Source organism: Chiloscyllium plagiosum, unplaced genomic scaffold, assembly GCF_037043375.1.
Source record: "Chiloscyllium plagiosum isolate Xiang-an unplaced genomic scaffold, Cpla_swu_hap1 HiC_scaffold_11, whole genome shotgun sequence".
Taxonomy (NCBI): Eukaryota; Metazoa; Chordata; class Chondrichthyes; order Orectolobiformes; family Hemiscylliidae; genus Chiloscyllium; species Chiloscyllium plagiosum.
In genome coordinates this window covers 86,448,400-86,520,488 of record NW_028270149.1, presented here as the reverse complement: position 1 = coordinate 86,520,488, position 72,089 = coordinate 86,448,400, and the positions used below count along the sequence as shown (strand labels likewise).

Sequence of the window (72,089 nt, the reverse complement as noted above, 5' to 3'; positions counted from 1 at the left end):
AAAACAGCCCCAGCCTATTCAGCTTTTCCCTGTAGCTCAAAGCCTCCTACTCTGGCAACATCGTTGTAAATCTTTTCTGAACCCTTTCAAGTTTCACAGCATCCTTCCGATAGGAAGGAGACCAGAATTGCACAGAAAATTCCAACAGTGGCCTAACCAATGTCCTGTACAGCTGCAACATGACTCCCAACTCCTATACTCAATACTCTGACCAATAAAGGAAAGCATACTAAACACCTTCTTCACTATCCTATCTACCTGAGACATTACTTTCAAGGAACTGTGAACCTACACCCCAAGGTTTCTTTGTTCAGGCAACACTCCCCAGGAACTTACCATTAAGTGTATTAGTCCTGCCATGATTTGCCTTTCCAAAGTACACATTTATCTCAATTAAACTCCATCTGCCATTCCTTGGCCTATTGGCCCATCTGATCAAGATCCAATTGTACTCTGAGGTAATCTTCTTTGCTGTCTACTATGGCTCCAATTTTGGTGTCATCTGCAAATTTCCTAACTATACATCCTGTGTTCATGTCCAAATCATTTATGTAAATTATGAATAGCAGTGGACCCAGCACCAATCCTTGTGGCACATGACTGGTTGACACATATCCCTCTAAAGCTTTCCTATTCATGTTCTTATTCAAATAGCTTTTAAATGTTATACCTGTACCTGCATCCACCACTTCCTCTGGCAGTGCCTTCTACATATGAATCCCTCTGTGTCCAGAAAAAAAGTTGCCTGTCATGTCCTTTTTAAATCTTTCTCCACTCACTTATAAATGTGCTTCTGAGTTTTGAACTCCCCCAATCTAGGGGAAAAATATAACCCTGGTCATTGACCTTATGTATGCCCTCATGATTTTATATAAATCTTAAGAAGGTGACCCCAACCTCTTATGTTCCAATGAGAAAATCACAGTGTTTCCAATCTATTTTTGAAACTCAAGCCCTCCATTCCTGGCAGCATCCTGGTAAATCTTTTCTGAATCTCTCCAGTTTAATAATATCCATCCTACAACAGAGCACACAGTACTCCAGAAGAGGCCTCTCTAATGTTCTGTACATGACATCCTGACTCGTATATTCAAAGGTCTGAGCAATGAGGGCAAGCGTGCTAAATGCCTTCTTAACTACCTTGTCTACCTGTGAACCAAATTTCAAAGAATTAAGTACCTGAACCCTAGGTCTCTCTGATCTACAACATTACTACTATACTACTAATTATTGCATAAGTCCTGTCCTTGCTTGCATAACTAAAGTGCAATACCTCACATCTTGTCTTCGGATGTTTTCAGTGGAAGAAGCAAAGAGGTCACAGACAAAAGAAATTGTTTTCCTCTTGATTGTAAGACTGGCCATTTGGACAGTAGTTTTCACAGCAGCAGTTTCTATCCAGGAGATTGGGTGTTTGTGTATGTCCCTTGTTGTTGCAGCTGTGTTGACAATGCATCTGATCATGCCCAGATAGAGAACAGCCAGTCCTGCTTGGAGAACACAACAGTCTGACTGAGCTCCAGCAGTTCACTCCAGACCTGGCTGTGTAGTAGTTGAACTGAGATGATCCATGCTTTAGTGCTTTGTACTTTAGATCTGGACCCTAAACTGACATGCACTTCTTACGTTATTAACTTGTCCAAATATGCAGAAAGGATAAGGCTGAGAAACCCACATCTGTTTCTAATCAGCAACAACTAGATTTAATCACCTGAAAGAAAGCAGCATTTCCCTAGTGTGTGGGACCACAAACTGAAAGGTGGAGGGTAACTGTTTTGAAGCAGCAACAGCTGACAGCCCATCCCCTTTTCCTTGCTCGAATCAGCATTCCCCCTCCCGAAGTGCTCCTCAAAATTCTCCAGTTCTCACTGAGATGACAACAACCATTTTCAAGCCTCAAAATGGGTTCAAAGAAAACGGAAGCGCTAACCACAGCAGAATAATACATTTGAAGTAAATGTTATATTCACAGTCTTTGATAATATAGATAGAAGAAGTGTTGAAAGTAATCCTGAGGGAGCCAGCTTGAATTTGTGCTATGATACAGGACAAAAGGAAAATCAATTATTTTCTGTAGGGCTTCAGATCTCAATAAACCAACTTCTTCCACAGGCCAAAAGCTGGATCTTGGCGGATAAGCAATTGAAATGTCTTTTATAGTCTTAGGGTGGTCCAAAACACGTTATTGCCAGTGAACTCTTCTCCAAGTGTAGGCTCAATTGTAAGTGTTGGTAACTCAGCAGTCACTATGCAAGATCCCACATTTAGAAATGTGATAAAGCTTATATATTCTGCTCTGGAGATATCTATTTGCTCAGATATGAGGGAGACATCTTTGAATAGTCCCCTGGGAGTGTGTATGTTAACCTGAATGGCAATATTAAACCCTAATATTGAACCACATTCCAAATACCGACAGCCTTCTAAATCAGAGGTGACAGCCATTGCCAATTTATGTTTAGAACCTGGGTCTGGAATTTATAATAATACTTCCAATGCTGATGCACCAGCCTGTTAGTTTTAAAAATACAATGTCCAATAGTTGGAACAGCAGGAAACTCCTGATTATTGGTGGCAAAATCTGGTGCTAACCCAGAGGAAGAGAAAAAACGGTAAAGGAAAATGGGAATATTTGGAAATGAATGTACTGCTCACACTGGGCCTCCATTTTGAAGTGTACAGGATGGATCATACCAGTACGTGTCACTTAAAGGTAAAAGTATGGAGGATGCTAGAAACTAGAAACAAGAAAAAAACAGAAAATGCTGGAGAAACTCCAGGTCTGCCAACACCTGTGGGGAAAGAAACAGAGTTAATGTTTCAAGTTGTGTTCTGAAGAGCAGCCATTTTGACTCGATGTTTCAAGCATAAACTCTTCATCAGGAATGTTAAAATTCCTGATGAAGAGCTAATGCTTACAACATTGACTCTACTGCTCCTCGGATGCTGCCTGACTGGCTGTGCTTTCCCAGCACCATACTTTTTGAATGAAGTCAATGTACCTGCTCAATATAATTATTTGACAATAATCCATGTTCAATACTGGGGAGTCTACTTGAGAGAGTACAATGACAGTGGAGTGCCTATCCTGCCAGTGGATTTGCAGAGTTTATGCAGAGGCAATATAACTGACATTTCTCAAGGAGTTTGAGGACCAACTGTACATTGCCCATGCTTACAACGCATGCAGGAGAGCTGGGAATACTGTTGCCCTGTAGACCATAAGCGTGGTTTGAGAACTTTGTCAACAAACACTTGGCTCCTTCGATAACTAAAGGCTATGCTGGTACACTTGGGGTAATGTTGAAATTCATCAACAATGCCCTCACTGAGATTTTTGCTACTTTCCTCCAACCTCCGACAATCGCTGCATTTCATTTCCATATATTTGCATTTAGTCAGAGCTGGCATTTATAATACTGTTAGCATTTATTCCGGGCCAACGTTTTGTCCTCTCTATCGCCATTACCACTCCCTTTGCCTTTTTTGCTTTGGCATCTTTGATGTTAATTTGCTTTGGCCTATTATCTTTTCCTGACCTTCTCTTCTGGTCCACTTGTCCTTTTTCCCTTCTTAAAAACATAAAACCCTTCACATTTCCCTCCTCTTTGCTTCAAGAAGAATCATATTAGAGTCAAAACACTAACTCTGTTTCTGTCTTCACATATGCTGCTATCTTTTTTCTGAGAATTTTCTGGGTTTTTCCTTTAAAATTTGACTATTTATTTAAGATGTTTCACATCATTACTCCTACCAAACTGTGTCACCCCACACCACTCTTCTATGAAATTACATTTTATGTTTGTCTAAATAAAAACCGAAAGAACTGCAGATGCTGGAAATCAGACTCAAAAACGGAAGTTGCCGGAAAAGCTCCACAGGTCTGGAGGCAACCGTGGAGAGAAATCAGAGTTAACATTTCAAGTCCAGTGACCCTTGCTCAGAGCTGATGGTAGCTTGGAAAATATTGGTTTTCATGCAGAAGATGGGATGGATGTAGGGGTTAAGGAGTAAATGATAGTTGGGGATAGAGCCCAAAGAGGAGAAGAACAGCTGGTCAGACAAAGGAGTGGTCCCCCTTGTCCTAACCTACTATCCCATCAGCATTCAATTCCAGAGGATCATTAGCCACTATTTCTGTCAACTCCAGCAAGATGCCATCACCAGACACATATTCCCCTCTTCTCTCCATCAGCCTTCTGCAAGGACCATTCCCTCTGAACCCTGGTCCACTACATCTTCACTCCCAACATGCCACCACAGCCCAATTATACCCTCCCCTGCAACCTGAGAAGGTGTTACACCTGCCCATTTACTTCCGCCCTCCTCAGTGTCCAAGGGCCCACTGCTCACAATGTGATTTCCTCTACACTGGGGAAACGAAGCATAGATTGGGTGACCGTGTCACACAGCACCTACATTCTGTCCACAAAAGAAACCCTGAGCTTCCTGTTGCATGCCACTTTAACACGTCACTGTGTTCCAACATCTCTGTCTCAGGCTTGCTGCAGTGCTCCAGTGCAGCTTGGTGCAAGCCTTTTATCATTTCATGATAACCACTGAGATGGCACTACCAGTTTTCATAAGACTCTGGCAGGCAATATTTAAGCAAATCATTGACACACAGCATACAATGATTATAACAACAAAAATTACCAGTCTACTACAGTAAATAGAATTTGAAGAATCCTCCCATGTGGAAAAAAATCCATCAGTAAAGTTCTGAAATCCACAGTCCTGTGTGACCACTCCATCCCCTCCAAGTTGAGTGGAAATGAGCCAGCTCTCCAATATCTCCTTTAGTAAAGTCCAACCTGAAAACAAAATTTAGTCTGTTCTTGCTTCACACCTCGGAGAAATCTGATTTCTTGGATAAGGGCAACTAAATGCTTCACAAAACTGACGAGACTTCTGTCCTTGACGAGATGCTTCAGATGGAAGATACCAGCGCATCTGAGCGTGCAGTGCAGGAGCTGCAGCTGCAGTCTAGGTGAATGCTGCATTCTTTGCTGTGTCTGCTCCCGCTCTGCTGTTAAATGTAACAAAGCCAACTGGCTGCTGTGATGTTAGCTTGATCAGTGAACCTTCATGTCCCTTAAATGATGGAAAGACAAGGTAAAGCTCACATGGCTTCATATCCATAGGAGGGCCACTGACAAAAAAAAGAGTACCAACCTCTTCTTCACCGTTGTTAGCTTCTTCACTTTTTGTGCTCGTGACCGGGGAGCTGATCGAATCCATTGGACCAGGTTGTGGAGGGGCGGGTGGTGGTACAAAGGCATGGTTAATCTGTGAATGGCAAAACTCTAGAGAAGATGTTAGCTGCTGGAAATATCTTTGCATTCCTCTCTCATTCCTTCCTTGCTAAGGTAGTTATGAGTATGAAGACAGTCACACATTTGACTACACTAAGTTGTGTCCACTTATTTTAGCATTCTTTGAATTCTTGAAGTCTATTGCTTTGTTCACTCATTATGACATCGTCAAGTTTTATGCAATCCATAAACTTCTAAACTGTACTGCATAAAAAATTCAGTCATTTATAAACAACAATCAGTGGTCCTAAAATCAAACCCTCGGGGTTACCTAAAAATTATTTTCCTTTAACAAATTAATACTTGGCTAATGTGAAATCCATCAAGAAAAATATTTCCAAAATCTAGAACAGCAAGAAAACAACAAAATGTTTCCTGTACTTTAGCCATTGAAGAGGCAGTTTCAGTTCAGATTTAAATCTCAAATATTCGTGGGAAACAAATGCTGACTAGTTTAAAATATTTTCTCCAAATGAAACTTCCCAAATAAAAAGTTGGAATTACAGTGGCAACTTTGGTAGAGATCAACATTGCTTGAATTTGCATTATGAAGGGGGCCAATGATGTCTTAACAGTAATTAACAGAATTGAAACAGCTCAGCCTCAAGTTCTAATATTCTCTAGAAAATCTTAACAAAACATCAAACCAAAAATGCACTGTACTTTTTGTGAACACTCTGCATTAAAAACACAGCAGCAAAGATATTTCAATGCAATACTTTCATCTGGTTAAAGCATGACCACTGACCCAACTGTTTGTTTTTAAAACAGGCATCATAAGAATTTCAAACACATCAGGGGCTCAAGGCACTCAATCACTTTGCTTTAAGGTTACAAGTTTGATCATTTTAAAAAGCACGTAATGTTGTACAATTTCAATGTAAAAACAAAATCTGCCCCACTACACAGCCCACAAAACATACTGAATTGAGATCCTGATTCTAGCAAGGCAAAACAGTTACTTAAAAGGATTTTCTGAACCAGTATTTTATCAAACCACAATTTTTAAACATCAAACACTCTCAGCATGGCACAATCTACATTGAAACTTTCCTTTTTCAACCCAAGTATTAGTACAACCTTAATTTCAGTGTTTCTCTTTTTTTTTGCATCCTCTCACTGAAATTACACTTAAAAAAAGAGAGAGCCCTCGCAGCGGACCACATGACACCACAGTCCAATCCATTGTCTTCCCCCAGAACAAAGACTCACAGAGCCTCAAGTTTTGCCACTGGGAGATTTTAACCCCTTTCTCACCTTACTCCTCATGGCGGATCGAATCCCACTAAACACAGAGAACCCAAACCCCAATTAAACACAGAAAACCCAAAACCTAATTAAACTCAGAGAACCTGGGGGATTCAAGATGGCGGCGATCTGAATAGATCAGCCTAGCTGAGCTCTACACACCAACTCAGGGCTGTAATTTTTTTTGCTCCCCACCTTAGTTTGTTTCTGGAAAATGCTATTGTTAAACTGCAATACAACTATTTAAATCCTTTGTCGAGCGAAAGACTGAGGGGAAGCAAAATGGCCAAGTCTGAACACTCAGGACACTCAAAAACAGTGGGTGGGCCCAAGACTGCGACTGGGGAAGCAACTGCAGGTCACTTTGCAGCTGTGAAAGAAATGCATGCATAGTGGAATATCGTGGAGGAACTCAGAGTGATCCAACATCTGATCCGACAGGAGATGAGGGATTAGACTCATAATCAACTGGAGCCCATTTCAGCCATGCTGCAAAAGCATGAGAAGGAGTTGGAAGGGCACAGCAAGCGAGTTGAAAAGGTTGAGCAGTGGACTGCGGTGTCGGAGACCGAGGTCAAGTCCTCAGCAGGGTGGATCCATGCCCTTGAGAAACAGGTTTGGGCCCTAACGAAGCAAGTTGATAACCTGGAAAATAGAGTTAGGAGGAAACATATCCGGGTCGTTGGCCTGCTGGAGGGAGTCGAAGGTGGGCAACCAGCAAGTTTTTTTGAACACTGGTTGCCACAATTATTTGGCTGGGATACCAAGGTGGACTGGGTGAAGGTTGACAGAGCTCACTGGGCTGCGGTGCACAGATCCAGTCAGGGTCAGTGCCCCCTCCTGGTCTGATACGATTTCAATGCTATAGGGACAAGCAGAGAATCATGGGAACTTCTAGAAGGTTGGGGAGAGATCCGCAGGCCCTGACCTATCAGGGAACTAAGACAATGCTTTCCAAGACTTTTCTGTGGCAGTGATCCATAAGAGTAAAGTGTTTGATGAGGTTAAGAGAGGTTGAAGGATCTTGGTGTTCAATATTCAATCAGATACCCAGCAGTGCTTCGTATTACTTCCGAGGAGACTGTGCAGTCGTTTCATTCCTTGGAGCAAGCCAAAAACTTCTTGGACACTTTAAATTAATGCAGATGTATTTATGGACATGAACAATAGTGTCTAGTGTTATTTTTTGTCTTTTTTTTATTTCTTGTCCTTCCACTCTTTTCTAAAGCAACTGTTGTTGGTGGGTTTTCTTTCTCTCCCAGCTGGAGTGGTATTAATATATTGTGGGGAGTGGGCAGAGTGCTCACTGTTTTTGTTATACCTTTGTGTTTGCAATGTACTTTGATTGGTTTCTTCCATCGCTTGGGTTTGGGGTGTGGCTCGAACTGGAAGGGGGTTTGGAGATGTGCGTGGGAAATGGAAGCGCACTCTGTGGGCAGGGGGCAGAGTCCCATTAAGTGCCTTTTGTGTTTTGAAGTTTTTTGGGGTTTTTTTTTGTAAATAGACTCTATGAGTTTCCTTTCGGGTATGCTTAGCGTGTTGTAAGACGAATTCTTCCTCTCGGCAGGTCATTGTAAAGGATCATGGTTAGCAGCATTCTTAAATAGTGCACCTGGAATATCCGAGGGATTCATTTGCCAGTTAAAAGAGAAAAGGTATCGTCAAGCCTTAGAAAGGAGAGGGTGGATGTTGCCCTGTTACAGAAGACTCATCTTAATGACAAAGAACACTTGAAGTTACAGCAGGGTGGGTTTGATCGGGTGTTTTTCTCGTCTTTTAGTACTAGGAGCAGAGGAGTGGCAATACTCGTCTGGAAGGGTCTCCCATTTAATTTAATAGATTGTGTTAAGGAGGAGTATGGTCAGTTTATTCTTAAAGCCCTTATACATGGTGAGGAATATAGTATTTTGAATGTCTACTGTACTCTGGCCCACCTTCTTACATTTCTGACTGATGCACTCTCTAAGCTGATGGCCTTGATGTTGCAGCATATTATTATAGGGGGGGACCTTTAATTGCCTTATGGATCCTGTGCTGGTTAGAATGCCCAAAGGCCCCCCAAAACTTTCTTCACAGTCTAAGCAGTTGGGTGATCTATGTGTGGAACTGGGGTTGGTATACATTTGGAGATGTTTATACCCTACAGGCAGAGATTTTACATTTTTTTCCAATCCTCCTAAATGCCACTCAAGGATTGATTATTTCCTAACTCCCGTGGCTTTTTTAGATTTGGTGGTATCATGTTCGATTGGGAACATGGCCATCTCTGACCATGCAGCGGTCAGGATTAAGGGTGATGCAATGGGCTCACGGTACTGTCAAGGACAGCAGGTTTGTCGAATACATCTCTAGGGAATTTGAAGCTCTTTTGGCCACCAACTCAGGTACAGCTGGTAATCCATCCATTCTTTGGGAAGCTGCTAAGGCCTATGCTAAAGGGATAATTATCTCATACTCTGCCAGCCAACAGCAATAGAAGGGAGAGCAGCAACGTCTGCTTGAGGCACGACTGAGAGCAGCTGAGATGGCATATTATAGTAGCCAGTCAGTGACTAAGCTGCAACGGGTCACAGCTCTCTGATCCACCTTAAACTCTATGCTAACACATACAGCAAGGAAGGAACTTTCCTTTGCGAAGTAGAGGCTGTTTGAGCATGGTGATAGGCTGGGTAAATACTTGGCATATTTGGTCAGGAAGAAGAATGCCTCCCAGGCTATTGCTCTTGTTAGGGAGGGGAATGGGACTCTGACTTACGATGCTAAAAAGATCAATGAGGCGTTTTGGAGGTTTTACTCTGAGCTTTACCAATTTGAATGCTATGAGGACAAATGGGATAAGATGGAGTCTTTTTTTAGGAATTTGGATCTTCCTAGTGTGTCTGCTGAACAGGCATCTCTCCTTAGTGCTCCGTTAACAGCCCAAGAGACACAGGAGGCAGTGAGGCAACGTCAAAGTGGAAAGGCGCCTGGCCCTGATGGCTTGCTTGCCCAGCGAGTTTTATAAAGGATTTGTAAACATACTGTCAGACCTGATGCTAGACATGTATAACTATTCATACAGTCGGGATTGCCTCCTACCATCCTTGAGAGAGGCTAATATCTGTCTTATCCTCATGAAACAGAAGGCCCAGAGGACTGTGCTTCTTACAGACCCATCTTGCTTTTAAGCACTGATTTTAAAATTTTATCAAAGACTCTGGCATTGTGGTTGGTGAGAGTGTTGCTCTCTATTGTTAAGGAGGATCAGACGGGCTTTATAAAGGGTTGCAGATCTTCTAATAATGTTAAGAGACTACTTAACACGGTTCAAGGATTGGTGGTTTCCATGGACATGCAGAAGGCATTTGACCGGATGGAACGGCCATATCTTTTTTATACCCTGGAGCGGTTTGGCGTGGGTGAAGTGTTTACTAGATGGATAAGGGTTCTTTCCAGTGATCCTCTGGTGGCGGTCCTCACCAATGGTATAAGGTCTGACAATTCTAACTTTGGTAAGGGCAGTCGGCAAGGCTGTCCCCCTCACCTTTGCTCTTCACGTTGGTGATTGAGCCGTTGGCTTAATTCATTTGGCTTTTTCTCAGGTTACAAGATCATTTTTTTCAAAATCGGAAGCTACACTTATGGGGGGTCTTAGGAGAATACTGGACCTTGAAGGTGGGTTCCCCTTTAAGTGGGCACAGATAGGCTTTCCTTATTTGGGCCTCTCAGTTACCCCTAGTTTTGATCAGTTATTCAAGGCTAATTTTGTTCATTTGTTTGACAAGATTAAACAAGACCTTCAAAAATGGGGGGACCCTTCCAATATCATGGCTCAGTCGAGTTGCTCTTATTAAAATGAATGTTCTTCCTTGCTTATTATACCCTCTGCAGATGCTTCCCTTTGTTTTTCCTGGACAAATGTTTCAGAAATTAAATAGTTGGTTTAGTTCTTTTATTTGGCACCATAAGCAGCATTTTATCAAGGTTACGAAATTGCAAATGCCCCAGGGGTTGTAAGGAGTGGCTCTCCTAGATGTCAGAAGATATCAATTGAGCTCCCTTTTATCCTTTGTGTGTGATTGGGACTGTGAGGACTCGGTGTCGATATAGTTGGACGTTGAGGCCTCCCAGGCAAAGTGTCCTCTTATTAACCTGTTTTTTTGTGGACAAAATGAGGATAGTTGTGGAATATTGCTGCAATCCACTGCAATTATTAACACCGTCAAAGCTTGGAGGACAATGAGACAGATGGATGGTAATATGTCTAAAATATCTTTCCACTCTCATAGTTGGTGTGCCAGGTTTCCAGCCAGGGACAATGGATCCGCCCCTGGGTGGATAGGGGAGTCTCTTATTTGGGTGACCTGTTTGAAGATGAAACATTAATGTCATTTGATCAAATAACTCATAAGTATGGATTATCGAGCAGGGACCTCTTCTGTGTTTTTCAGATCAGAGATTTAATCTGAGAAGAGACGACGTTTCTGACTGAGTGTTACAGGTCTGATATGGAAAAGAGGGTGCTTTAGGCTAAGAGCACTCTTTCAGCGAGTACTCTCTATCATTTGTTGGGGGGAGGTTCCTCGGGTGACATCAAGCGATTACAGGAGGTCTGGGAGAGAGAGTTAGGGGTGACGATCACTCTGGAAACTTGGGAGGACATTTGTGAGAATACGAAGAGGATTTCAATATGTAATAGGATCCATGCTTTGCAGTTAAAGATTCTTCATAGGGCTCATTTGACCCCAGATCGTCTTGCAAAATTTAAGCAGGGAGTGTCTTCATTGTGCCCCAAGTGTAAAATAAACACAGGTACCCTCACTCATTGTCTGTGGTCCTGCCACAGGCTCCATCCATACTGGAGCGCTATGGCAGGAGTAATAGAGAAGGCCTTGGGGACTGAAGTCATGGTGGACCCAGTTTCTCTTCTCCTGGGTTTGCCAAATTTGTCTCCCTTGGATGTACATAAGAAAAAGTTTTTTTAGCAACCTCTCATTTTGTGTGAGGAAGAACATTCTGATGTGCTGGGTGTTTGGAACCCCTCGCGTCTGTGGGGGTGACATAAGTTAATTATGGAACACATTCCTTTGGACTTTCTTACAAACATGGTGCACCAGAAAACGGACAATTTTTGTAAGACATGGCAGCCCTTTTTGAAATATTTGGAAGTAGATCTGTCGGCCTTTTAATTAGGGATTTTGTTTAGCCATGGTGGTTTGGTTTAATAAGCCTAATGTCCTGAGAGGAAGAATTTCGAGCAAATGTGAGTTTAATAATTGATGCTGTTGAAGGTTGAGAGCTGAGGTCTTGTTACACTGAACGGCATTATTTACTTATTTATTTATTGATGTGTAATGAGTGTAGTTTGAGTTCTTTAGTAGAGTAGTAGAGTGGTTGGTTTATTGTTTGTTGTTGTTTTTGTTGTAATAAATATTTTCATATTTTTGCAATTTTATAATTTTGTAAAGAAACATTTTTTCAATAAAAATATTTTTAAAAAATAGAGAACTCAAACCCCACTTAAACACAGAAAGCTCGAATCCCAATTAAACACAGAAAACTCAAATCTCAATTAAACACAGAGAACTTGAAGCTCACTTAAATACAGAAAGCTCAGACCTCAGCACAGTGCTGAGGACTTGAACCTCAAATCAACCCACCCAGTAGACTCAAGCCCCAGTACCGCACAGAAGACTCGAGCCTCAATCACACCCACCCCAGGGGACTCTAACCCCAGTACAATGCAGAGGAATCGAGCCTCAATCACACCCATCCCAGGGGACTCTAACCCCAGTACAATGCAGAGGACTCGAGCCTCAATCACACCCATCCCAGGGGATTCTAACCCCTGTACAATGCAGAGGACTCGAGCCTCAATCACACACGTCCCAGGGGACTCGAACCCCAGTACAATGCAGAGGACTCGAGCCTCAATCACACCCATCCCAGGGGACTCTAACCCCAGTACAATGCAGAGGACTCGAGCCTCAATCACACCCATCCCAGGGGATTCTAACCCCTGTACAATGCAGAGGACTCGAGCCTCAATCACACACGTCCCAGGGGACTCGAACCCCAGTACAATGCAGAGGACTCGAGCCTCAATCACACACGTCCCAGGGGACTCGAACCCCAGTACAATGCAGAGTACTCGAGCCTCAATCACACCCATCCCAGGGGGCTCTAACCCCAGTACAATGCAGAGGACTCGAGTCTAAATCACACACGTCCCAGAGGACTCGAACCCCAGAACCGCACAGAGGACTCAAACCTCGACTCAAACCCACCCCAGGGGACTCGAACCCCAGTACAGCGCAGAAGACTCGAACCTCAATCACACCCATCCCAGGGGACTCTAACCCCAGTTCAGTGCAGAGGGCTCGAACCTCAATCACACCCACCCTAGGGAATGCGAACCCCAGTAACACACAGAAGAGTCAAACCTCAATCACACCCCGCTCTCCCCAATGCAGCGCAGAGGACTTGAATCTCTGCCTGTCAGCGTGCTTGTGAAACTGTGTCTCTTGACTGACCTAATTATCGTTTGAGGAATCCATAGAATAGAGAGCAATTGGGTGAGGGGACTGTCTCCGACACACAGGAGAGGGACCAAGCTTTAAAGTCTTAATTTGTGGGCCTGTCTGCCTCAAGACACCAACATTTTCGGGCGGCACGGTGGCACAGTGGTTAGCACTGCTGCCTCACAGCGCCAGAGACCCGGGTTCAATTCCTGCCTCCGGCGACTGACTGTGTGGAGTTTGCACATTCTCCCCGTGTCTGCGTGGGTTTCCTCCGGGTGCTCCGGTTTCCTCCCACAGTCCAAAGACGTGCAGGTCAGGTGAATTGGCCATGCTAAATTGTCCGTAGTGTTAGGTAAGGGGTAAATGTAGGGGAATGGGTGGTTTGCGCTTCGGCAGGTCGATGTGGACTTGTTGGGCTGAAGGGCCTGTTTCCACACTGTAAAGTAATCTAATTCCAGGCGGCCGCAGATACCATCCAATCGCAACTATTCGTTTGGATCCTGCCGACTACGCCAATATTGTCATCCCATTTTCCCCTCAGTCAAAGCAAAACGCTCAGAGACACGCTGTAGTTTTATCTCCTTCATCTTTATTCTAGGCCCTAGAGGGGGAGAGAATGATTGCCCATGTGCACAGAGACATGAGTTCACAGTCTTCTCTGAAAGAGCAGTTTCTCAATGAAATATATAGTCATTTTACAGGAAGGAGCATCCAGATAAAGCAACATGCATATTAATTGGGTGACCATTACAATCAACAAGTATCAATCGCAGAGACCAAGCCCTTTGCTGTTATACAATGAATGTTCTTAACCTTGTTAACTGGATTCAAGCAATGGATATTTTTCCCCTTGTTAGCTGACCTTGCAAACTGAATGCTTCCAAGACGGGTAAATGGCTCTTCATGAAGACTGCTTTTCCACCTTGTTAACCCATTACCCTTGCCTGCAGCACCCCATTGTTAACTGTAAGTTCTTACCTGATCTGTGGCATGCTCAGCTGAACCTCTTGTTTCACAAAACTCTGAACTTAACTCTTTCCCTGCCTGCTCATACCCTATACACCTTCTCACAAGCTGGAAGATCAGCACTTCATTTTCCACTGGGGATCTCCAGAGCCTTCTGGATTCAATATCGAGTTCAACAATTTTAGGGCTTGAGGTACTTTCTCCCATGTCCTTACCCCAACCCCCATACACCAGACCTTGTTATCACAGTCTGCTATTAGACACAACCCATTGTTAACCACTATTTGTCTCCATTAGTGGCTATTCAATATTCCAGGCTGATCATTGTCTACTCCTTTATCTGGAAAAGCACAGCAGGTCAGGCAGCATCCAAGGAACAGGAGAATCGACATTTCAGGCATTCCTGAAGAAGGGCTTATGCCCGAAATGTCGATTCTCCTGTTCCTTGGATGCTGCCTGACCTGCTGCGCTTTTCCAGCAACACATTTTCTACTCCTTTATCTATCCAACTGTTCTTCTCTCTGTTTGGGTTCGACCTCTACCTATCATTTATTCCTTATTCCCTCTCACTACCCCAGCGTCTTATGAAATATAAAATTTTCCTCGCTACCATCAGTTCTGAGGAAGTGTCACTGGATCTGAAACGTTAATTCTGATTTCTCTCCCAAGATGCCACCAGATGAGCTCAGCTTTTCCAACATTTTCTGATTTTGTTTGTATTTTATGTTTGTCTGTTCATTTTTACCAGTCAGAGGTCTGTTGACATGCTCCTCATTGTCGGCAAATTATATGAAACTTTGAAATTATGCCTTGTATCCCTCAGTCCAAATAATGAATGCATGACGAAACAGGCAGTGATTCGAATATTGAGTACCTGAGGCAAACCATTGTGCACTTTTATCCCTTAATCATTGCACTCTGCTTTCTCTCCCTGAATTAATTACTCATCTGTGCTGCTATTGACCTTTTAATCCCACAGGCTTTAATTTTGTTAATAAATCTATTTTGTAGTGATTTATAAAATACCCTTTGAAAATTCATATACAATATCAACTGCACTCCCCTCAATCACCCTTTCTATTACCTTATCAAAGATCTCACTCAGGTTAATCAAACATAATTAACTTTAACAAGTCTACAATTATGTTTATTTAAAAGAAAACCCAGACTTTTCTAACAATGATTTTGTCCTGGATTATTGTCCACAGATGTTTTACTGACCATTGATGTTATGGTCAGTGCCTCTGCAATGTCTACCTTTCTTCCCTCAGGTACTCAGGTCACGTTCCAACTGGACTGAGTGATTTTGCTTCATTGACAGCCAAGTTTTAAATTACCCTCCTGTTATTTTTAATTTATCTAACGTTACCGTAACTCACTGTATTAAAATGTCATAATATGATGTCAGCAACGTTCTCTTCCCCAGTGAAGACAAATGCAAGATATTCATAGAATAGAATCATAGGATCCCTACAGTATGGAAACAGTCCATTTGGGCTTCATTTACTCTCTTTAACTGTCCTCTCTGCCTCAATAAGAAGATTACTTTACTCTCATTAGCCTTGCTCTTTGATTATTATTTTGCATTCAATATCTTTATTAAAAGACTTCATTCCCAGAACTGCGTCCAGCACAACTTCATCTCATGTATCTTGGAAAGCACAAATTAAGATAGTTCTGTACACATTTCAGGAATTCCTACCCCTTTTTGACCTTTGTACTGTTAGCTATCTAACCTACATTCAGCAAAGTCAAGCCTCCCATTATTAGTACTTTGTAGTTCTTGCCTCTTTCTGCATTTTCCCCATAGACTTGCTCCTCTACCTCCTTCCCACTGCTGGGGATCTTGAGTTTACATCTAAAGGTGTAATAGGGCCTCTATTTTTCCTTAATTCTGTGCAATGAAGAGCTTTTCATTCACCCTTCAATCCAATTAGCCTTTCCCAGGGCTATAATAGCTTCTCTCGTCAATACTGCTGTTTGTCCTTCTCAATATTTCCTGACTACCTAGTAAGCAGAAATATTACGATTTTAATGCTCCTGTTCTCTGAGCCAGGTTTCCAGCATTACCACAACAGTCCCATATGGTGACTGTGCCTGCAATTTAACCACTTTGCTAACCATGTTCTGAGCACTGAAACACATGCACCTCAAAACTCATGGTGTTTTCCATTTGCCTCCTTTCTCATTTAAAACAAAAGACTTAGACATCACAATGCTATTCACAACAGCTCTTCATAATGAATGACAGAAGCTGACTCAAAGATTAATCAGGAGGGAAAAAAGAGTAGAGAGTCATTGAGTTGTACAGCATTTAATCCAACTCATCTGTCCTGACTAGACAACCCAATCTGGATCAGTGGTGCTGGAAGAGCACAGCAATTCAGGCAGCATCCGAAGACAGGCAAAATCGACGTTTCGGGCAAAAGCCCTTCATCAGGAATAAAGGCAGAGAGCCTGAAGCGTGGAGAGACCCAATCTGACCTAGTCCCATTTGCCAGCATTTGGTCCACATCGCTCTAAACCCTTTCTGTCCATGTAACCATCCAGATGCCTTTTAAATTTTGTAATTGTACCAGACTCCCCCACTTCCCGTGGTAGCTTATCAATGCACACACTACCCTCTGAATGAAAAAGTTGCCCCTCAGCCCCTTTTTTCAATCTTTCACCTCGCACCTTAAACCTATGCCTTCTCGTTTTGGACACCCCTACCCAGGGAAAAACACCTTAGCTAATTACCCTAGCTATGCCCCTCAATGATTTTATAAACCTCTATAACGGTCCCTCAGCCTCCACAGTTCCAGAAAGAAAATCCCAGACTATTCAGCCTCTTGCTTTAGATCAAGCCCTTCAATCCCGACAACATCCCTGGAGATATTTTCTCAAGTCTTTCAAGTTTAACAACATTAACTCTTCATCTGCAGCAGCAGCGGGAATGGTGAGACAAAGGAGCTGAGTGGGAGCAGTCGAACTGCATTCTGGGAAGGCGGGTGAACCGATATATTTGGGTAGGGGCAGATTTGGTCACATCGCAGATTAGGATTGCTGTGGGAGAAAGAGAATGGGTGACCAAAAGGCAGAGAAAGAGCAGGAAGGCAGTGCAGGTGTCCCCTGTGGTCATTTCCCTCCAAAACAGGTAGACCTTCTGTACAGCAGTAGAGAGAAAGTGAGGGCTGCAGATGCTGGAGATCAGAGCTGAAAATGTGTTGCTGGAAAAGCGCAGCAGGTCAAGCAGCATCCAAGGAACAGGAGAATCGACGTTTCGGGCATAAGCCCTTCTTCATTCTTCATTTATGCCCGAAACGTCGATTCTCCTGTTCCTTGGATGCTGCCTGACCTGCTTCTGTACAGCAGTAGCCAGGTTCATGGCACCGTGGCTGGCTCTGCTGTACAGAGGGCAGGAAAGAGAGTGGAAGGACTATAGTCACAGGGGATTCAATTGTAAGAGGTGTAGATAGGTGGTCCTGTGGTCAAAAACGAGACTCCCAAATGGTATGTTGCTTCCCAGGTGCATGGGTCAGGGATGTCTCAGATCAGCTGCAAAACATTCTGAAGGGGGAGGGTACACAGCCAGTTTTCGTGGTGCACAAAGGCACTTGTGATATAGGTTTAAAAAAAAAGGGATGAGGTCCTGCAAGCAGAATTTAGGGAATTAGGAGCCAAGTTAAAAAGTAGGACCTCAGAGGTAGTAATCTCAGGATTGCTATCAGTGCCACAGGCTAGTCAGAGTAGAAATGAAAGAATGGGCAGGATGAATGCATGGCTTGAGAGATGATGCAAGAGGAAGGGGGTTCAGATTTTTGGGAAATTGGGATAGTTTCTGGGGGAGGTGGGGCTACTACAATTGGACAGTCTACACCTGGGCAGGACTGGAACCCATGTCCTTGGGGAAGCTTTTGCTAATGCTGTTGGGGAGAGTTTAAACTAATGTGGCAGGGGGATGGGAACCAAATGAGGAGATTAGTGAACAGTAAGGAAATAGTAACTAAAGCCTGGAAAGAGCTAGATAATGAAGTCAGCGTGACTAAGGGGAAGAGTAGGCGGGGAGCAAATGATGAACACAAAGGGACAGGTTTTCTGAGGTGCATTTGTTTTAACGGGAGAAGTGTTGTAGGTAAGGCAGATGAATTTAGGACTTGGATTAGTACCTGGGAGTATCATGTTATTGCTATTACTGAGACTTGGTTGATTGGCAACTAAATATCCCAGGATATAGATACTCCAAGCAGGATAGAGAGAGAAGTAAAAGGGGTGGAGGAGTTGCATTAATGGTCAGAGAGGATATCACAGCAGTTGAAGTTTCATTAGGTGATTACTTTAGGAATAGTGATCACAATTCTATAAGTTTTAGAATACTCAATGAGTGATCGTAAAGGAAGAGTGCAAAATTGGGGGAAGGCCAACTGTAGCAAAACTCGGCAGGATCTGGGGAATGTAGATTGGGAGCAGCTGTTTGAGGGTAAATCCATTTTTGATAAATGGGAGGCTTTTAAAGAGAGATTAATTAGAGATATGGCCCTGTGAAAATGGGGGATAGAATTGGCAAGATTAGGGGACCATGGGTGACAGGTGAAATTGTGAGACTAGCAAAGAGGAAAAAGGAAGCATACATAAGGTCTAGATGACTAAAAACAGACAAAGCTTTGGAAGAGTATTGGGAATGTAGGACCAACCTGAAATGAGGAATTAAGAGGGCTAATGGGGGTCATGCAATATCTTTAGCAAACAGGGTTAAGGAAGATCCTAAAGCCTTTTATTCATACATAAGGAGCAAGAAAGTAATGAGGGAAAGGGTTGGCCCACTCAAGGACAAAGGAGGATACTTATGCATGGAGTCGGAGAAAATGGGTGAGATTCTTAATGAGTACTTTACGTTGGTGTTCACCGAGGAGAGGTATCATGGATGTTAAGGTTAGGGATAGGTCTTCGGTTACTCTACGTCAAGTCGGCATAAGGAGGGAAGAAGCGTCAGGTATTCTAAAAGGCATTAAAGTTGACAAGTCTCCAGGTCTGATGGGATCTATCCCAGGTTACTGAGTGAAGTGAGAGAGGAAATAGACGGGGCCTTAACAGATACCTTTGCAGCATCCTTGAACATGGATGAGGTCCTGGAGGACTAGAGGATTGCTAATGTTGTCCCTTTGTTTAAGAAGGGTAGCAGGGATAATCCAGGTAATTATTGACCGGTGAGCCTGACGTCAGTGTGGGAAGTTGCGAGAGAAGATACTGGGGGATAGGATCTATTCTCATTTGAAGAAAATCGGCTTATCAGTGATATGCAGCATGGTTTTGTGCACGGAAGGCCATGTCTTACCAACTTAATAAAAGTTTTTGAGGAAGTGACAAAGTTGATTGATGCGGGAAGGGCTGTAGATTAATAAGGTTCCCCATGGTAGGCTGATGGAGAAAGTGAAGTCGCATGGGGTCCAGGGTGTGCTAGCTAGATGGATAGAGAACTGGCTGGGCAACAGGAGACAGAGTAGTAGTGGAAGGGAGTTTCTCAAAATAGAGAACTGTGACCAGTGGTGTTCCACAGGGATCTGTGTTGGGACCACAGTTGTTTGTCTTATACATAAATGATCTGGAGGAAGGTATCAGTGGTCTGATTAGCAAGTTTGCAGATGACAATAAGATTGGTGGAGTAGCAGATAATGAAGGGGACTGTCAGAGAATGCAGCAGAATATAGATAGATTGGAGAGATGGGCAGATGGAGTTCAATCTGGGCAAATGCAAGATGATGCATTTTGGAAGATCCAATTCAAGAGTAAACTATAAAGTAAATGGAAAAATCCTGGGGAAAATTGATGTACAGAGAGATCTGGGTGTTCAGGTCCATTGTACTCTGAGGGTAACAATGTAGGTCAATAGAGTGATCAAAAAGGCATGCTTTCCTTCATCGGATGGGGTATTGAGTACAAGAGTAGATGAGGATCTGAAACTTGAATACAGATACTCTTAATAACTTAGGTGGCAATAAAATGGTTTCCCGATGTAAATAACATGACAAACTGGCTTCTAGGCTGCAAATTGACAATTTTGCTAAAGCTGCATAAAATAGCTTTTACTTTACTAACTGCTAATTCTACTAGAGCTGCATAATTGACTAACCACAGTAATGCTTTGGACCACTACAAGGCCCCCCAACAGTTTGTTGATTTCATAAAGTGTATGACGACACTGCATAACCCCTTTGGACCCTTATTCAACAGATCCTTACCTGCACTGAATATGCCCGTTTCACTGAATGCATTGGTTATAATGATTTTGCTGCCTCGCCAACGCCATGGCTCAGGATCAGCAGTGACAGGATGATATCCTTGCTGCTGCATCTGTCATACTGGCAAAACCTATTGACCTTACTCGTATCTTTGAACTTTGCCCTAAAAGTAAGGAATCTGCTGAAGACTTTCTTGAACGCTTCCGAGAATGTTATGAGTCCTATTCTGGGGATCAAGCTTTGAATTTCCATGTTGTCAATGCGAAATATAATATTGAACTGTCTGCCGCCGTCTGTCACCACTGCAGTCAAAACAAATGATTAGGGGGTTAGATAGGGTCGACAGTATGAACCTTTTCCCGCGTATTGAGTCGGGTATTACAAGGGGGCATAGCTTTAAATTAAGGGGGGGTAGATATAGGACTGATGTTAGGGGTAGGTTCTTCACTCAGCGAGTCGTTAGTTCATGGAATGCCCTGCCAGTGACAGTGGTGGACTCTCCCTCTTTATGGGCATTTAAGAGGGCATTGGATAGGTATATGGAGGATAGTGGGTTTGTGTAGTTTAGGTGGGCTTGGATCGGCGCAACATCGAGGGCCCAAGGGCCTGTACTGCGCTGTATTCTTCTATGTTCTATGTTCTATGTTCTAAATAACCTGGACGCTAATCCCAAGCAGCTCCATCATTCCCTTAAGGCTTTGTGGAAAAATCAGAGCGAAGACAAAGCACCGACTCACATAAAGTTGGAATTTGTTGTCCAGGAAGAGACTTATCAACAATTACCTGTGCAATGCGATGGCAGCCCTTCACCCTTTCGTGCGCATGGCCGAGGGGTCCCTCCCAGACAGCTTCCTCAGAGCTGTTTTAATTGTGGCAGCCTGTATCACTGGGCTCGTGACTGCCCGACCCAAGGCTGCTTCAATTGTGGCCACCCTTATCATTGGGCTTCTAATTGCCCTAAAGGGGCAATAGAAGGAAGCCAAGGAGGTGGATATGGAAATTACCCTCAGGTCCCATGTGACAACTGGGAGAAACTCGCTAATAATAATCACCCTCTGACACAAGCAAGAGGCAGAGGATGACTCACTACTTTTTCGCAAAATAACTCCTTTTCCCCATGACTAAGTAACTTTCCTTTGAAGTCTGTGTCTTACAAGCAGGAAGCTACAGTCTTCGTTAAAGTTGAAAACAAATGGTATCCCTTTCTGATTGATACGTGGGCCTCAATGTCCTTGGTGAAATCTGACATGAGCTGGAAATGTGTTGCTGGAAAAGCGCAGCAGGTCAGGCAGCATCCAGGGAACAGGAGAATTGACGTTTCGGGCATAAGCCCTTCTTCAGGAATCATGCCCGAAACGTCGATTCTCCTGTTCCCTGGATGCTGCCTGACCTGCTGCGCTTTTCCAGCAACACATTTCCAGCTCTGATCTCCAGCATCTGCAGACCTCGCTTTCTCCTCAAAGAAATCTGACATGAACCTTCCAATCTCTAAGAAGCCCCAAAAACTATCTGGCTTTCGAGGAGAAACCCTGTGCAATGCGATGGCACATCGTTATCCAATTTCTGCTCTGGTTCCTGTCGATTTCCAAGGCTATTTCCTGGACCACCGCTTTGTGATTACTACCACATTATCCTGCAATTTAATGGGATAAGATCTGCTGTGTGCCTTTCAAGTCAAACTCGCCTGTTCCCCTGATGGTGTCCAAATTGACTCTGATTCAGTTGAACGCCAACTGTACTTGTCAACTAAACCCCAATGGTGGTCACTTCACCTTGACCCCCAAAACTCTGGAAGTCATGTCACCCTTGCTTACAATTGGCTAATACCAATCCTTCAAAGGTTTTCTTCAGGGATTTAATTGGTACTGAATGGACCACACAGATCTGGCTCGGGTTACCGGGCCGGAGGGTGAAGCAGATTATGTTCAAATACCTGCTCACCTATGGAAACAAGCAGATACCTCAGCCCCTCACATCACCTGGAAGGTCAATCCGCCTCATCATGCTAAAGTCCTGGGTCCTTTGGTCCACCGTGCAATCACCAGGGCTGACCCCCACTGCTGTCATCTGCAAACACTCCAAGGAGGGATGACTTTCCTCTTTCATCGCAATCCTACCTCTCACTGCCACACTCCTGCACCATGAAAGTCAGGATGTCCTTGATTTAGTCCACCCTGATGTATTGGCTGAAACATTCTCCCATGTTGGAGTTACAGAATGTGAACCCTTTCAGATTACTCTAAAACCAAATGTTACTCTCCCATCCTCGTTAAGATGTTGACCCGTTTTACTTCCTACAAAGGAACCTTCGAGCTCTCCTCAGAGGCAATGCAAGTCTTTGGTGAACTCAAACAGGCCTTGTCACAAGCTCCAGCTTTGGGAAGGCCCCTTTATGACAGACCTTTTCAACTTTACTGCACTATTTTAGAAGACTGTGCTTCCTCAGGTCTCACTCAACTACGTGGAGATTGACACTGCCTATTTCTCTACTAAACTTGACTCTGTTGCCTTAGGACATCAATGTTGTACTCAGATCCTTACAGCTATTTATCTTACTTTACAGTCCGCAGAGAACCTCACACTTCAGCAGGATGTTGTCATCTACGGCTCTCATGCAGTGATCACCCCGTTAGGACAATTGCAAACTCAACATTTGACTGCTGTTCGCCAAAATCGTTATAAGTTTCACCTCCTCAATAACCCATGATTGACTTTAACTATTGTACCACCATTAATCCTACTGATTTCCTTGCACATACCCCATCACCCCTCTGCACTCCATCAATGAGGACATCCAAGTTCATCCAGATCTTTCCAACGGCCCTATCCCAGACCCTGATATCAATAAGATCACTGATGGTAGTTCTTCCACTGACCATACAGGAACTTGCCTCTCAGGCTACATGACAGTTGATGACCATGGCTCCGTCCTTGAACCAGCTTCTTTTGAGACTCCCTTTTCTGCAAAAAGCTGAATTTTTTGCCCTGATCCATGCCTGCATCCTTGGGATGGGCCTTTGCGTTAATATTTACACTGACTTCCGCTATGCTTTCGGGGTTGTGCATGATTTTGGTCAACTCTGGAAAAATAGAGGGTCTTGGACGTCTTCAGGTGCTCCCATTTCTCACCGCCAGTTTGTCTTGGACCTTTTAACCGCACTCCTGCTCCCAAAACAGGTTTCTGTTATCAAATGTGCTGCCCATACCACTGGCCGATCCCCTATTGGCATTGGGAACTGTGCTGCTGATGAGGCTGTGAAAGAAGCCGCTCGTGACCATCTTATGATTGTGCCTAAAATGATGAGCCAGACTGAAAGCTCTGACAAGAGTGAGTCAACCTCTGACAAAGTCATGCCAACCATTAAAGATGTTGTTACCTTACAGGGGGACGCCTCTGACTCTGAAAAGCTGTTGTGGTCCAAGGCTGGCTGTTATTGTAATCCTGCTACTAAACTCTGGACCACTCCAGCTGGTTAAATTTGTATGTCTGTTGCTGTTGCCTTATGGATCATTGACTGTCTGTACAATACTACTCATTGTGTTACACCCTCGACATCTGACCTCCTCTTGACCACCTGATGACACCCTTGCCTCCAGCAGATGGCCCAGAGTGTCAGTGCTCGATGCCTCACCTGCCAAGAACACAAGGGACAGGGGTGTGTCTTACCCTGCGGGGATAGCACCCCTCCCTGAAGGGCCCTTTCAAACCCTTCAGCTTGACTTCATTGAGTTGCGAAGGTGTCAGCACTATAAATACATTTTGGTCATTGCTGATGCTTTTTCAAGATGGGTTGAAGCTTATCCCACTTCCACCACTACTGCCAAAACCGTTGTAAATATTTTACTCAAGGGGATTATTCCCCACTTTGGTATTCCTTTTGCCTATCTTCTGACAATGGCTCCCATTTTATTGGTAATGTTAATGAGGAATTATGCTCTCGTTTTGGCATCATTGTGCTTAACACCCACAGGCTGCAGGGCTCATGGGGCGTTGTAACTAGACTCTGAAAACTAAACTCGCCAAATTGACTTCTGAGATGGGTCTTTCCTGGGTTAGGTTATTGCCTCTGGTATTGTTCCACCTAACCTGCACTCCTGTGGGTAAAACTCGCTTGTCCCCAGCTGAAATTGTCTACGGTCGAGCTTTCTGCACACCTTGGAATGATGCCTCCTCCTCTATTATGGGCGGCATGGTGGCACAGTGGTTAGCACTGCTGCCTCACAGCGCCGGAGACCCGGGTTCAATTCCTGCCTCAGGTGACTGACTGTGTGGAGTTTGCACGTTCTCCCCATGTCTGCGTGGGTTTCCTCCGGGTGCTCCGGCTTCCTCCCACAGTCCAAAGATGTGCAGGTCAGGTGAATTGGCCATGCTAAATTGCCCGTAGTGTTAGGTAAGGGGTAAATGTAGGGGTATGGGTGGGTTGCGCTTTGGCGGGTCGGTGTGGACTTGTTGGGCCGAAGGGCCTGTTTCCACACTGTAATGTAATGTAATCTAATCTAATCTATTCACTTCCACCAAATGACTGAGGACAGGTCCTCCCATGTCCTCTCCTTGACTAAAATTTTGTGAAGTCTTCACTCCCAAGTCCGTGCTGCTCATGACCTGTTCCTCTCAATCGACAGTGTTCCAATAGTTGAACCAGGCTCCTTCATTCTCATCAAGAATTGGACATGCCGCAGCCTCCAACCTCAATGGGAAAGATCCTTCCAGGTCCTTCTCACCAATTGCCGGTAAGGTTGCCAGGTGCTCCACCTGGGCTCACCTACATCATTGCAAGGTCAGCCTACGAGCCCCTTGCAAGGGGGTAGATAATGGAGGTGGAGACGATGGGGAACTGAGAGAGGAACTGGAATCAAACCAGATGACGAAGATATAGCTGTATGTTATGAATAGTAATTCTTCTTCTGTTTTAGGTATCCTAATCCTTGATCCGAAGCGACCATTATGATGAAGATCGAACTTACCCTGCTATATGGACTCGTCTTGGGCATTGGTGCTCAAGAAGCAGCTGGTTACCCGTGTGATCCTGAGCAACTAGAGATTGTGTACCATTTATGCCGAAAAGATGTCCTTGTGCGCTGAGAGACTGATTCTTTCGATGCATGGAATATTACCGCAAGGAAGATTGTCGCAATGGCCAACTTCATCAAGAAGATTGGACAGTTCATTTACAGAACAAGTCTTAATGGTCTTTACCCTGTCAGGGTGTTGTGTGCCAGATTGATTTCAGTTGTGTTATGGGCTGCCCTGGTAATACTTGTCCCTGTTCAAAGAGGTCTAAACCTGCACACTGCACAAGAGAAAAGTGGGAGATGTTATCTTTCACTAAGAATCTGTTTCTTCCAAGTAACAAAATATTCAGCCAGGATGAAGTGGTCTGTTACGCCCTCACATCAGCAAAAGACTCTTCGATCCCTTTCCCCCTCCTGAATCCCAACGACGGAGTATGGAATACTTCGAAGGCATTTACCGGACATAATGTTTCTTTTGATTATTACTTATCCCCACCTGTTAGTTGCTTATGGACTTGCTCTAATAAGTCAGGGGAAGTCTCTCACAATTGTTGCAACAGTACGGGATGGGGCTGCACTTAAGTGAATGTGACTAAGACTATTCCATGCGCCTTGATCAAATGTACCAACCACTGCTGCTCCGCTGTGGGACCTCGCATCTCATGCGTATGCCTACAGGAGTGTGTCCCTCTTATTACTGATGTTCAAGCTCTTTGTGCTATGGGTAATGGCAACACCCACCTTCACTATGAGACCGCTAACAGCACTTCCATCTTTCCAATTGTGGGATGGAAGGAACCAGTCTGGGACACTAACCGCATCTGTTGCCTAAAGACCCACCTCTTTTTATTGAACAGCTTTCACCCCAAGTGCTCTGGACAACCATACCTTGTAGCCATGGACTACCCGCACGTTTGGGGTAGGCACAAAGACAGGCCTGCTTCTTATTGGGAAGCCCCCTCCATTATCTATACTAGATTAGATTAGATTCCCTACAGTATGGAAACAGGCCCTTATGCCCAACAAGTCCACACCGAAGAGTAACCCACCCAGACTCATTTCGCTACTGTATATTTACCCCTGACTAATGCACCTATCAGTATGGGCAATTTAGCATGGCCAATCCACCTGACCTGCACATCTTTGGATTGTGGGAGGAAACCGGAGCACCCGGAAGAAACCCATGCGGACATGGGGAGAATGTGCCAACTCCACACAGACAGTCACCTGAGGTGGGACTGTTTATGTGAAGTTTGCACATTCACCCCATGTCCGCATGGATTTCCTCCGAGTGCTCCGGTTTCCTCCCACAATCCAAAGATGTGCAGGTCAGGTGAATTGGCCATGCTAAATTAAACCCGGTTACTATTTTTTCAGCCAATGCAAAGCGATCAACTTCCTTGCTCTTGAGGAAATAGGCACTCCCCGTGCTGTACCGATAGGGACACGTTTCCCAACTACCGTTCCCTGTCCAACTACCTGGGAATGGGGTTGGGCTTTCCCTACCAAATGTTCAGTTTCACCTGAATTCTGCGAGCATCGGAGGGGTGCTAAGGCTTTGGGCCGCACTAAAGCTGAGTGGGGGGGAGCAAGTGTAGGATAGGGGTTACTGACTTCATCTAGAGCACTACCAAGTATGTAGATAACATCCGCACCTTCGTCAGTCAAATGACAAAGGGCAAGATGGGGAGATTGGGATTTTGGCTCATGGTACAACTGGTTGATAAATCTGGCCACGTATATTGGCATTATTTTAATTTGTCTCTTTGCTGGCATTGCTATTGTTAAATGTATTATCGAGGAGAAAGTGAGGACTGCAGATGCTGGAGATCAGAGCTGAAAATGTGTTGCTGGAAAAGCGCAGCAGGTCAGGCAGCATCCAAGGAACAGGAGAATCGACGTTTCGGGCATAAGCCCTTCTTCAGGAATGAGGAAAGTGTGCCCAGCAGGCTAAGATAAAAGGTAGGGAGGAGGGACTTGGGGGAGGGGCGTTGGAAATGCGATAGGTGGAAGGAGGTCAAGGTGAGAGTGATAGGCCGGAGTGGGGTGGGGGCAGAGAGGTCAGGAAGAAGATTGCAGGTTAGGAAGGCGGTGCTGAGTTCGAAGGATTTGACTGAGACAATGGGGGGGGAGGGGAAATGAGGAAACTGGAGAAATCTGAGTTCATCCCTTGTGGTTGGAACTTCTGTTGACAATGTCGGTTTTCCTCAGAAAATGCTTCTTCTCCATCCGAATGAAGATGAGGAGGAGCGGTTGCCTACCTCTGCTTCCTCCTCCTCCTCCTCAGAGGAAGTATGGCATTCTCTAGCGTCCATTCGATTGGGCTGATCTAATCTATGCCGTCCTATCTTATGATATGGTCATGGAATGACCAAAGGGGCGAGATGAGGATCTGAAACCTGAATACAGATGTTCTTAATAACTTAGGTGGCAAAAAAAATGGCTTCCCGATGCAAATGACATAACAAAATGGCTTCTAGGCTACAAATTGACAATTCTGCTAAAGCTGCATAAAATGGCTTTTAAGTTACTAACTGCTAATTCTGCTACAACTACATAATTGGCTAACCACAGTCTGCTTCAATAGAAATTAGCAGACAATACTCCCTTTAAAGCATAGAAATAACTAGACTAGATAAGACATTACTGACCATCCTAACTGACCTTCAGATGCAGGTGCAAAGGCTTGGTTAGTGAGATAAGGGTGGCCTGAGAGTGGCAAACAAAGTCGGTTCCCAGAAAGGTAACTGTCCAAATAACTGTCAAATAAAGCAGTTATTGTGTATTGATTAGTAATTGTCTGAATGTACTATGTGATCATGGCCCATACCCTTCTTTAAGAAAAGTATAAAAATGTCTTTATTTTAAGCCATGTGCGCAGCTCCTCCAAGGAAGTGTATAATAACCTCCGTGTTTCTGGATGCTCTGTGCCCGGCCGTATGAAAAATAAAGAGTGAAGTCTTAAAAGCCAGACCGATTCTAAGTGTTTATTGACCAATCGTGGAACCGAGAGACCCTGCCGGGGTTCCAGATCTTCATCGGCAGGTCATGTTACAGTTGCATAGGACTTTGGTTTGGCCACATTTGAAATACTGCATACAGTTCTGGTTGCCACATTATCAAAAGGGTGTGAATGTTTTGGAGAGGGTGCAGCGCAGGTTCATCAGGATGTTGCCCGGTATGGAGGGTGCTATCTACGAAGAGAGGTTGAGTAGATTAGGATTATTTTCATTAGGAAAATGGAGGTTGAGGGGGGACCTGATTGAAGTCTACAAAATCATGAGAGGTATCGACGGGGTGGTTAGCAAGAAGCTTTTTCCCAGAGTGGGGCACTCAATTACTAGGGGTCATGAGTTCAAAGTGAGAGGGGAAAAGTTAAAGGAGATATGAGTGGAAAGTTCTTTACACAGAGCGTGGTGGATGCCTGGAACGCGTTGCCAGTTGGGGTGGTAGAGGTGGGCATGATAGCATCATTTAAGATGTATCTAGACAGATACATGAATGGGCAGGGAGCAGAGGGATACAGATCCTTAGAAAATAGACAACAGGTTTAGATAGAGGATCTGGATCAGCGCAGGCTTGGAGGGCCAAAGGGCCTGTTCCTGTGCTGTAATTTTGTTTGTTCTTTGTTAACATCTTTTCTGTAGCAGGGGGACCAGAACTGAATGCAGTATTCCAAAAATGGCCTCACCATTGTCCCGTACAGCCTGGACAGGCCAAGAGGAAGCGGGTGTGATGAAGACTCATAATAAAGTTGTTATTTGAGAATTTGTTTCTAAAGTGAATGTTAGCTTTGGATTCAGTGAAGGTCAAACTTTTTTTTTCCAAAAGATTAGAAAGTCATTTTAAAAGTTGATTTCAAAACAACATTTGCAAGATTTCAGCTGAAGACACCTGGGAGACAATTGCTAATTCATTAAAAAACATATTAATTAATTGCTATTTACTGACTTGAGTTTTTACAACCATGAAAGGGAAGTTGGGGTAGAGACAGAATAAAGTCTATGTACAGTGAAGAGGTACAACAGCAGAGGTGTTGTCATTAGCAGTCCCCAAGCGGTTAGCGCTGAGGAGAATTACTGAGCTGCTCAGATGTCATTGTGAACAAAGTATGAAAAACAGAGCTGTGGGGAAATATTTGAGCAATAAACTACTTTGGTTGTTCGAGATATTTATTTTGGCAGTGTGTTGCTAATATATAGAATAATTAACCTCCATGTGAACTAAAGAAAAATAATGTTAATTTTCCAAACTTTGTCATTATCAGCAGAGGTTCCATCAGAATGGAAAGTCGCAAATAGAACCCTCTATTCAGCAAGTGAGGAAGGCAGAAAATAGGAAACTAGAGACCACTCAGCTTGCTGTTTGTCCAGGGGAATTAATCATTTAAAGTGATTGTACCTATGCATTGAGAACTATTCAATGTAACCAGGAACGGTCAACATAGATTAGGTCCTGGGTATTATGTGGGTGCTAAGTAATGGAAGCAGGGGCTGGCTGCTGGGTGGCAGAGTCCTGTACTGATTATTGGATGGCGGAGGCCTGTGCTGGGTGCTGGGTGGTAGAGTCGAGAGTGTTGTGCTGGAAAAGCACAGCAGATCAGGCAGCATCCGAGGAGCAAGAGAATCGACATTTCGGGCATAAGCCCTTCATGAGGAAAGGCATGATGAACCATTCCAATGAAGTGCTTATGCCCAAAACATTGATTCTCCTGCTCCTCAGATGCTACCTGACCTGCTGTGCTTTTCCAGCACCACACTCCCAACTCTGATCTCCAGCATCTACAGTCCTCACTTTCTCCCTGCTGAATGGTATTCCATGCATTGGGTTCTGGGTGGTTGGAGCCAGTGCTGGGTGTTGTTTGGCAGAGGCCTGGGCTGGGAATTGGGTGGTGGAGGCCCGTGCTGGGTGGGGAATGGTAGACCATGTATTGGGTGCTGGGTGCTTGGGGCCAGTGCTGGGTGCTGTGTGGCAGAGGCCTGGGCTGGGAATTGGGTAGTGGAGGCCTGTGCTGGGTACTTGGTGGGGGAGGCCTGTGCTGGGCGCTGGATAGTAGACCCTGCGTTGAGTGGTGGAGATCGGTGGTGGGTACAGGGTGGGGGAGGCCTGTGCTGGGTGCTGGATGGTAGTCCCTGCATTGGATGCTGGGTGGGGGAGTCCTGTGCTGGGACATGGGTGGCAGAGTCTGGGTTGAGTACTGGGTGTAGCACCTGGGCTGGGTGCTGGATAGCAGAGCTTGGGTTGGATGCTGGGTGGCAGACCTTGAGCTGGGTACTGGGTGGTGACTGTTGCCATCTGTTGCCTGAAAATGCAGTGTTCGGAACTGTAGCAATTAGAGGATCCTCGGGTGTGTGTTGGAACCTGTCAGTGTGAACCCCCTGCTCAGATAGAATTTCATGTCGGCCCTGAGTTCCTGTACCTCCCTCAGAATCCCGCGCCCTACAGTATAAGTTGCCTCATGGGAAAGGCTTATGTGTCCTCCTGTCTGGTGTGGAAGAGTTTACTGATCAGGCTGCTGTTGCACACCATGCACTTGTAATCTTGTATACAACTGTCTGGCCATATCTTGGCATGGTTTTGTACCATCGAGTGGTAGAGGACTCTTTATGCTGGAGTCCTCCTGCTTTCCGTTAAGGGCCAGGGGTAGAGGATGTCTTGTTCAAACACGTGTTAAGGTGATTTATGGACTGCCAGACTTCATCCTGCAGTTCTGTGCAGTCCGTGCATCATGGATATTTTGGCTGTGGGAGATTGCACCCTATTTTTAAAACTTGTTGTTCCTTTGCTTGTTGTCCAGCCCACGTTCCTAACCATTGGGCATCTCATGTGGAAGAAGTGGGCTAATTGGAGAACATCCCCATGAACCCCCCTCCTCCATGGCTACGATTGTGCTGGAGGGTCTTTGGAGGGGGTCTTTGAGAGAGACTTGTGATGCCCCCTGGTATCCACAAAGCCATGAGAGACAGGTGGGCACTTCAAGGGTTGGCCTGCATTAATTTCACCATCAAGATCATTTAGATTGAGCTCCTGCCCTGTTGGCTTCTTAAAAAATATTAGTGCCGCTCTGCCCCTGGTGGTCAGTGCTTTTGATCCATTAATTGGGCTACTTGTTAATTTGGCAGTGGGTTTCTTTGCAAATTAATCAAAAGCTGAGTTCTGTTTCTCATTTGGTTGTACTTCAGCCCATGTTCCTGATGTCCAGTTGGAGGAGAGAGGTGGCAAGTCAGGGGGCCTCCTCATGGGACCGCCTAAGCTAGTCATCACCTTGGAGAGGTGCCCAAAGGAATCCTTGAATCTTTTAGGGATACTTCAGTGCCCCGGGCACTGGACTGCACTATCTTCCACTCCAGCATCACTTTGATTTAATCCCATCCTGTGTTTCTCATCTTGTGTTTTGTGTTTTGTTTTGAATTCTGTGTTTTGCCACATTGCCCATGGTGTGTGATGTTTATTCAGTTGTTAACTGGGTGAATTAGTGCTTGACTTTACTTTAAAGAAAAGGAAAAGGAACTGAATTGTTCCTCAATGGGTGGATGGTTTCTAGACAGGGAAAGGATCCAGAAAGGAAAGATAGAAACTGACATTGTACTAAACTATAGATTTATAATAGAACCCTTAATAATTGCTGAAAGTCTTCTCTGCCTAATTCAACGCATGAATGTTAGCGTATGAGATCTATGAACAGACTCCAAATACCTTCATATGTTTGGACAACAAACTATCAGTCTTAGATTTAGAATTAACAATTCACTCAGTGTCTGTTGCCATTTGTGAAAGCAAGTTTGAAACTTTGATCTACAAACACGTTGCCTCATTTCAATCTTAAGAAGTCTGTTTCTAATTTTGATTCTTAGATTCTCTGACTGAGGTGGGGGGAGGTGGGAGGTGGGGGGGGGTTGGTAGAGTTTCTTTCTATCCCTCCCTTAACTGTTCCTCATAATATCTTTCAAAATTTGATCAAACTATTGTTTAACCTTTTGAATTCCAAGGAATACAATTATAACATCAATAAGGCATTCAATAAACTTCCACATGGTAGATTGGTTAGCAAGATTAGATCACATGGAATCCAGGGAGAGCTAGCTTTTTAGTTAAAACGTTAGCTTGAAGGTAGGAAACAGAGGGTGGTGGACAGTTGTTATTTCGACTGGAGGTCTATGACCAGCTGTGTGCCACAAGGATTGGTGCTGGGTCCACTGCTTTTAGTCATTTATATAAATAATTTGGATTTGAATATCGGAGGAATGGTTCGTAGGTTTGCATATGACACCAAACTTGGTGATGTAGTGGAGAGTGAACAAGGTTATCTCCAAGTACAGTAGGATCTTCATCAGATAGGCCGATAGACCGAGGAGTGGCAGGTGGAGTTTAATATAGATAAATGTGAGGTATTTTGATAAGGCAAATCAGGGCAGGACGTAATACACTTTTAATGGGGAGTGTTGCTGAACAAGCAGGTTCGTATTTCCTTGAAAGTGGAGTCAAAGATAGCCAGGATAGTAAAGAGGGCTTTTGGTGCACTTGCCTTTATTGAACATAGGAGTTAGGATGTCATGTTGCAGCTGTACAAGACATTGGTTAGGCCATTTTTGGAATACTGCATTCAATTCTGGTCTCCCTGCTGTAGGAAAGAACTTTCCCAACTGATTCCCATAAATCACTGGACAGTATCCAAAGGAAATGCTGAGTTGTTGTCCTGGGATGTCAATGATTGGTCGCCAATTCCTTCGTACCAGGTATGACAGCAACCAGTCAAGAGTTTGCCCTCGATCCTCATTGACTCTCATGTTTACTCAGTCTCCTTCATGTCATAAAAAATCCCCACTGTCAAAGATAATCAACTGTAGATCTGCAGTAAGAGTGGAGGTTAGCAATTTGTTAACACCAGTCGTTTTCTGTGACAGTAGCTCTGTGTTACAGTTGTTTGAGGGAAGTACAGAAATGGTAGTAATGACAGGGAGAGAGAAAGCTCCTGAGACAGTTTTGTGTAGGAGTAGAGAATAAAGAGTTTATTATGTGAGAGAATGCAAGGATAAGTGTTCCTTCACAATGAATCAATCAAAAACCCTGAAACAAAGAACAAGTTTTTTCCAGCAGCTGGGGAAGGTTCAGATAGTATGTGCTGTGTGTCGCCATAGTCTTACTGGACTATCGGGCTGCTCTCTTATTAGAGAGAAGCAACTGGTGGTGATTTAACCTGAGGGCCACCAGACCTCAGCGAGGGAAGAGGTTGAGAAGGGAAGTCCTTCATGGTAACCTCAAACCAGTGATGGAATGGAAACCACTGTTGGCATCATACTGCTCCGCTAAACCAATTTCCAGTTCAGATAGTGGGGATTACACAATCTAGATTCATAGAGTCTTGGAGTTATGGAGTATGGAAACAAATGCTTCAGCCCATAGTGTCCATGCTGAACAAATATCCTAAATTAATCTAGTCCCATTTGTCAGCATTTGGTGCATATCCCTCTACACCCTTCCTATTCATATACCCATCCAGATGCCTTTTAAACATTGTAATTGTAACAGTCTCCACCCCTTCCTGTGGCAACTCATTCCATCCATTCACCATCTTCCGTGTGAAAAAAAATTGCCCCTTAGGACCCTTTTAAATCTTTTCACTCTCACCTGAAAAATATGCCATCTAGTATTGGACTCCCTTATCCTGGAAAAAAGATCTTGGCTTTTCACCCGATCCATGGCTCTCATGATTTTATAAACCTCAGACTCTGACGCTCCAAGGAAAATAGCCCCAATCTGTTCAGCGTCTCCCTATAATTCAAACATCCTTGGAAATCTTTTCTGAACTCTTTCTGAACTCATTCTTACTACTGTTGGGAATATTTGACAGTGGGGAATATTTATGACATGAAGAAGTCTGAGTAAACGTGAGAGTCAATGAGGATCGAGGGCAAACTCTTGACTGGTTGCTGTCTACCTGGTACAAAGGAATTGGCGACCAATTATTGACACCCCAGGACAACAACTCAGCATTTAGTTTGGATAGTGTCCAGTGATTTATGGGAATCAGTTGGGAAAATTCTTACCCCACTTATCTCAAGGCCTTCAGGCAACTTTTGAAGCAAGATCAGACATGTTGTTGAACGGAGCATCAACAACACTCATTCAACTGGATCAAAGGCTTGTTCATTTTTGGCTGTTTTCACATTATCCACAGGTCTGGGAGAAATCTTGTCTCAAGTCCTCAGGATCAGATGGCTGACCCAGGGCTCTTTCAACTGGTTTGCACTCTTGTAAATTTGATTGAGACAAAGGAAACTGCATAAAGATTCACAGCCACCTAAGATAAAGGTGAAAGAACGGACTGTCCCAGGGAGGTGGGAATGTCAGGAGGTTGTGATGGAGAAGGAGGAAATAAAAGGGAAACTGTCTGCAATTATGGTCTCAGTAAGATGCTAAGAAATGGGAAGTGCTGAACTGTTGGTTACCATGACTGTCATAGACAGACACACCTGAAAGAACCTGTTGGAAATAAAAACTGAAACAAATGTTTCAGGGAGGTTCTAAGAGTTTTAGACATTATTGAAAAAGAAGCTGGTGTCTCCACTTCTTTGTCAAAAAAAGAACTCCAACTCCCACAGAAGCAACATCAGAGAAGAAGCATCCAAGAAACCGGTGAACCAAGTGGTGTAGAGCCAGTTGTTAAACTTTAATACAATTTCAACACGTGCTGTTGTTGACAGTATTCAAGGAATTAACTAAGCAACCTTGGCCTCCAGTCATAAAATGTATAACTCAAAGACATTCGAAGGATTCTGAATTATCTGTTCTTATACCTTTCTTTCTCCTGAACACCATCTTCTTTACATTCCGTATGTCCTATTAAAATATACAAGATTTTTAGAGAACTTGACAAGGTAGTTGCTGAAGGGTTCTTTCCCTTTGTCGGAGAATGTAGGAGCAGAGGGCATGATCTCAGAATATGGGGTCACAATTTAGGACTGAACTGAATTGGCTTCATAGAAGTGGGGGATATATCCTTAGAGGTGCAGGGCAAGACTGCAATATATAATCAGTATTTTGTGTTTATGTTTACTAATGAAGGGAATGCTGACAAAATATTAATGGAAGCAAGCATAGCAGAGGTAATGGATGGTGTAAAGGTTGATAAAAAGGATGTCCTAGTAACCTGACAACTGTATATGAAGAGAAGGTACTCACAAAAAAAACCAGAAATTGCTGGAGAAGCTCAGCAGGTTTGACAGTATTTCTGGAGAAAACAAAACAGCACTAATGTTTCTGGACTCAAACTGGACTATAAATTTACTTTCTCTGCACAGATGCTACCAGACCTGCTGAGTTTCTACAGCAATATCTGTTGTTGCATGTATCAGATCTCCAACATCTGCAGTTCTCTGCTTTATCTTAGAATGGATGTTGGAAAATGGAAAATGTTCTTCATAGGTCAAGAAAAGAAGTGAGATTGGTGATAGCCAAAAGATGATGGAGGGGAATTGCCATAAAAATGGAGAGTGGAAAATGTAGCTCCCTAACCAGAAGAAAATTAAGAACAGTCCCAGTAGGACATGCTATTAAGTTCAAGATGGTGAATGCTTGAGAGATAATAATTCTGGAAAATTAAAATGGCACTGGGAGAGATCTGAGTTAATTCATGAGAACCAATGTGCACTTTAAAACTGCAAATCATGCTTGACTTATCTATGTGAATTTTTCCTGAAGGAACAGAAATGGTTGAGGAAAAGAAAAAAAATTGTCCAGATGGATTTTAGGAATTTTACAAAACAAAACATGGAAAGGAATGATTAACGGGTGAGTATGACTGTCTTGGAATGTAACTTGACTACTTAAAAAAGGAGGAAACAAAAACACAGGGTTTTTGACTAGTTAGCCTACCATTAATCATGGGGAAGTCTATTATAAAAGATATAGAAGTTTCATAGAAACTTCATACATTCCCCACGGTGTGGAAACAGGCCATTTAGTTCATCAAGTCCACACCAACCCTCCAAAGAATATCACACCTTGACCCATTTCCTTACTGTACTCCTCTACATTTCCCCTAACTAATGCATCTAACCTACACATCCCTGAACACAATGGGCAATTTAGCATGGCCAATTCACCTAACCTGTGCCATCAGAACATTTGGAAAGCATTAATGAGATTGAAAAAAGTCAACATGGATTTATGCAAGATAAATTACTTGAGTCCTTGATTGTACCAGAGTTTTCTGAGTATGTAAAAGTTAGAATAGATAAAGGAGAACTCGTAGAGGTTGTGTATTTAGATTTGCAGAAGGCTTTGGATGAGATACACTATAAGAGGTCAGTGGGCAATCTTAATGAATATGGGATGGGGAAATTATATTGGCATGGATCGAGTTGAGACAGGAAATGGAGAGTGGGAATAAATGGGTCTTGTTTCAGATGACACAAAGTAACTAGAGTGGTATCACAAGGATTAGTGCTTGGGCCCATTTATTCGCAATAAATATAAATTACATGAAGGAATCAAATGCCCATTTCAACATTTGCTGATGACATAAAGCTAGGTGGGATTTTGAGTTGTGAGGAAGGTGCAAGTAGTTATCAAAGTGATTTACACAGGTTGAGGGAATGACTGAATACATGGTTGATGCAGTACAACTCATATAAATGTGGAGATATATACTTCAGTGTGAAAACAGAAAGGAAAAGTTAATGATGATACATTAGGAAGTGTGGCGGTACAAATAGATCTTGGTGTCTTTCTGTGTCAATCAATGAAAGCAGACAGGCAGCTTCAGCAAACAATTCAGAAGAAAACAGTGTGTTGGTCTTTATTACAAGATGATTTGAGATCAGAAGTAGGGATATTTTATTCAGTTAAATAAGGTCTTGGTGAGACCCTCCCCCACTGCTCCCCAGGGTCCTCCCAACCTGCCCCCTGTAAAAACGCCATCCCATATTCCCAATTCCTTCGTCTCCGCCGCATCTGCTCCCAGGAGGACCAGTTCCAACACTGTACAACCCAGATGGCCTCCTTCTTCAAAGACCGCAACTTCCCCCCAGACGTGATCGACGATGCTCTCCACCGCATATCCTCCACTTCCCGCTCCTCCGCCCTTGAGCCCCACCCCTCCAATCACCACCAGGACAGAACCCCACTGGTCCTCACCTACCACCCCACCAACCTCCATATACATCGTATCATCCGTCGTAATTTCCGCCACCTCCAAACGGACCCCACCACCAGGAATATATTTCCCTCCCCTCCCCTATCAGCGTTCCGAAAAGAACACTCCCTCCATGACTCCTTCGTCAGGTCCGCACCCCCCACCAACCCAACCTCCACTCCCGGCACCTTCCCCTTCAACCGCAAGAAATGCAAAGCTTGAGCCCACATCTCCCCCCTTACTTCCCTCCAAGGCCCCAAGGGATCCTTCCATATCCGCCACAAATTCACCTGCACCTCCACACACATCATTTATTGCATCCGCTGCACCCGATGTGGCCTCCTCTATATTGGGGAGACAGGCCGCCTACTTGCGGAACGTTTCAGAGAACACCTCTGGGACACCCGGACCAAACAACCCACCCACCCAGTGGCTCAACACTTCAACTCCCCCTCCCACTCCACCAAGGACATGCAGGTCCATAAGACCATAAGACATAGGAGCGGAAGTAAGGCCATTCGTCCCATCGAGTCCACTCCGCCATTCAATCATGGCTGATGGGCATTTCAACTCCACTTACCCGCATTCTCCCCGTAGCCCTTAATTCCTATAAGACCATAAGACATAAGGTCCTTGGACTCCTCCATCGCCAGACCATAGCAACACGACGGCTGGAGGAAGAGCGCCTCATCTTCCGCCTAGGAACCCTCCAACCACAAGGGATGAACTCAGATTTCTCCAGTTTCCTCATTTCCCCTCCCCCCACCTTGTCTCAGTCCCAACCCTCGAACTCAGCACCGCCTTCCTAACCTGCAATCTTCTTCCTGACCTCTCCGCCCCCACCCCCACTCCGGCTTATCACCCTCACCTTGACCTCCTTCCACCTATCGCATTTCCAACGCCCCTCCCCCAAGTCCCTCCTCCCTACCTTTTATCTTAGCCTGCTGGACACACTTTCCTCATTCCTGAAGAAGGGCTCATGCCCGAAACGTCGATTCTCCTGTTCCTTGGATGCTGCCTGACCTGCTGTGCTTTTCCAGCAACACATTTTCAGCTCTGATCTCCAGCATCTGCAGTCCTCACTTTCTCTTCTTGGTGAGACATACTGAGTGGAGGTTCACAAGGCTGTTACCAAGGATGGTGGGACGGTGCTATGAGGAGAGTTTGGTTTGATTGGGGCAGTATTCACTAGTGTTTGGTAGAATGAGAAGAGGTCTGATTAAAACATAGAAAATTCCAACAGACTGGTCAAACTACTTGAAGGGAGGATGTGTTTCACCTGGTTGGGGAGTTAAGACCTGGGGACATAGTCTTTTAGGATTAAAGGTAGACCATTTAAGACTGAGATATGGAAATATTTATTCATCAGGTCGTGAGCCTGTGGAATTCTCTGCCACAGAAGGCTGTGGAGGCCAAGTCACTGAATATATTCAAGAGAGGGATAGAACAAAGAACAAAGAACCATACAGCACAGGTGCAGGCCCTTCGGCCCTCCAAGACTCCGCTAACACATTTTTCCCTTCCATATTAAAGCTTCCTTCACTTTCAGGATCTGTATCCCTCTATTCCCTTCCTATTTATGTATTCATCCAGATGCTTCTTGAATACTGCTGTTCTATCTGCTTCCACCACCTCCTCTGGCAGTACATTCCAGGCACTCATCCCCTTTGTGTGAAAAACGTGCCTCGTACCTTTTTTTTAAACATGCCCCTGGCATGATGAACCTGTACCCCCTAGTAATTGACGCCTCCACCGTAGGAAGCAGCCTTATACTTTCCACTCTATTCATGGCTGTTCACAATCTTATAAACTTGGATGCGGTCGCCCCTCACCTCTTGCATTTCTGAAAAAAACAAGCCCAGTCTATCCAACCTTTCTTCATAGCTAAAATTTCTCATACCAGACAACATTTTGCTAAACCCTTTCTCTATCCTCTCCAAAGCATTCATATCCTCCTGGGTAGTGTGGTGACTAGAACTGTAGGCAATATTCCAAGTGTGGCCTAACCATAGTTCTATAAAGCTGCAGCATCATTTGCCTATCCTTGTACTCAATGCCCCTTTCAATGAATGCAAGCATGCCTTAGGCCATTTTTACTATGTTATCTACCTGCGCTTCCACCTTCAGTGATCTTTGACCCTGTACATCCAGATCTCTTTGCATATCAATACTCCTAATGGCTCTGCCATTCACTGTATAATTTTCATCTGTACTTGACCTTCCAAAATGCATTACCTCACATCTGTCCAGACTAAGCTCCATCTGCCATGTTTCAGCTGTACAAAACTCTGGTGCGGCTGCACTTGAAGTATTGCGTACAGTTCTGGTAACCACATTATAGGAAGGATGTGAAAACTTTGGAAGGGGTGCAGAGGAGAATTACTTGGATGTTGCCTGGTATGGAGGAATGGTCTTACGAGGAAAGGGTGACAGACTTGAGGCTGTTTTCATTACAGAGCAAAAGGTTGAGAGGTGACTTAATTGAGACATGTAAGACAATCAGAGGGTTAGATAGGGTGGATAGTGAGAGCCATTTTCCTCGGATGGTGATGGCTAGCACGAGGCGACATAGCTTTAAACTGAGGGGTGATAGACATAGAGCATAGAACATAGAACATAGAACAGTACAGCGCAGAACAGGCCCTTCGGCCCTCGATGTTGCACTGACCTGTGAACTATTCTCAGCTCGTCCCCCTGCATTACCCCAAAATCATCCACGTGCTTATCTTGGACAGATATCAGAGGTAGTTTCTTTACTCAGAGAGTAGCAGGAACAAGGAATACACCGCCTGCAACAGTCGTAGACTCACCAACACTAAGGGCATTTAAATGATCCTTGGATAATCATGTGGAAGAAAATGGAATAGTGTAGGTTAGATGAGCTTCAGATTGGTTTCACAGGTCAGCGCAACATAAAGGGCCAAAGGGCCTGTACTGTGCTGTAATGTTCTATGTTCTATGGTCCTGAGATAGATAAACCTTTTGATGTTAAATGGGTCAAAGCGTATAGTGAGAAAGCAGGAACATGCCATTGAGATGGATGTTGATGTTATTGAATGTCAGAGCGGGCTCAAAGGACTAAATAATGTACTCCTGCTCCTCATGTTTTTGCTCCTATGTTCTTGATATCAAGGTTACATTTGACTGAGCGTGGTGTCAAGGAGCCCTAGCATAACCGGAGTCAATGGGAATAACGGGGAGAACTCTCCGCTGGTTGTTGTTATAGCTGGCATATCGGAAAATGATTGTAGTTGTTGAAGGTCAGTCATCTCAACTCCAGGACATCTCTGAAGGAGTTCTTCAGGATAGTGTCCTGTGCCCAACCATCTTTAGCTGCTTCATCAATGACCTTCCCTCCATCATAACGTTAGAAGTGGGGATTGTCGCTGATAATTGCATAATGTTCAGCATCCTTAGATAATGAACACACAAGTGCCAGACAGAATCTAACCATTGCCCCTTGACATTTAATGGCATTTCCTTAGTTGAAACCCTCAGTACAGCACCCTGTGGTATACCCTTGACCTGAAAGTGGCTGGACTAGTCATAAACCTGTTGTGGCTACAAGAGCAGGTTGGAGGCTAGGAATACTGCAGCAAGTAACTCATTACCTGACTTCCCAAAGTCTGTGCACTATCTGCAAGGCACAATCCAGAGTTTGATGGAATACTCCGTGTTTGCCTGGAGAAGCTCGACACCATCCAAGACAAAACAGCCCACTCAATTGGCACTACATCCATAACATCTATTCCTTCCACCACTGACACTCAGTAACAGCAGTGCGTACCATCTACAAGATGCACTGGAGAAATTCACCAAATATCCTTAGACAGCACCTTCCAAACCCATGACCACTTTCATCTAGAAGAACAAGGGCAGGAGATACACGGGAACATCACACCTGCAAAATTCCCTCTAAGCGACTGACCATCCTGAGTTGGAAACATCTTGTTATTCTTGCACTGTCACTGGGTCAAAATCCTGGAATTCCCTCGCTAACAGCACTTTGGGTCTACCCAAACAACATCGGAGAAAGTGAGGGCTGCAGATGCCGGAGATCAGAGTTGAAACGTGTGATGCTGGAAAAGCACAGCAGGTCAGGCAACATTCGAGGAGCAGGAGAGTTAATGTTTCAGGCATAAGCTTATGCCAAAAACATCGATTCTCCTGTTCCTTGGATGCTGCCTGACCTGCTATGCTTTTCCAGCATCACATGTTTCAACTCTACCTACAGCAGGAGTTCAAGAAGGCAGCTCACCACCATTTACTCGAGAGCAACTAAAGACAGACAATAAATGGTAACTTATCCAGTGAGACCACATTCCCTGAATGGATAAAAGACTATCTCCAGTAATATAAAAATGATGTTTTGGATAATAACAATGTACAAGACGCAGTGAACATTGAGTAAGTAGTGTTCTTTGGACAGGAGGATTGCAGGCAACGCTGCCAAACATCAGTGCTTGGATATTTTCTTACAAATGATATTTCTGACATTGGAATACAAAGTAAAAAATTTTAAAAATGCAATTGTGATTAAAATTGAGACACGACATGCAGTGAGGATGATCACACAAATGAGGAACTAGAGTAGCCCCCTCAAACCCTGCCTTTCAATAAGATGATGGTTGATCTCATTTTAACCTCAACTCTCCATTCCTGCATATCCCGATAATCATTCATCCCCTCGGTAATCTAAAACGTATCTCTGCTTTAATATATTTCAAGTCTCTGAAGAAAAGAATTCCAGCCTCTCAGAGAAGAAAAATATTCCCTCATTTCTGTTTTAAACGGATGACCCCATCATTTTTAAACTGGACCGCTAGTTCTAGATTCTCCCACAAGAGGAAACATCCTTTCCATATCCACCTGGCAAGGCTCCTCTTATATGTTTCAATTAAATCACCTCTGACTCTTCTAAAGTCCAGAAGAAACAGATCCAGCCTTTCCTCATAATGCAATCCGTTCATTCCAGGGAGTAGTCTAGTAAAGCTTCTCTGAACTGCTTCCAGCAGGATAACCCACTTTTGTAAGTACAGTGACCAGTCCTGTACACAATACTCCAAATGTGGTCTTACTAATGCTCTGTACAATTGAAGCATTACCTCTCTACTCTTGCATTCAATTCCTTCTTGCAATAAAATATAATAACACTAACATGACACCAGTCAATTGGTGAGACAGGCACAATGGGCATACATGTGGAAGATGATGTTTAATATAATGAATTGTGATACATTTTGGTAGAAGATACAGGGAGAGGGGTGGACAAAAAAGATCCAATTCTAAAGGTTGTGGAGGAACAGAGAAACCCACGGTTCATAATCATTGAATCCACTGAATCCACATTAATCTTCTGAAGAGCCCATACTATCCCAGCCCCGTACTATCCTCATTACCCAGTATTTCCCTTCGCTAATCCACCTCACCTGCATATCTCTGGACAGGTTAGCATAGCCAATCCACCTAACCTACACATCTTTAAACAGTGGGAGGAAACTGGAGCCCCCAAAGGAAACTCACGAAGACACGGGGAGAATGTTCAAACTCCAAACAGACAGTCATCCGAGAGTGGAATCAAACATGTGTTCCTAAACTTTGAGGTCCTAGTGTTAACCAGTGCACCACCATGTCATCCATATTCATAGACTTTTGAGGGAATAATAAATAAATTTTATGATCTTAGGCATCGTGTAAGAGGCATTGCATGTAAAAGTAAGAGTCTTATGCTGAAATTTTATAAAATGCTTGTTAGGCCACAGCTAAAATATTATATCCAATTCTGGCCTTCACACTTTAGGGGGAGTGTGAGGTTTCTTGAGAGCATTCAGCGGAGATTTACCAGAATGGTTGCAAGGATAGGGTGTATTTAGTTACAAGTTTAGCTTAGAGAGGCTGGAGTTGTTCTCCTTGAAGCAATGGAGTTTGAAGGGACGTTCGATAGAAGTGATAGGGAAGTATAAGGAACAGAAAAAAGTGAATACGATGAATGGTAATGATTCAAATCATTGTCTGTGAGACTGTTTTATGCAAACAATGATTTCAAAAGGAAATTAGAAGAGGAAAATAAACTTGTAGAGTTACAGGGATAGAGTAGCGATGGGGGTGGGGGGGTGGAATTGATAAGATTGCTTTACAGACAACCAATATGGATGGGTTAAAGACTGCCCCAACTCCATGATGAGTATATAACCGAATGCCACTGTTTCCTTCTATGGTCCTCCATAATCTCATTCACACTCTCCTCATAGTCCTGCAATTTAGAAACAGAGAGCTCAGGAGCAAATGGAAACTGGTTGTTATGGTAATGATAGTAGATTGGTTGGTTGCTAGGAACAACACACAGCTGCAAGGTATAAGTCGGAAACTGGCTCACTCAGCCACCCCCACAATCATTTGAAGGAATCCCCACTGTTGTATTGCTGTCTCAATCCTGCAGCAATCATTGATTCACCTTTACATAACATGCTGAGCAACTGAGATGGAGCATTGATATGCATTATCTCCAGTCTCTGTGGAACTGGGCAGGAAGCTGAGGTCAGGTATGTTGACTTTACATTTCTCATTCAAAGTGGTGTGGATAATAATGTCTGTTAAAAGAAGAACAACCACACTCCCAGGACAGTACCACCCTGGATTAGTTACAGAAGAAATCCCTCTCCAAATTGTCTCCATCAAACACTCCCAGGATAGGAACAATGGGGAGTTAGAAACAGAGTAAAGCTCTCTCTACACTGTCCCCATCAAACACCCAGGATTTGATGCAGATGAAGCTTTCCCTATTCTATAAACTAAAAGTAAAACTCTCTCAACATTGTCACCATCAAACACTCCAGGACAGATCCAGCATGCAGGGAGACACAGAGTATAACTCTCTCTACACTGTCCCATCAAACACTCTAAGGACAGGTACAGCACAGAGTGTGATACAGTGTAAATCATCCTCCACACTGTCCCCACTAAACACTCCAGGACAGGGAAAGCATTGGGTATAGTTTTGTCTAGGAGAAAGTGAGGACTGCAGGTGCTGTAGATCAGAGTCGAGAATGTGGTGCTGGAAAAGCACAGCAGGTCAGGCAGCATCCAAGGAGCAGGAGAATCGACGTTTCGGGCATAAGCCCTTCATCAGGAATCTGATTCCTGATGAAGGACTTACGCCCAAAACATCAACTCTCCTGATCCTCTGATGCTGCCTGACCTGCTGTGCTTTTCCAGCAACACACTCTCGATTATAGTTTTGTCTACTTTGTTTGATTTCAGTTCCAGAGCTCCACAGTGTGCATCAGAAACATGCATAATGATGATATAACAATGACACGAGAGACACTTGACAAGTAAGAAAGTTCTGGAAGTGGGTTGAAGCTAATCTTGAGTTAAAGAGTTAGAATATAGAATCGAGTACAGTACAGCACAAGAACAGACCCCTCGGCCCATGATGTTGTGCCCCATATGACGCCAAATTAATCGAACTACTTCTGCCTGATCTTGGTCCATTTCCTTCCATTCCTTGCATATTTATGTGCTTATCCCTTAACTATCCCTTAAATGCCCCTAACATATCTGCCTCTACCACCACCCCTAGCTGCACATTCCAGACCCCTACCACTCTTTCACATCTCCTTTGAACTTTCCCCCTCTCTCCTTAAATGCATGCCCCCTAGTATTAGACATTTCAACTATGGGATGAAGATTCTGACTGTCAGCCCTATCTATGCATCCCAGGATTTTACAGGCTTTTATCAAGTCTCCCCTCAATCTCCGCTACTCCAGAGAAAACAGCTGAATTTTTCTAGCCAAGTGGAGCAGAGCTCATACCCTCTGAGTCTGGCAGCATCCTTGTGACCCTCTGGTACACCATCTCCCCCAAAGCCTCCACATCCTTCCTGTAATTTGGTGAGCAGAATTGAACACAATACTCAAAGAGTGGCATAACCAACGTCTTATAAAGCTGCAATATGACACCCTGACTCTTGAACTCAATCCCCTGACCAATAAAGGCAAGCGTGCCATATACCTTCTTTACCACCCTATCTACTTGCGTGGCCATCTTCAATGGAGATTTGGACTTGACCCCCAAGATCACTTTGTACATCAGTACTGTTGAGGGTTCAGCCTATTGAGAAACAGACCATGTTCTTGTCCTGTATTGTATACTTGGGAGACTGGATTGTTCCAATTAACTCTTAACATTGCAACTATACATGAAAGCACCCAGGGTCACAAATCACCCTCAACCAAGCCATTGAATAGTTCTCCCAATATGGCATTTTTCATTTCCTCCTTATCACCATATTGTCTTTACTGAACTAAAATGAGCTATTTCACTGCAAATTATCCTATCTATAAAGAAAATTTCCAAGTTAGCAAATATCTCAGGTAGAAGCTACAGGAATGGCCTGATGTAGAAGTGTTCAAGCTACATGGAGAATGTTTAGCCAGACACACAGTAATTACTGCCGTGTTTGTATTAGGGCACGGTTATACTTTTCCAGTGGAGCAAACTTTTGCTTCAGGAATGGTACAGCAGAGGTTATGTGTTTGGATGTATAAACCGGATGTCTGAATTTATAATCCAGCATTACATGAGGTCCATTCTTACTACGGGCAATTATGAATTGTACTTTTTTTAACAATGTGGAATCAGCAAAGGTGGCTTTGATTTTATTCCAATAGTGTAAAGTTGCAATTGTTTGGGGAAGGCAACCTTGGCTTCCTTGATGCTTATGAATAACAACAGTCCCAGACCAATGAGGGTATCTTTTGTTGCCTGTGGAATGGTCTCACAGTCCATGGGTGGTTGTAACAGACCATTGTCTATAGTTGTTGATGGATAAACTGCTTACCACCTACTCAAATCAGCTTGGAATGGGCAATAAATGTTGGCCTTTCCAGCAACCCCTATGCCCGAGACTGAATAATTTTGGAAATAATTGATGCTGAATTCAATAAATGGTTTCTTCTCCAGAATAATAATCTACATTTCTTGGCACTTTCCTTTATGAATTTAATAATTTATAGTTGAAACTCTGTGGTCCTTTTGTGATTCGCACTTTTAATTTATTTTACTTTGAGGCTTCTGTGTTCTTTCATTGTAAATGCTGGTCTCAGAGTCAGCCATGTCGAGGGACTTCACATCTTGTTGTGCTTTAAATGTAAGCTGCTGCCCACTCTTGCAATTTACAAAAGTCCAGTTACTGTGAAATATGTTGAGATATCTGCCCTACCAATACACCCTTAGAAAAAGAAGTCCTTCCAAAAACAGGCATAGATTTCTTCACCCTTTCTCACTGTTATCCAATTGCTCAGTTCTATAACAAACTGTACAGGCTGTCAGACTCCATTGGATTTGACCCAGCACCAACAGATGATGATTACATTGAATATGTCTCTGCATTCTCCAGCATTTCAAATCACTTCTATACCTTCAGGATGAGTCAAACAATCAGGAGACAAAACAAAACTAACGACGGTTAGCACTGTGCAGTTTTTATCTCAGACCCTGTGAATCGCCCAGTCCGAACTCTCCCTCAGCCAGTCTGACCTCCCCCTCTTCCAATCTGAATTCCCCCTCACCCATTCCAACTTCCCTGTCCTCCAGTCTGACCAACCCTTCACCCAGCACTATCCTGCTCTGCCAGCCCAACCTCCCCCTCACTAAGTCAATCTCCTCCTCCTCCTCCTCCTCTCCAACATTCCCCTTCTGCAGTCCACCTTCCTCCTCACTCAGTACACCCTTTGGGTGACTGTCTGTGTGGAGTTTGCACCTTCTCCTCGTGTCTACATGTGTTTACTCCAGGTACTCAGGTTTCCACCCACAGTCCAGAGATGTGCAGGTTAGGTGTATTGGCCATGCTAAATTGCTCTGCAATGCCCAGCGATGGGTAGGTTTGATGTATTAGTCATGGGAAGTATAGGGTAGGGGATGGGTCTGTGTGAGATGCTGTTCAGAGGGTCAGTGTGGACTTGTTGGGCTGAATGGCCCGTTCCCACATTTTGGGCATTCTATGGAAATTTCTATCGACAATATCTTCCACCTCCAGTCCAACCTCCCCCTCCTCCAGTCCGATTTTTAAAAATTTTAGTCAGAATGTGGTTAGGCCAGAACTTATTGCCCATCCCGAATTGTCCAAAGAGCAGTTAAGAGCCAAACATCTTACTGTGGGTCTGGAGTCATATGGAGACCAGATGAAGTAAGGATGGAAGTTTTCTTCCCTATTGAAATTAGTGAACCAAATGGGTTTTTCTTGACAATCAACAAAGGATTCATGATCAACATTAGACTTTAAATTCCTGATTTTTATTGAATTCAAATTCCACCATCTGCCATAGCAGGATTCAAACCTGGATCCTGGAACATTATCTGAGTCTCTGGATTAATAATCGAGTGATAATACCACGAGGCCATCACCTCCTCATCACCTTCCCCTCATCCAGTCTGACCTCTCCCTCACACAGTCCGACCTCTCCCTCACCCATCCTGACCTCCCCTCACCCAGAGTGACTTCCTCCAACCCAGTCTGACCTCCCCCTCACCCAGTCTGAAATTTAAATGGATGATATAGTTTAAAGAACAGGGTTGTGGAATCCCTCTGGACCGTTTTTGAGAGAAATTTGTTGAAGGAACAAATAGGAATTAGCTATTATAGTGTTTTATAACAAAGCCACATTACTTACTGCATTATTCATTACCTATTGTACAGTGCCTTATTGCAAAAGATTCTCTTGGAAAACTAATCTTAATATGGGATTAAATATTGATTTCAGTACATTGCTCTTAAGTATGAAACTAGGATTTTTGATGTAAACAAGACCAATTACAGCAGCAGGAGGTCAGAGTTGGCTTAGATGGATTGGTAAATGAGATTAAAGCATGTGAGACTGGTTAAGTGTTGGCACATCTTCAGATAAATAATTTATGGTTCCCAATAACACAAATTCCTTGGGGAATGAAAATGCCATGTAAAAAGTGGTCAAATTATGGTCAATTAATTAAGTCAAAGGGAATATTATATTTGAAGAGGCTTGCAGAGTTATGAAAAAAACATGGAATTTTGAGGATTATGAAGATTAAAATGATTGAAATGAAGATTATGAAGATGACCAATAAATTGATAAAAAAAGGTGAAAGTGCGACATCTGAGTAAACTAACAAGTGTAATACCAGATTGTAAAACCTTTAATAAATATCTACAAAAAAAAAGGAATTAGTGGATAGAACTCATGCTTTGATTATTCAAAATCCCTGCTTAATCCATACCTGAAATCACTGTCAACAATTCTGGCACCTTATCTCAGGAAGGAGATACTGTCCTTAAAAGGGCTGCAGTGTAGATTCACCAGAATGATACTTGGACTGTAAGGAGAGATTCAACAAATCAGAGTTGTCAACCCTGGAATTTAGAATCATGATATGATTGAAGTTTTCAATGTAAAGGGAACCAAAGAATATAGATAAAGAGGTCTTTTTCTGATAGAGGAACATAGGATGAGGAGGCATAGTCTAAAAATTAGGGGTTGACCTTTCAGAAATGAAATTAGAAATTGTATCTGTTTGCAGAGGGTGGCAAAAGATCGAAACAACTGATGATAAGTCAATTGATGGACTTAGAACAGGGGTTAATAGATTTTTGTTAACTAAAGCTATTAAGAGATATTAAGAAAAGTATTTGGATGTAACATTTGATGCCAAGACATATAAGGCTCTGATCTAAGATTTGGAGATGCTAGTATTCGACTGGGGTGTGCAAAGTTAAAAATCACACAACACTAGGTAATAGTCCAAGAGGTTTATTTGGAAGCACTAGCTTTCGGAGCACTGCTCTCCGCAGTGGTTGTTTTTGATTGGTGCAGAAAGGCATTTTTCTGCGCTGCACACCTATAGAACTCTATGACTCCATCTGAGACAAAAATCCAACATGGGGTTTGTTTGTAGTATAACCATGATGTCATCACAGGGGAGTTAATACACAAGGACTCTGTTTCTGATGTCTCTACAGAAAATGTACAAGTGGATTGGCCATACTAAATTGCCCAGAGTGTTCAGGGATGTGTTAGCCATGGGAAATGCAGGGTTACAGGGATAGGGTCGGGTAGGGGGGATAGGTTTGGGTGGGATGCTCTTCAGAAGGTCAGTGTGGACTTAATGGGGTGAGGGCCTATTTCCACCCTGTAGGGATTCTATGGAAAAAGACATGGGTCATTTCAGACAACAATAACAACAACAAAATCTTTCATACGTCTTAAATGTGCAGCATCATTCCAAAATGCTTCATAAAACACAATTCAGCATAGTTTGACAGCATGTGACTGAAGAATCAGGAAAGATGGAAAGATACCCAAAAGGTTGGTCAAACTGGTTGTTTAAGAGTGGGCGGCACAGTGGCACAGTGGTTAGCCAGAGCCTTGGGTTGGTCACAGTGTTGGTCTGGTACAAGGTTACTTTTGCTCTTGAGTTTCTTTCAGAGAGGGGGTAATTGGCCAGGCTCCATCTTGTCTGAAGTTTGAATGGTTCACTGGGGCCTTGTTGTTTCCCCTCACGATAGTGCTTCAGACCAAAAGCTTGAAAAGTGTCTGGAAAAACTTTTATAGTCAGGAGGACATGGCCAGCTCTCTAGCTGTTCAGTGCAGTTCAGTTTGGGATGGAGCAGACTAAGAGTCACGAGGGAAACTGGAATCCTTCTCTCTGTCCTTCTGCCCTTCTGATTTTGAACTGTCAGCTGCCTGTGCCATTGTTTACTGTTTGTGCTCAAAGATGTGTGTATTGGGACTGTTGCAAGTATTTTTGGAACAGCATCATTAAGTCGGGTTTGTATAGGATAAGCTATCCAGTATTCTGTTTTCAGTTCTGTTTCATTCCATAATTTTATAAATAAATTTTGCTTGTTTAAAACTTGGCAGTCGACCCACCTAATTTACATCAGGAATATTCACTATACACCTAGTGAAACAAATAGCAAAGTTACTGTCTGGGCTACCTGCTTTAAAATGTTTTGAGGGGTCCATAACAGGTTTGATTCCAGCCTTGGGTTACTGTCTGTGTGGAGTTTACATATTCTCCCCATGCCTGTGTGGGTTTCCTCCAGGTACTTCTGTTTCCTCCCACTAACCAAAGATGCGCAGGTTGGGAGGTGGATTGACCTGGGGCTAGCCATGGGAAATGCAGGGTTACAGGGATAGTGTGGGGTGGAGGGAAGGGGAGGGTCAGTGCAGAATTCATGAACTAAATGGCTTCTTTCTGCACAGTAGGGATTCTAATGGTCTTGAAGGGTGAAGAAGCTTGGGGGCAGGTATGTTGCTTGGGGATAGTCTTCAAAGGTTTGAGGCTAACTGGCTGAAGGCACAGTGCAGCATGGTAGAGGCAGGTAAAATTACCATATTTAAAAGGCATCTGGATGGGTGTATGGGTATACCATTAGAGGGATAATGGCCAAATGCTGGCAAATGGGACTAGATTAATTTAGGATATATGTTCGGCATGGACGAGCTGAACAGAAGGGTCTATATCTGTGCTGTTTAACTTCAAACTCTATGACTCTAAATCAAATTATGAATGTTCCAGATACCATAACTTAGTGAGTAAAGATACCTTGGAGAGTTGTAGATCTGGAGGTGATAACAGAGACAGTGAGGCCATGCAAAGATTTGAAAATGAGGGTGAACATTTAAGAATTGAGACTCTGTCAAACCTGGTAGCATCGTAGACCAGTGAATATAGAGGAGATGAGAGATTGGGTATTGGTGTGAGTTAGAACAAGGGGCGCAGAATTTTGTACAAGCTCAATCGTATGTCAGGTGGAAGCTGGGAATCTGACCAGATGAGCATAGAACATAGAACATAGAAAAATACAGCGCAGTACAGGCCCTTTGGCCCTCAATGTTGCGCCGATCCATGCCCACCTAACCTACACTAGCCCACTCTCCTCCATATGCCTATCCAATGCCCGCTTAAATGCTCATAAAGAGGGAGAGTCCACCACTGCTACTGGCAGGGCATTCCATGAACTCATGACTCGCTGAGTAAAGAATCTACCCCTAACATCTGTCCTATACCTACCACCCCTTAATTTAAAGCTATGCCCCCTCGTAATAGCTGACTCCATACGTGGAAAAAGGTTCTCATGGAGCAATACAGTTGCCAAGTCTAGAGGTTACAAAGACATGGGGGAGGGCTTCAGCAGCAGATAAACTGAGGCAGGACTGGAATGAGTGGTGTATTTAGTCAGCCAAGATAATTAATTTTTGCTCCTTAGATTGCTAGCCAGACATGATAGGCTAAATGGCCTTCGTCTGTGCTGGAACAATTCTGTAATTGAAATGGGTATGTTTGAGACGCTCAGTAGAGGCTTTGACATCAAGGTTTGGAATGATCTGATTCCACACTGGATCAGTGTCAGGGAGATGAATGATGTTGGTGGTGGATTGGTGAAGACACATTGTCTGCCCTGTGTCTAGTTATCCAGTATTGGAGTTACAGAGTAATCCATGAGATGCAATGGAGGGTTTGAGAGATGTGCCAAGAGCGCTGTAAACATAGATGTGGAACTGAATGTTATGTTTTTGATTGATGTCCCCAGATGGTTGCATCAATGAGGACTTTTTCAAATTCATTCAGTGGATGTGCATGGAGCTGTGTCCCCCGAGCTGTCCTTGAGACAGTGGTGGTGAGTCAGCTTCTTGAACTGCTGCCATCATTATGGGCACACACACAATGCTTTTGAAATGACTTTCCAAGGCTTTGACTCAATGACACTGAAGGAAAATTGACATGTTTCCCACTCAGGAAAGTAAATGGTGTGGAGGGGAACTTGTATGGCCTGTGCAAGTTTATAGATTGTGATTGGACATAACTCTACAGTTGCCAATGGCCCACAGTTGCCAATCCTACTATGAATCTTTCATTGTGCACTGTAATGTTTTTTTTAATATCCTGTCTAGATATGTTTTTGCTATGTTGGTTGTTCCACAAGAGGATATCTTCGTTGCAAGAATTGTATTTTGTCTCCACAAGGACTGTGCAGTGGTCACTCGAATCAATACTATTATGGACAGATCCATTAGTAAGAGGTTGGCGAGGATAAACAGGTAGGTGTTTCCTTCTTGTTGGTTCTCTCACCATTTTTCTCAGAGCTAGACTAGCAGCTATGTCCTTTAGGACTCCACTGGCTTGATCAATAATGCTGCTGTCAAGCCATCTTTGGTGATGGACATTGAAATACATTCTGTGTTCTTGCCACCCCCACTGCTTACTCCTCAGGTTTTTCGACATGGAGGAGCACTGATTCATTAGCCAATGAGGATGCTGTTAGTAAGCAGTGGATTTGGCTATATTTCTTATGTGACTTCTTGGGTTTTTGGAGTCGATGGACCAGATCTTACTCAATCCCTTGGCAGGTTTTATTGGTAGGGAGTAGCATTGTAATACCAGTGAATGGTCTTCTAACATGTACCTACCTGCTCTGACTTACCTGACGTTATATGAACAGCTATTCTGTGCTTGGGCCTATAAGGCTTTTAAGTAGCTCATCAATGGTAATTTTAGAATCATCTTACCCTGTCTGTATTTTATCTACAGCAGGAAGAGGCCACATCAGTCAGAAAGCCTAGCAACGTTTGCTGCTGGGTAAAGAGGTGGGTGGGTAGGGGTTGGGGTGGTGGTGGGGGGAGGGGAGCAGGTGGCGGTGGTGGTAGTTTCTTTTGGAGTTTCAGTGCCCATTGAAGTTACTCCTTCCAAGGTCACCCCGCCCACTCTGACCCCCTTTACAGACCTGTCCCCAGCCTCTCAACACCTCTCAAACTCCCTCAACCCCTTGATCATGGCTGGTCATTCTGTCATCATGAAGATCTCTCCAACCTCCCTCACCATGTGGCTCCAGTGACAATCTCCATTGGTGATTGCCTGTAGTCTCAGCAGCAGTGACTAATCCCGTCTGCTGGAACTATAGGAGCTCCTGTCCACCTTATTTTCGGGCAAATCTCTAGCGTTGGGCTTTGTCTGTAGATCAGGGCATGAGTCTCCCCTTAAACAACTAACACACCCTCCACTACCAACCCTGCCCCCTTTCAGACATAACTGCAGCGAGGCAGCCATTGAGATTCAATGGACTTGTGATTGATGTTGAGGGAATTGTGGGGAGGACAGGGGCCACTGTATCTGACCCAGTCCAGGCCCATATGCAGTAATCCCAGAGCATTTGTTCCACCATTGTAGTGAGTCTCTCCTGTTAGTGCAACAACATGGTAATGTGGAGAGCAATATGCCCACTGTTAAAAATCACACAACAGCAGGTTATAGTCCAACAGGTATATTTGGAAGTACTTTTCACTTTGGACTACAACCTAGTGTTGTGTGATTTTCAACTTTTCACCCCAATCCAACACTGGCTCCTCCACATCAGATATATCCATTGTTCATGCACTGGCCATTTCTGCTGTCATCAGTTCTCAAGAGATGCTCACTGCCCTTCTTAAACACTCATTTTTTTTTTCAAATGAAAGTTTGATATCTGTTTCTCAGCTTTGCAATCTGCTTTGTCATCTTTTATTTTTCCCATTTGTCAGGATTTATGTTTTTTTTTAAAACATTTTAGCAAATGTTTTGTTTTAGTTTTGTGTTTTCTCTTATCTCATCATTAGCCACCTTAAACTTCTTCTGCCAAGCAGTGTTCTTGCCCCTGAGAAGTATAAAGTGGGTGGCACTGTGGCTCAGTGGTTCTCACAGCGCCAGGGGATTGGGTTTGATTCTAGCCTCAGGCAACTGTCTGTGTGGAGTTTGCACACTCTCTCCGTGTCTGTGTGGAGTTTGCACACTCTCCCCCTGTCTGTGTGGAGTTTGCACACTCTCATGTCTGGTTGGGTTTACTCCGGTTTCCAACCACAGTCCGAAGATGTGTAGGTTACATGGATTGTCCATGCTAAATTGTCAATGGTCTTCAGGAATCTGTAAGTTAGGTACATTAGTCAGGATGATGTTAAGTAATAGGATGGGGGAATGGGTCTGAGTGGGTTGCTGTTTGAAGGGTTGGTGTGGACTTGTTGGTCGTAATGGCCTGTTTCCACACCATAGGGATTCTATGGTTCTGGGTCACATTAAGTTCTTGTTTGAACATTCCCCAATGGCATTCTGGCACCCTCTAAATTTCCCCTAGTTTCCTGAATACGGTCTCTATTGCCTTCCATTTAAGTCAGTCTTACCTAAATCTTGACTCTCAATAGCAATATGGTGCCTCAATGGTTCGTGCTGCTGTTTCACCGTGCTGGGGTCCTGGGTTAGATTCCAGCCTTCGGTAACTGTTTGTGTGGAATTTTCATGTTCTCCCTGTGTCTGTGTGAGTTTGCTCTGAATTCTTTCCAAAGCTGTGCAGTTTGTTGATTGACCATGCTAAAATTTGCCCGGCGATGTGTGGAGTAGCCATGGAATCCCCACGTGGGGTTGGAGGGTGCGATGCTCTTGGAAGGGTCAGTGCAGACTCAATGGCCAAATGGATTTTTCCTGAACTGTAGAGATTCTATGAATATCCATGTTGTGTTTCTCTGTTTCAAACATCATGCTGAACTCAATCATACTTGAATCATTATTACATAAATGCTCACAAACCATTAGGTTGTAAACTATATTTGGCTAATTGCTCATTACTAAATATAATATGGTGCATCCCGAGCTGCTTCTGGAATATATTGTTGCAGAAAACCAACCCCAGCAGACTCAAGAAATTCATTACCTTTCTGATATGCTCCTTCTCCCAATCTGCACGCACCTTTAAAATCCATTTTAAATCCACCCTATCCTTGTTATATTGTTATATAATCTCTGCAAAATGTAGTCTTCAATATCACGGTGCTACAAGCGGCTTATTACTCAACTCACATTACAATGTTAAATCATTTTCAGTTTCTTATTTCTAACCATAAAGCCCCCACTGCCTGTGCAACGTTTCTTATATCCTCGCATATCATTGAAGTGATTTCATTCTTAATCACTAAAGTTACAGACCCAGGGCTGTTTTCCAAAATTTATTGGAATAATGCTGGAGCAAAAGATGTGAAAGGGTAGATCAAATTGTAATTTTAAATATTTTATATTGTCTCCTGACGGTCTTGCAGTCAAGTCTCTGAAATGGCAACCATACCTGGCTCTCCGAGTTGAATTTACAACATCACTTTGATCTTCACATTCTGTATGTTTATAATGAATGCACAACATATAACCAGCCATTCAGCTCTAATGTTTTACTCACATGCTTCTTAAATTCTCTTCTGGTTTAATCACCAGCTATCTTTTGGTTTTCCCTTTAGTTATAGTGCTTAAAGTGCAATTATATGCTACTTGCTTCTCTTTATTTTTCAACGGCTATTAAAGTTATCTTTTTTACCTTAATCCCTTCTTCTCATTACCATTGTTAAAAACCTTGTGACCTCCCTAGTTATCGTTTCCAAGGGAACACTTCTTCCAAATCAATTTGGGTGGACCTCGCTTCAGCATTACAGTTCCACTTGTCCCAATATCCAATGCCATAAATGAAATTAAAGTCCTCTTTCCTACACCAAAGTCACATGAAGGCACTGACTGCACTGTAGCAATATTTGCTGTCGGCACAGAGAGATGTAACAAATTTAAACAGAGCCAGTCCAAAGATCATGAAGCAAGGATTCTTTCTTCCGTTGGCATCAGGTGATCACAGACAAGGTTTGAAATTAATGTTAAAAAACATTAAAGAGTAAAGCCTGTGGTTTAGATTGTGTTGAGGAGCCATTTTCTCTATTGCTTGTTCCCAGGAGGTCTTCACCCAAGGAGATCCTTTTCTTCCCCAGAGAGGATCAAGATTCTGGGTAATCCAAGATGGAGGACGGGAAAAATTTCTGGCTGTAAGAGCTGCTCCTTTTTTTTTGAGGTATTTTAGGTGTTGAAGGTGATTTCCTCGAATTCCACGAGCAGCAATTACTGTTTTATATGCTGTGGCATTGTTTTGGAACTTTGGAAAAAAAAGTCAAAACAACAGCACAGTTACCGCCTTTGCTGTTTGAATTCATGTATCGCTGGACATCGGAGTGCATCTGGGAAAATTAACAAACAGTGAAATTCACAACTAATCTTGGAGGAACTGTTGGGCGAAGTTCAGAGCACAGAATCAGATAAGTTAATTGTTGTTTTCAGTCTGTCCAAGAGAAAGGCTGCAGTAGTGAGTATAGTGGATTCTTTCTTGATTATATGTTTTTAGAGATAAGTCTCTTGATTAAACTTAAAATATAAGCCATAGCTATTAATTTAACCTGGGACAGTGTTTGTAGAGGAATAAGACAGTGTTATTTTCTGGGTCTGTAGATTGTGAAGGAGCAAAAATGGCCTTTGCAGTGATATGTACTTCTTGTCAGATGTGGGAGTTTAAAGAGAGTTTAAGGGTTGCTGCGGATTATTTCTGCCATAAATGCTGTTGGATGCGAATCTTATCAGATCGAGTGGATCGGCTGGAGAGACAGGTAGAAGCGATGAGGAATTTGCAACAGCAACAGTATGTAATGGATGGTAGTTATAGGAAGGGGGGAAAGTCTCAGATACAGTTAACTCCAGGAAGGGTAAGAGAGGTAGACACCTCGGGCAGGAGTCTTTTGAGGATATACCCATTTCAAACAGGTATGCTGTTTTGGAAAATGTAGGAGGTGATGGATTCTCAGGGGAACATAGCACGAACAGCCAAGTTTCTGGTGTTGAGACTGGCTCTAATGCAACAAGGGGTACATCGGGTTCCAAGAGATCAATTGTGTTAGGGGATTCTGTAGTCAGAGGTACAGACAGACGTTTCTGTGGCCAGCAGAGAAAAAGCAGAATGGTGTGTTGTTTCCCAGGTGCCAGGATCAAGGATGTCTCAGAGGGTGCAGAATGTTCTCACGGGGGAGAGGGGCCAGCAGGAGGTCATTGTCCACATTGGAACCAACGACATTGGAAGGGAAAAGGTTGAGACTCTGAAGGGAGATTACAGAGAGTTAGGCAGAAATTTAAAAAGGAGGATAGTAAAATCTGGATTACTCCCAGTGCTTCGAGCTAGTGAGGGCAGGAGTAGGAATGATAGAGCAGATGAATGCATGGCTGAGGAGCTGGTGTATGGGAGAAGGTTTCACATTTTTGGATCATTGGAATCTCTTTTGGGGTAGAAGTGACCTGTACAAGAAGGACGGATTGCACCTAAATTGGAAGGGGACTAATATACTGGCAGGGAAATTTGCTTGAACTGCTTGGGAGGATTTAAACTAGTAAGGTGGGGGTGTGGGACCCAGGGAGATAGTGAGGAAAGAGATCGATCTGAGACGGGTACAGCTGAGAACAGAAGTGAGTCAAACAGTCAGGGCAGGCAGGGACAAGGTAGGACTAATAAATTAAACTGCATTTATTTCAATGCAAGGGGCCTAACAGGGAAGGCAGATAAACTCAGGGCATGGTTAGGTACATGGGCAAGGGATATCATAGGAATTACGGAAACATGGCTCAGGGATGGGCAGGACTGGCAGCTTAATGTTCCAGGATACAAATGCTACAAGAAGGATAGAAAGGGAGGAGGGGGAGTGGCATTTTTGATAAAGGATAACATTACAGCTGTGCTGAGGGAGGATATTCCCGGAAATACATCCAGGCAAGTTATTTGGGTGGAACTGAGAAATAAGAAAGGGATGATCACCTTACTGGGATTGTATTATAGACCCCCCAATAGTCAGAGGGAAATTGAGAAACAAACTTGTAAGGAGATCTCAGCTATCTGTAAGAATAATAAGGTGGTTATGGTCGGGGATTTTAACTTTCCAAACATCGACTGGGACTGCCATAGTGTTAAAGGTTTAGATGGAGAGGAATTTCTTAAGTGTGTACAAGACAATTTTCTGATTCAGTATGTGGATGTACCTACTAGAGAAGGTGCAAAACTTGACCTACTCTTGGGAAATAAGGCAGGGCAGGTGACTGAGGTGTCAGTGGGGGAGCACTTTGGGGCCAGCGACCATAATTCTATTCGTTTTAAAATAGTGATGGAAAAGGATAGATCTAAAAGTTGAAGTTCTAAATTGGAGAAAGGCCAAATTTGACGGTATTAGGCAAGAACGTTCGAAAACTGATTGGAGGCAGATGTTCGCAGGTAAAGGGACGGCTGGAAAATGGGAAGCTTTCAGAAATGAGATAACAAGAATCCAGAGAAAGTATATTCTTGTTCGGGTGAAAGGGAAGGCTGGTAGGTATAGGGAAAGCTGGATAACTAAAGAAATTGAGGGTTTGGTTAAGAAAAAGAAGGAAGCATATGTCAGGTATAGACAGGATAGATCGAGTGAATCCTTAGAGTATAAAGAAAGTAGGAGTATACTTAAGAGGGAAATCAGGAGGGCAAAAAGGGGACATGAGATAGCTTTGGCAAATAGAATTAAGGAGAATCCAAAGGGTTTTTACAAATATATTAAGGACAAAAGGGTAACTAGGGAGAGAATAGGGCCCCTCAAAGATCAGCAAGGTGGCCTTTGGGTGGAGCCACAGAAAATTGGGGAGATACTAAATGAATATTTTGCATCAGTATTTACTTTGAAAAAGGATATGGAAGATATAGACTGTAGGGGAATAGATGGTGACATCTTGTAAAATGTCCAGATTACAGAGAAGGAAGTGCTGGATGTCTTGAAATGGGTAAAGCTGGATAAATCCCCAGGACCTGATCAGGTGTGCCCGAGAACTCTGTGGGAAGCGAGAGAAGTGATTGCTGGGCCCCTTGCTGAGATATTTGTATCATCAATAGTCACAGGTGAGGTGCCGGAAGACTGGAAGTTGGCAAAAGTGGTGCCACTGTTTAAGAAGGGCGGTAAAGACAAGTTAGGGAACTATAGATGGGTGAGCCTGATGTCGGTGGTGGGCAGGTTGTTGGAGGGAATCCTGAGGGACAGGATGTACATGCAATTGGAAAGGCAAGGACTGATTCGGGATAGTCAACATAGCTTTGTTCATGGGAAATCATGTCTGACAAACTTGATTGAGTTTTTTGAAGAAGCAACAAAGAAGATTGATGAGGGCAGAGCAGTAGATGAGATCTATATGGACTTCAGTAAGGCGTTCGACAAAGTTCCCCATGGGAGACTGATTAGCAAGGTTAGATCTCATGGAATACAGGGAGAACTAGCCATTTGGATACAGAACTGACTCAAAGGTAGAAGATAGAGGGTGGTGGTGGAGGGTTGTTTTTCAGACTGGAGGCCTGTGACCAGTGGAGTGCCACAAGGATCGGTGCTGGGCCCTCTACGTTTTGTCATTTACATAAATGATTTGGATGCGAGCATAAGAGGTACAGTTAGTAAGCTTGCAGATGACACCAAAATTGGAGGTATAGTGGACAGCAAAGAGGGTTACCTCAGATTATAACAGGATCTGGACCAGATGGGCCAATGGACTGAGAGGTGGCAGATGGAGTTTAATTTAGATAAATGCAAGGTGCTGCATTTTGGGAAAGCAAGTCTTAGAAGGACTTATACACTTAATTTTAAGGTCTTAGGGAGTGTTGCTGAACAAAGAGACCGTGGATTGCAGGTTCAAAGCTCCTTGAAAGTGGAGTCGCAGATAGATAGGATAGTGAAGAAGGCGTTTGGTATGCTTTCCTTTATTGGTCAGAGTATTGAGTACAGGAGTTGGGAGGTCATGTTGCGGCTGTACAGGACATTGGTTAGGCCACTGTTGGAATATTGCATGCAATTCTGGTCTCCTTCCTATCAGAAATATGTTGTGAAACTTGAAAGGGTTCTGAAAAGATTTACAAGGATGTTACCAGGGTTAGAGGATTTGAGCTATGGGGAGAGGCTGAACAGGCTGGGGCTGTTTTCCCTGGAGCGTCAGAAGCTGACCTTATAGAGTTTACAAAATTGAGGGGCATGGATAGGATAAATAGACAAAGTCTTTTCCCTGGGGTCAGGGAGTCCAGAACTAGAGGGCAGAGGTTTAGGATGAGAGGGGAAAGATATAAAAGAGACCTAAGGGGCAACTTTTTCACGCAGAGGGTGGTACGTGTATGGAATGAGCTGCCAGAGGATGTGGTGGAGGCTGGTACAATTGCATCATTTAAAAGGCATTTGGATGGGTATATGAATAGGAAGGGTTTGGAGGGATATGGGCCGGGTGCTGGCAGGTGGGATTAGATTGGGTTGGGATATCTGGTCGGCATGGACAGGTTGGACCAAAGGGTCTGTTTCCATGCTGTACATCTCTATGACTCTATGACTCTAATTCAATGATCCAGTTGCCTTCCCTCATTGTTACTCAGGTCCCAGAAAACCTGGTCAAGTACCCTCCCTCATCACCACCACCTGCTGCTGGAGGTTTAAGTGGAGAGAGACTGCAAAATGCGGCAGCAGAGAGAGAGCTGAGTGTCCTTACACACAACTCATGAAAGGTTGTATTGCACATTACATGTTCAGCAACTTTCTCGAAAACAAATTGAATGTTAGCCTTTATTGTAGGAGGAAGAGAGTAGCAAAGTCAAGAAGTCTTGCTCCAACTGTCCAAAGCGTTAGTCTCTTAACTTAAGGAAAGATGGACTTGCACTTGAACTGGTTCAGAGAAGATTGTAGATAACTGTCATGTATGATGCCGACCAGATGTCCCAACCTAATCTAGTCCCCTTTTCCAGCACCTGGCCCATATCCTTCTAAACCCTTCCTATTCACATACTCATCCAGATGCTTTTTAAATGTTGTCATTGTACCAGGCTCAACTACTTCCTCTGGCAGCTCATTCCATACACGTACCCCTTCTGTGTCATAAAGGTGCCCCTTAGGTCCCGTTTATATCTTTCCCCTCTCACCCTAAACCTATGTCCCCTAGTTCTGGACTTCCCCAATCCAGGGAAAATACTTTGTCTATTTACCCTATTCATGCCCCTCATGATTTTATCAACCACTTTAAGGTCAACCTCTATAACCTCAGTCTCTGATGCTACAGGGGAAACAGCCTATATTCAACCTCTCCCTATAGCTCAAATCCTCCAACCATGGCAATATCCTGGTAATTCTTTTCTGAACGCTTTCAAGTTTCACAACATCTTTCCTATAGCAGGGAGACCAGAATTGCACACAATATTCCAAAAGTGGCCTAACCAATGTCCTGTACAGCCGCAACATGACCTCCCAACTCCTGTACTCAATTCTCTGACCAATAAAGAGAAGCATACCAAACGCCTACTTCACTATCCTATCTACCTGCGACTCTACTTTCAAGGAGCTATGAACCTACACTCCAAGATCTCTATGTTCAGCAACACTCCCCAGGACCTTACCATTAAGTGTATAAGTCCTGCTCTGATTTTCCTTTCCCAAAATGCAGCACCTCGCATTTATCTAAATTAAACTCCATCTGCCACTCCTCAGCCCATTGGCCCATCTGATCAAGATCTTGTTGCACTCTGAGGTAACCTCCTTTGGTGTTCACTACACCTCCAATTTTGATGTCATCTGCAAACTTAGTAACTATAATTCCCATGTTAACATCCAAATAATTTATATAAGTGACAAAAAGCAATGGACCCAGCACCAATCCTTGTGGCACTCCAATGGTCACAGACCTCCAGTCTGAAAAGCAACCCCCACCACCACCCCCTGTCTTCTACCTTCCAGACAGTTCTGTATCTAAATGGTTAGTTCTTCCTGTATTCCATGAGGTCTAACCTTGCTAACCAGTCTACCAAGACGAACCTTGTCGAATGTCTTGCTGAAGTCCATATAGATCACATCTACTACTCTGCCCTCATCAATCCTCTTTGTTATTTCATCAAAGAATTCAATCAAATTTGTGAGATATGATTTCCCAAGCACAAAGCCATATTGACAATCCCTAATCAGTCCTTGCCTTTCCAAATATATGTACATCCTGTCCCTCAGGATTCCCTCCAACAACTTGCCCACCACTGACATCAGGCTCACTGGTCTATAGTTCCTGGCTTTCCCTTACCAGCTTTCTTAAACAGTGGCACCACATTAGCCAACCTCCAGTCTCCTGGCACCTCACATGTGACTATCGATGATAAAAATATCTCAGCAAGGGGCCCAGCAATCACTTGGAGGACAAAGTGAGGACTGCAGATGCTGGAGATCAGAGCTGAAAATGTGTTGCTGGAAAAGCACAGCAGGTCAGGCAGCATCCAAGGAACAGGAGAATCGACGTTTCGGGCATGAGCCCTTCTTCAGGAATGAGGAAAATGTGTCCAGCAGGCTAAGATAAAAGGTAGGGAGGAGGGACTTGGGGGAGGGGCATTGGAAATGTGATAGGTGGAAGGAGGTCAAGGTGAGGGTGATGGGCCGGAGTGGGGGTGGGGGCGGAGAGGTCAGGAAGAAGATTGCAGGTTAGGAAGGCGGTGCTGAGTTCGAGGGTTGGGACTGAGACAAGGTGGGAGGAGGGGAAATGAGGAAACTGGAGAAATCTGAGTTCATCCCTTGTGGTTGAAGGGTTCCTAGGCGGAAGATGAGGCGCTCTTCCTCCAGCCGTCGTGTTGGTATGGTCTGGCAATGGAGGAGTCCAAGGACCTGCATGTCCTTGGTGGAGTGGGAGGGGGAGTTGAAGTGTTGAGCCACACGGTGGTTGGGTTGGTTGGTCCGGGTGTCCCAGAGGTGTTCTCTGAAACGTTCCGCAAGTAGGCGGCCTGTCTCCCCAATATAGAGGAGGCCACATCAGGTGCAGCGGATGCAATAAATGATGTGTGTGAGGTTCAGGTGAATTTGTGGCGGATAGGGAAGTATCCCTTGGGGCCTTGGAGGGAAGAAAGGGGGGAGGTGTGGGCTCAAGCTTTGCATTTCTTGCGGTTGAAGGGGAAGGTGCCGGGAGTGGAGGTTGAGTTGGTGGGGGGTGTGGACCTGACGAGGGAGTCACGGAGGGAGTGGTCTCTTCGGAACACTGATAGGGGACGGGAGGGAAATATATCCTTGGTGGTGGGGTCCATTTGGAGGTGGCGGAAATGACGACAGATGATATGATGTATATGGAGGTTGGTGGGGTGGTAGGTGAGGACCAGTGGGGTTCTGTCCTGGTGGCGATTGGTGGGGCGGAGCTCAAGGGCGGAGGAGCAGGAAGTGGAGGAGACGCACACACAGACACAGACACCCACACACACCCTTATAGACACACACACTCCCACACTCACACATGCACCCCCTCACAGACTTAAGACACTCTGCATTCACTATACACACACTCACACACACACTCACACACTTTCTCACAGACAGACACACACACAGACAAAGACCCACATGCACACATATATTTTGTGGGGTGAATTTGTACTTGCAGAGTTACATTATACTTTGCTCAAAAACTGCATGCATTCATGTAGAACTCTGAGCTCAAAAACTGCATGAATTTGTGTAAAATTTTGTTATCTCACTTTTTAGATTAGAATCAATCTAAACATCATGGCATATACAGAGAACACAGGGGGCTAACACCTTTAACATATTGTCTAGCTATCACCATTATTAACAGCTAACCCAAGAATGCAACTTTAAAAAAAAGGTTTTGTGATTTACACATGAAAGATGTGAAATTATCACTGTATTCTAACAGATGAAAGGCTTAACAGACAATCAGTTTTTCAATGTATAATTTCAGTTACATCACACTGTAAATTTTTGCTTTAAATTCTGTGTTACGATCGAGCCCTCCACTATCACCTGATGAAGGAGCATAGCTCCGAAAGCTAGTGTGCTTCCAATTAAACCTGTTGGACTATAACCTGGTGTTGTGTGATTTTTAACTTTGTACACCCCAGTCCAACACCGGCATCTCCAAATCATGTCCAATTTATAACTTCAACTTTTAGATCTGGTCTATCCGTTTCCTTAAAACCAATAGAATTATGGTCACTGGCCCCAAAGTACTCCCACACTGACACCTCAGTCACCTGCCCTGCCTTATTTCCCAAGTGTAGGTCAAGTTTTGCAGCTCTCTAGTAGGTCCATCCACATACTGAATCAGAAACTTTTCTTGTACACACTTAACAAATTCTTCTCCATCTAAACCTAACAAAACTATGGCAGTCCTAGTCTATGTTTGGAAAGTTAAAATCCCCAACCATAACCATCCTATTATTCTTACAAATTTGTTTCTCATTTTCCCGCTGACTTACTGGGAGAATACAATCCTAATAAGGTGATAATCCCTTTCTTATTTCTCAGTTCTACCCAAATAACTTCCCTAGATGCATTCCCAGGAAGATCGTCCCTAAGTACAACTGTAATGCTATCACTTATTCCCCTCCTCTCTCTCCCTCCTTTCTATCCTTCTTATAGCATTTGTATCCTTGAACATTAAGCTGCCAGTCCTGTCCATCCCTGAGCCACCTCTCTATAATTGCTATGATATCCCAGACCCATATTCCTAACCATGCCCTGAGATCATCTGCCTTCCTGGTTGGGCCTCTTGCATTGAAATAAATTCAGGTTAACTTCTGAGTCCTACGTTGTTCTCTGCTTTGTTCCTGCCTGCTCTGGCTGTTTGACTCGCTCCTTTCCCAACTGTCCCAGTCAGAGATTGACCTGTTTCCTCACTATTTCCCTGGATCCCACCCTCCCCATCTTAGCAGTTTAAATCCTCTTGGGCAGCTGTAGCAAATCTCCCTGCCAGCATATTAGTGCCCTTCTAGTTGAGATGCAATCCATCCTTCTTGTACAGGCCTTGTGAAGAAAGATGCAGTGTTTTGATTTCATCTCACTACCATATAGAAGAATGATCCTATTGCAACATGCCAGATTCCAAAGGTGCTTAACCACTTGTACGCTGAGTGGATATTGAGATGTTGGGGGAATTGAGAATGACGGGGAATATTTAAGATGGAGGTGAGGAGGAATTTCTTTTCTCAGAGAGTTCGTCGTCTTTGGAAATCTGTTTGCCAGATAGCAGTGCAAGCTTGGTCTTTGAATGTATTCCGATGTATTGTTTGAATGTATTCCGATGTATTGTTTGAATGTATTGAATTCGACAGAATTTAGATCTGTACAAGAACCAAGGGTCAGTCTGGCAGAATATACTCAATGAATTAACTGATCTCCATGTTCTGTGATTCTTAATGAATTGTTGGCCTTTCCCTCAAGGGGATTGCAGTACTTGTGTGTTAGTTATGCTTCAGTGATATACAACTCTGGCTAGTTTCCATCAGGAACACCAACTTTGAAGTGTTTGCAACTCAGGAGGAACAGTTTGCTGCCATAACTGAGTTTGGACGGGTTCCTGTTTCCTTTATCGTCCATGGATCACCACTAAAACTTACTTGAATCAAAGTGCTGCTATTTCCAACGATATAAATCTCAGACTGTATCTGGCTTGGTATTAGAACCAATTTAGCCAGGTTTCTTTAGTTAAATGTTAAAAAGACTGGGATTGTTTTCACTGGAAAGACGGTGGCTGAGAGGAGACCTGATAGAGGTCTACAAAATTATGAGAGGCGCAGATAGGGTGGATAGCCAGAGGATTTTCCCCAGGGTTGAAGTTTCAATTACAAGGGGGGCACAGTTTCAAGACGAGAGGGGGCAAGTTTAGGGGAGATGTGCGAGGGAAGATTTTCATGCAGAGAAGTCTTTCCCTGCCAGAAGAGGTGGTGGAAGCAGGCGCTTTGGCAACATTTAAGTGGCATCTGGATGGTGACATGAATAGGGAGGGAGTAGACAGATATGGACCAAATCAGAGCAGAAGGCTTGTTTTTCCATTTAGTTAGGGCATGACGGATCAACACAGCCTTGGAGGGTCGAAGGGCCTGTTGCTGAGTTGTACTCCTCTGTGTTCTTTGTCTTCTTTAAAATTTAAAATTAAATGCAAAAAATATACACCAAAAAGGGTTAGGGTATCTAAAAATAGACATGTTTATATTTTAACATCCCAAATGAAGCATGAGGGAAATATGTGTATGTATTCATTCAACATCAAACCGAGCACATCAAATTGTTGAGGCAGTTTCCCCGGACTCTTGGGAATAGCTCTCCGGCCCTTAATCAAACAGGGCACAACTTCAGCTTTTCACAAACAGCGGGTCTCACAAAAGCCTTGATTTGTTTCCTGGCCCCTAGTCTGTTTTAGCAGCTAACAGGATTTCAACCTCCACTCTCTGAACTATTTTTTTCTTTTTTTTTTAGATTACAGTGTGGAAGCAGGCCCTTCAGCCCAACAAGTCCACACCGCCCCGCCGAAGCGAAACCCACCCATACCCCTACATTTACCCATTACCTAACACTACGGGCAATTTAACATGGTCAATTCACCTGACCTGCGCATCTTTTGGATTGTGGGAGGAAACCGGAGCACCCGGAGGAAACCCACGCAGACACGGGGAGAATGTGCAAACTCCACACAGTCAGCCGCCTGAGGCGGGAATTGAACCCGGGTCTCAGGCGCTGTGAGGCAGCAGTGCTAACCACTGTGCCACCGTGCCACCCACATGGTTTGTCCTGAGCCCTAACTCTAACCAAGTGACTCAATACAGATTCGCCAGAAAGTAATTGATGCAAAGGAGCTAAACTTTTGGACTCGGCTTAAAATGTCATGAAAATATGAAAGATAAAGCCACGATTTTGGTTTTATGATAATTGAAGGATTTAACAAGACATTTAGAGAGAAAATCACATATCTGTGAGGGGTGGCTCAGAACAGGAATGAAGAACCACAATGTTCAAGCTAGGATATTCAGGAATTACATTAGGAAACACTTCCTTACACAAAAAGAAGTGGCAATTCTGATATTCTGTTTCACAAAGCCATTGAGACTGGATGACAGTTGAATACTTGAAATCAGTGAAGAAAACATATTAAGAATGTAGATCTAAATAAAGTGAGTGGATACAGTTAACATGCAGACGAGTCATTATTTAATTCAATTGCAGAATAGCTTTTAAGTGAGAAATCACCTTCTTCTAATCCTTTTTTGTTTAATGTTCCTATAATCTATGATGAATCCAATTTACACAATGCTCCCGCAGCACAAATTCTATCTATACAGCCAATCTGTCCCACTACCCATTTACCAATATCACTGACTCTACCAAGCCATTTAACCTGCTCCCACTGCTCCATGTGCACTCTCCCCCATCACTGACTCTACCCCCATTTAATCCCCTCCTACAACCCCATGTACACTCTCTCCTACCCACCATTAATTCCTCTCCCACAGCTCCATGTACACTCTCGCCTGTCACTGACACTATCAACTTAACTTCTACTGACCCTGCCCAAATCACCATTGAAACAAAAGGCGAAGAAACAGTTAAATTGCCTCCTTTTGGTTCTTCAGCTCCATGTATTTCATTTGCTCCAAGCATCATAGCTTGGGTACAGATGACCTGACAGATAAAGTCACCACAAGTTGCACTAATGCCACACAGACTGGTACAATTGAACACTATGCTGAATTGAGTGGAAAGGCAAACTGTGCACTGGATGTGGAGGGTCTGTGGAGAGATTTAGAGAGGTCAAGCGAGTGGGCAATGGTCTGGTAAATGGCGTACAATGTTGGTAAATGTGAAGTTATCCACTTTGGAAGTAAAAATAGTCAGTCAGAGTGTTATTTAAATGGTGAAAGATTGCATCATGCTATTGTGCAGAGCAACTTAGGAGTCCTTGTACACAAACTACTAAACATTGATTTACAGATGCAACAGGTAATCAGGAAGGCATATGGAATATTAACTTTCATTGCTGGACAGATTGAATTTAAGAGCTGGGAGGTTCTGTTGCAAGTGTACAAGGTGTTGGTGAGGCTCCACATGGAGTATTGTGTGCAGTTCTGGTCTCCTTATTTGAGGAAGGATATATTGGCTTTGGAGGCAGTGCAGAGGAGGTTCACCAGGTTGATTCCGGAGATGAGGGGGTTACCCTATGAGGAGAGGTTGAGCCGCCTGGGACTGCACTCACTAGAATTTAGAAGAATGAGAGGGGATCTTATAGGAACATATAACATTATGGAGCGGATAGGTAAGATAGAGGTGGGCCGGATGTTTCTGGTGCTGGGTGAGAATAGGACTAGGGGAGATGGCGTCAAGATTAGAGGGAGTATATTTAGGACAGAGCTGATGAGGGACTGCTTTTCCCAGAGAGTAGTGTATCTGTAGAATTCTCTGTCCAAGGAAGCAGTCAAGGCAGCTTCATTAAATGTATTCAAGACACAGTTGGATGGGATTTTGCATGACAGGGGAATGAAGGGTTATGGGGATAATTAGGTAGGAGGAGCTGAGATGATGGATAGATCAGCCAACATCTTAATGAATGGCAGAGCAGGCTCAACAGGTCAAATGGCCTACTCCTGCTTCTATAAGATACTATGAATTTGCTGATGTTGATGAAAAGGTTGGATGCGATGTAATCAGCCTCATTCCCCCCAGGGCTAAAGAGAGGGGATTGAAAACAAATTTTGATGCCATGCACCCTGACATAAAATAAATATAAAATACAGTCGATCACATCCTGGAGGCGTGCTCAGCATCTGAAAGAACAAAGCGGAATTTTGAGGAAATTACAATTGGTGCAATACTGCACACACAGTTCTTATAGACACACAGTGCAAAACTTGATTAAAAACCTGACACATTCTTGCAATAGTTCACAAAGTGTAGAGCATATCTCTGAGATAGCAAACTTCAAATCTCCTGGGCAAAGCCCACTCACTCTGAAATGTTAGAAGTGTCACAATAACTTTTCCCAGACATTAATTCTGCACTAAACTTGATGATATAATTTTAATCCAACTTACATACTCATGATTAATTTTTGTTGGAACTTGTTAGGCATGACCTCCCTCTGACAAAGCCATGCTGACTATCCCTAATTAACCCAAGCCTTCCCAAGTGGTTATATATTCAATCCTTAAGAATTTTCTTCAGTAGTTTCCCTACCACTGACGTGCGACTCACCAGTCTGTAATTTTCTGGTTCATCTCGACCACTTTTCTTGTAAAATGGAGCCACATTATCCTCCAATCCTCTGGCACCTCCCCACTGGCATGAGAGGAATTAAAAATTTGTGTCAGAGTCTCTATAATTTTCTGCCTGGCCTCCCACAGTACCCTGGAATGCAGTTCATTCAGGCCAGTCTGTTTTTAAGCTCAACAAAGCATCTAATACCGCCTAATTCCTGTGTCAAACTGTGCGAGTTCCTCATGGTCCTTTTTCTTGAATTCTCTATCTACGTTCTCCTTTTCTAGAATGAAGGCCAAAGAGAAATATTCATTTAATACCCTTCCAATAACTGCAGCTTCACTCACAGGTTAGCCCCTTGGTCCCTAACGGGCCCTACCCTTTCTCTGGTTAACCTCATCCCTTAATCTATTTATAAAATATCTTGATATTTTCCCTAATCCTGTTCACAAGTCCTTTTTCATGCCCCTTCTTGCTCTTCCAATTGCATTCTTAAGTTCCCTCTTGCACTTCCTATATTCCTCTAGGTCTGCAGTTGAATTACTCTCTTTGGACTTGCTGAAAGCCTTTCTTTTCTTCATCATTCAGTCCTGAATTGCCCTAGACATCAAGGTTCTCCGAACCTCTTGCTGCTACATTTCTTCTTAAAGGGTACATGGGTGGACCTGTAATTGTCTCCTTGTTTCCCCACCCCCTTTCATATCTCTCTGTCTCTCCCTATGCTCTAACTCCACCTATTGGCTGACTTCCCCCTCCCCACTCTTCTCTACTTCGGCAAGCATACATGCCAGCCCTTCCCAGCTGCTAACAGTTCTGATGAAGATTCACCAGATTTGGAACATTAACTTTACTTCCTTCCCACAGATGCTGAGATTCTCCTGCAATTTCTGTTTTTGTTTCGGATCTCCTCCATCTGCAGATCTTTGCTTTATCTCAGCCAATCCAAGTTGAGTTACCAACCAATCATCACCCTTTTCTGCTGAGTGCAAGATGAACATCAAATAAGTACATGACACGTCTTTTATACTGAAGTTATCTCGGGGCAGTGACTTGAAAGAAATTCTGGGATTTACATATTATTCAATTGAAGCCTACATCTCCAGTCTAACGGATTAAAGTCTTAACAGCCATCTAGATTTGTTCAATACATTCACATCAGTTTGAAGACTTTTGCTTCTCAGTTCTGTATCCAATGTATTCTTTCTCACTAACTACCCGAAGAAGCAGCGAGCTTCAGAAGCTTGTAGTTTCAAACAAACCTGTGAACTATAACACGGTGTTGCGCGATTTTTGATTGTGTCCTTCCCCGTCCAACACAGGCACCACCACATCAGATAAATATTTATTGATAAACAGGAAGTCAAAACACACATTCATTTACATAATAAATTTACTGAAACAGAGGTATCGTTATTAATCGGAATTTAGTTAAAACAAACAACTTAAAAGGAGATACAGTATTAATGGCATTAAGGTACAAATTAAAGAAAACAATCTCTGTAAACAACCAAGACATTTCTACTGATTGGTATTAATTGTCAGCAATTCACATGGCATTAATTATAATTAGGAAAAGTAATTTCAGAGATTACATGATAATAAAAGCTGTTAAATAGGAAATGAGGATTGATTAAACTTTCAAAATAACAACTGATAACCAAAATGGGCTTGACCGCGCTTCAGGGTGCATTCTATACACCTGCAAATACTGGGGGAGGGTTAGAGAAGCACATTTGCAAGGAAATCAGAGGGATGTGCAAGAACTATTGGAGTGGAGGTGTAATTGTAATTATTCCACTGAAATTACCTAGATATCAAAGGAGATAATATTACAATAAATGATAATAAGGGGAGAAATATCTGAAACATTCTTAAGAAGTCGCATGCTGGGATTGGTTCTGAGGTGGGCCAAATAGACCATGTGCTCTTGGGAAAATACTTGGGTAAGTATGATCATCATGTCATAAGTTTTAGCTTAGTGATGGAGAAAAAAAGGAACAAACTTATCAACTGGAAGAAGGTTAACTTCAGTGGAATAAGGGGGCATCAAGTCAAAGGAATTGAAGCTCGACCAGGAAATTGCAACAGAACAATGGGTAATGTTTAAGGAGGAGATGTCTCATGGAGAGACTTTGAACATTCTGACAAGAGTGCAATGAAAATCAGGGCTTCTTGGACATCATGCGAGATAGTGAATATGATGAACCAAGATAAAGAATCTACATAATGCATATCAGATGATTTTTTTTTTGTGAGGTGGGAGGCAGACCAAGTGTAATAATTCAGAAGTGGAGAGAAAAAGGAAGCTGCACGTCAGAAGCTTGGCTTTGGGAATTCTGGATAGAAACATATGGAAAGTTTGGAGGTTGAATTAATATCCCACTATGGAATTAAATGATGCTGTCTGAATTTAATGGGAGCATACTCTGTCAATCACCATGATTTCAGGGTGAGATCTCAGCTTCGTGGTGCAGCTGTCTTCCATTGAATGGCAAAGCTTCACTGGAATTAGAGGCTAAAGCATAAGTGATTTGGAGGAGGATAGCCTGGAGAAGCTAGAGGTTGTATCGACGGAGCTGCAGCCGGTGAAGGAGGCATCATCTGTACAGGACCAGTTTTTCCTTAGGGGTCTTCGCAGGATACTTGTGAAACTGTAGTTTCCTCTTGCGGGAAGATCTAAAAGTAGGAGTCAAGTAAGGGGTCACCCAGCATGAAAGAAAATATTTTCCTCACAGAGAGTCATGTGCCGTTGGAGTCCCTCTTCCAAAAGCCCAGTTAGAAGCACAATGGCCAGTTCGCATGT

At 43.6% G+C, this 72,089-nt stretch overlaps 1 pseudogene; it reads left to right on the top strand.

Moving 5' to 3' along the window:
- The first annotated feature begins 24,918 nt into the window (after positions 1-24,918).
- On the top strand, positions 24,919-53,019 carry LOC148148875 (uncharacterized; annotated as a pseudogene).
- The last annotated feature ends 19,070 nt before the right edge of the window (positions 53,020-72,089 follow it).